Source organism: Podarcis filfolensis, assembly GCF_964270895.1.
Source record: "Podarcis filfolensis genome assembly, chromosome: 10".
NCBI lineage: Eukaryota > Metazoa > Chordata > Lepidosauria > Squamata > Lacertidae > Podarcis > Podarcis filfolensis.
The window spans coordinates 27,252,665-27,313,612 of record NC_139612.1 but is presented as its reverse complement, the minus strand read 5'-3'; the positions used below and the strand labels follow the sequence as shown (position 1 = coordinate 27,313,612).

Here is a 60,948-nt window from a genome sequence, read left to right as displayed (position 1 = left end):
GAGCACAACCCACAGCGGTGTGTCTGCGCACGCGCGGGTTGTGATTTGCCGCTTCTGCACATGTGCGTGTCATTTTGCGCTTCTGCGCATGCGCGAGTGGTGAAACCTGGAAGTAACCCTTTCCAGTACTTCCAGGTTGCCGGGGACGTAACTTGAAAGAACGTAACATGAAGCGGACGTAACATGAGGTATGACTGTATACACACACACACACACACACACACACACACACACACACACAAGCATCAACAGTGTGCAGAAATCAGTTTATTAATGGTGCAATCCTACACACCAGTTGGTAGAGCATGAGACTCTTAATCTCAGGGTCTTTTGCCCCACATTAGGCAAAAGATTCCAGCATTTGCAGGGGGTTGGACTAAATGACCCCCCGAGGTCCCTTCCAACTTTACAGTTCTATGATCTATTTGATAATAAGCCTCACTGAATTTCAGAGGACTTTAGTATGTATAACCCTTAATTCCTGTACACCTTTGAAGTTTCCTCTCCTCTTATCATCTGAAACTGATAAGGTGAAAGATAAGCAGCCTTTTGTCTGTGCATGGGGACTGTCGGCCATAATCTTTGGCTGCGAACACACAGAGCTACAATTCCCAACACCCTTAAACTAAAGTTCCCAGGATTCTTTATGGGCAGGCAAAAAAATGTACTTCAAACGTATGGTGTGTACGCAGCCCTCACTTTTATCGTCTTATTGCAATTTTGTATGTTGTACGCCGCCTTGCGGCCTATAAATATTTAAATAAAAAGAAATTCTATAAACACCTTACAAGTAATAAATAAATATGGAAGCATGGTGGGGGAGCACATTAAATGTCAAAGAACAGGAGGGAGCCAGTTATATGGAACATGATCACTGCAAGGGATCTGAAAGGTTAAGTGAGATGCACTGTGCAGCCCTAGATTTTTTGGGGGGAGGTTCTTTTTTTAAAAAAGGCACTGCACCTGTTAAATATGCACAATTGGGGGGGGGGTAGGAGAAGACGTTTAATAACAAAGACAATTACTTTTTTTAAAAAAAGAACTCAATGAGGGTCCTTATAAGGCACCCACAACACAGCTGTTTATGTTATGGCTGAATGAGATTAGTGTGCAAACTATATTTTTCTCTGGAACAATGCAAAGAAAAGACCCAGGGCAAAATCCTATAAAGAAAGATCCTTTCCAGAGTGTGAGTTTTGACACAGGCCTAGTGTTCTGTGGAATAGGTCTAAACAGTTAGCTCTGGTTCTTTTTATTTTTTTATTTAAGCTTCCTAGCATAGCAGGCCCAGCCATGCTCTCATTCCTCTCATATGCAAATATTCTATTGTTTGAGTCCACCCCAGTGGAGGTTTTTGGTTTTGTTTTGTTTTGAACAAAGAGATTCCACATACACACACAACCAATTTGAAAGGGGGGGGGGGAACAACAACATTACTTATTATTGGCCTGATACGTACAGAGATGGATATCGCTTATGATGCCGCGCTTGGAAGCAAACGAAGGCCCTTGTTCTTTGTCGGGAGGGCAAATTTGCCAACGTTATTTCATACCTGGGAGATTTCCAAAGTCCTGCTGTGATGACATTGATGTAGTGCTGCTACTCTGTTATCATCTGTGTATATTATCGAGTGTAACAAATACCTCATTCATAGGATGCCCTAAACTTTGCATTTGGTGACATTCTTGCTGCTGTGTTAATATCGGGTCTATTAAGCAGCACCTCATGGTCCATTAACCTTTCTTTAGGCCTGACCCCGTGAAGTTTAGGGGTCTTGAGCACAGTGTGAAAAGGCAACGGGTTTCACTCTCACCCAAGGAGCTCATTAGGACTTTATAGAAAGACACAAAAAAAATACTCGCATAGTACCAACATTTGCAATGAGGAGCACTCACCAGACAAACAGCCTGGTGTCAGGAGGCAGCCATTGTTCTCCTTTTTCCAGCGCTGCACACCAATTTAGCAAGCTAACTAAAGGGAGTGCTCATTTGTAATCCACCATTTCATCCTTTGTCACCCAGATTCATTTACCAGCATCTCCATTGGTCCTGAAGTTCAGCTTCCTGAAATTCCCGCTTCATTCAGGAATCAAACGGGCTTAAGAGGGAATCACACCTGGCCTTTTCCAACGATGGTGTTTGGAATTTGTTTCTTCTTTCTTTCTTTCTTTCTTTCTTTCTTTCTTTCTTTCTTTCTTTCCTGCAACGTTCCATTTGGGTAGGCTCTGAAAGTTTGTTTGCAGACTGAGAGCTGGGTTGTGACCATCTGTGCAAACCCAAACAAAATACATTTCAGTTGTTCTTGGGTAGGGGAACTTCCCAGCGGATTGTGCCCTAAGCATGTTCTGTCCCCTGCCAGAATAAGATATTTCATCCTCTTCTCTGTGAACATTAGACTTTATTTTGATTCATTAATAAAAGTCATCATGGAACCATCTGTAATTTTACTTTTCACATGGAGATGTTATAAACACACACTTCTAAACACTGCATATTTGAAATCATTTTAGATTAGCACTTTGTGCTTATATTGAATGATGCAAATATACAAAATACAGAATTAGATTTAGGGCCAAAAATATGCTGCTTCTTCCTCTTATTTCAGCCAAGTTGACTAAATTAGGATAAAGTAGTAACTGTAGATGAAAGCAATGTGGTTATTAAATAGTACCAAACCATTCACTCCAGCTCTAGTAAAGAGGAAAGAAAGAAGCACTCATTCACAGTTCCATCCACCAGGTCTCCTTAGTTTCTCAAGAAAATGTAACGAGTCATTGGCTTATTTCTAAAGGGAGCAGTTCTGAGGCTCAACCCCTCATGAGAATCATCCTTTCCCCCACTACCAACCTTTGCTTCTCTTCCTTTTTACAGGGTGGAATCTACACACATATAAAAACCGTTCTGAAAATGCTTTTTTAAAAGAAGCGTTTTAAAAAATACATTGAATTTTTCATAGGGCTCCCTATTCCCATGTAGAGTCACATTGTAAAAAGGTAAAGGGACCCCTGACCATTAGGTCCAGTCGTGGCCGACTCTGGGGTTGCGGCGCTCATCTCGCTTTATTGGCCGAGGGAGCCGGCGTACAGCTTCCGGGTCATGTGGCCAGCATGACTAAGCCGCTTCTGGCGAACCAGAGCAGTGCACGGAAACACCGTTTACCTTCCCTCCGGAGCAGTACCTATTTATCTACTTGCACTTTGACATGCTTTCGAACTGCTAGGTTGGCAGGAACAGGGACTGAGCAACAGGAGCTCACCCCGTCGTGGGGATTCGAACCGCCGACCTTCTGATCGGCAAGTCCTAGGCTCTGTGGTTTAACCCATAGCGCCACCCACGTCCCAGAGTCACATTGTATATTGCACTTAAAACACACTTAAAACATTTTATTTGCAGCTGTATAGCTGAATCCCAAGAATGATTTAGAACAGAGGTGGAGTCACTGGCAGAGGAAGAGGAGTGTGGGGGGAGCGCACCGCCCCCGGCGGAGTGATCCCAGTGGGGTGCCATAGTGGCTGCACCCCCCCCTGTGCTGGGCACCACGCCCCTAGGATGCACGCCCTTCCCCTGGGACATGCGCCAGCCCCAGCCCCTGGTGCCAGAGCATGAAGCTCCGCCACTGGGTGGAGTAACCTTTTCAGTCTGGGAGGGCCACATTCCCATCTTGATAGCCTTCCACGGTCCACATGCCAGAAGTAGGCAGGGCAGAAGACAAGTGAGGGTAGAGCAAGGAATATAATTTTTACCTTCGTACAGTAGGCTGGTTTCCAGGGAGCCAAGAGGCATTATTGAAGTTCAGGGACACATTTCAGCCTGGCAACAGCACTCAAGTAGGGTATGAAGTGCCCTGAGACCTGCAGGTATAAGGTGGCATACAAATTTAATAAATAATAATATGAAATCAGGCTTCTGAGGGAAGTGGCTGTGAAGGCAGTGTGGCCTGCGGGGAGTCCAACAAAACAAAGAGAGACACCTGGAAGGTCACATTTGACCTCTGGGTCTGAGGTCCCTGATGTACGGTAACATTGCCATCATCATCATCATCATCATCATCATCATTATATTACACTTTCATTTTACTGTATGTCAAAAGCTCTTTTACATATGCAATACTGACCAAAGAAAAAATATATATACCTATGGATTGATTAAACAACTTTTAATATCTCCTTGAACTGAACCATTAAAGTCCAAAAGGGTTTGTCAGGTAATGCAGTGTGTGTGCAGCAATGCAAAATCCAGAGAGAGAGAGAGAGAGAGAGAGAGAGAGAGAGAGAGAGAGATGTTCAAAGAAAAAGTACACCTTGTATTCTTGGCTATACAACAGAGGGCTTTGCAAACACGTTTGGTACTGTAACATTCTAGACAGCATTATGCTTAGCAATACATATTTAATACAATACATGCCTTAGAAAGCTTGCATTCTGTGCTTGTAAACTTCAGCCAAACAAACTAGATAACATTAAAAAACAGAAAAAATAATCTAATCTGAAAGTAAGCTCTTTACCTCAAAAGTAGACTGGGTTTATGAGAACTTTGGTTTATTGTTGGTACTCTTCACTTCTCCCTGCAATTTTGTTTGCACTAATCAGAGTGCCTTGATGCTAATTAATTGCTGCTGCCGTGCAAGACACAGAAATAAGACCTTCAAAGGGGCAAAAGCAGTGACTTGATATGTTTAAGTCACTGATTTAAGTCAAAATTCATATGGTACATAAAACGGATAGAGTTACCTGGGAGCTGGTTTACACCCCAATGGCCACTTGGGTAATTTGACATTCTGGACATAATGGTATTATTGTGGGGTGGGAATGTGCATTAGATGGGAATGTGTACTACTTCAGAATGTGCTAAATCAGATCTGCTGCATTTCTCTCTTGTTGGGAAATGGGAACTCTTTCCCAAATCCTGACCCAACAGTACCAAGGACTTTTCTTTTGCCTGCTCACACCAGAGACCTGATGAAAGGGTCCATGTCTACATGCTCTTCCACCAAAGGCCTGTTAGCCTAGCAAGTGTTGACATTGCTTGGACCAACCTGAAGATGAGAGCATATGGTCTTGTGCCCTGTGAAGTTCAGCGGGTTGGGCCCTGCTTAGGCTTGCAACCTGTTCACTATTTCAAGGAACACTTGCTTGTTGAATATCAAAATGCGGTAATCTTAAATGGAGAACAGGCGGAAATTATAATCCTGGCAAGGGAGGCCTGTGGTTCCTGTTTTGCCACTTGTCGACAAAGGCAACACAGAACTTGGAATGCAAAAGTCTGAGAACGGCTAGGGTTCCAGCACGTGCTCCATTTCCTGTGCACAGCTACTTTGGAGTAAGATCCACTAAATGCAGTGGGACTTACTTCTGAGTAAACATGCCTAGAATCACAGTGTTAACAAGTCTCAATTTTGGGCTTACTTGCCAAATTCCACACAAATGTTAAAATAATTTCCAAGGGGCCATAAACAGATCTTTTTACATACATATTGCTATTTAATTATCCAGCCTTAAATATTCTACCAGCCGGTTATCTACAAAGGCATTCCTGTCTACATGGTTTCCGGCTTAGGTTTATTACCTCCCCCTCCAAAGTCTTTCTTTGCTCATTCATCTAAGTGTAAGAATTTAATCGTGAGGCTCTATAATATAGAAGCAGATTGTATTCTTCCTACGTTTTAGGTTTTTAAACAGTAAGAAAAGGCTAAACTTTTCCAAGTGTCTGCTTTCTTCTTCTTTCACAGCTATTTGTCTTTTATTCCTGTGGGAACCTTTGTCTTCAGCGCATTTGCTTCACCTTTTAGGGAAGAGAGAGAAAAGCCCAGCAAACTCTCTGCTAGTCCCTAATTGTCTTTCCACCTGACAATCAAAAGGAATCTGGGCTTCTGCGAGGAGAAGTCAGGAAACACTTTTGAGCAACAACAAATTGAAACATTTACACAAGGAAGCAGCTCTTTTGGAAGTGATGGGAAACTTCAAATTTGATTACAAGCAACCTTTGGCTTCCTATCTGTTGAACAATAGGCCATGGTGTTAAGGGCAATTTCCATGCACAGCATGCGGGTCCCATTTTTTCATCCTTAGACATGGTTGTTTACTGTTCAGAACTGTTTATGCATTTTAATCAGGCTTATTCAGCAAGGCTTAATAAATCACCTCCAAGTGGATGTTCCAAAGCAAGAACTGTTGTGCTCGGTTTCTTGCTTTCACCCTCCCCAGCTCCTTTCTTGCATTCCCAGTGTTTAGTGCTTTTGGGGCTTGGTGGATATGAAAATAAAAATCAAAGGTTGATGGAGTCAATGAAATGATCATTAGGTGCATGGCTTTTTAATGCCCTCCCCTCCCACATTTTCTTCCAGTGGCTTTTTCTTAAGCTGCAGGGACCGGACTTTAAATTCAGTCCTTGCAAGGATGATTTCACAATGGGAACCTACCAGGGCCGGATTTAGATGAAGAGAGGCCCTAGGCTACTCCACTTGTGAGGCCCCTCCCCATCCCCCACCCTCACAACTAGAAGAAAATGGAAGAGTGTTATAAACAAAATTGAGTGAAGCCGAGGATGACGACGGGCATTTAAAATTATGCAATTCACAATTTCTCCTCTAAAGGACATAAGATATTATTGTTAAATACCATGGTGATTTTTAAAAAAATGCATACAATTAACACTGAAAAACTTTTGCAATAACTGAACTTTGTAAACCTTTTGTGGCCTAGCATTTAACCATGGCTCAGCATCCTCTGAGGTTAAACTTTGGACCTCTTGGAAGCTTGAAGGTTCTCAAAACTTATCTGAGTTACTAACAACAGCTGGATCTGCTTTGACTGTTCTAGCAAACTCTTCAGCATACCTTTAGGGTGGATTCCATGCTAGGCTTCTCCTCTTTAAGAGATGCTGAGTTGTCCTCTAATATACCTGCTGGGATTGACAAGGCATCTGACCCTCACCTGAATCTCATAGCTCTCCTGTAGCTGCCTCTGATTAGTTATCATTTAACTCTTGGGGGAAATAATTAGCATCACACGTCATGTGCATGGAAGTTGCTGGACCAATTAACCAACTAGAAGGATTACTGTTAATAGCACCAGTTTTCCTATAACTTGATATTGCTGGATAGTTTTGATGAACTGCAAAAGCATTTTTAGTTTGCTTTCTGTTGCCACCCTGGAACTTTTCTTTATCAATGCCACTTTGTTTTGTACAATTCCTTGCAAATGAAGGAAAACAACTTTTCTGCTTGTGTTTGTTGATAATATAGCTTTGGTTACTGAGGACAAACAAGATTGTACAAAAACAAGGTTGGGTGCAGGCCTGGCCAGGACATAGGCCTCCTGACTGTGACAAAGGTGACCTGTATACTTGCTTGCTTGCTTAACAGCTGTTGGGAACTTCAAGGTCCCTGCTCTCCCTTCTTATGGCCTTTGTACTGGACCTGGAGACTCCAATAGAGAGCATTCCATGTCAAGAAGGAGGGCAAGTGGGCACTCTATCAAATGACAGGGCAGAAGTTACACGGAGCACGGCCTTTTCACTGGTGGTGCCCATTGTATGGCTCACTCTTCCCAGACCTGCTCTCTTTTGGCCTGTATTTTGAAGCTTTATAATTTAGGAAGACTTTGGATGAACTGGTTGACAAGTCTTATCAGTTGCTGACGTATGAGCGGATTTTATTTGCTGCTATTCTGGCCTTCTGGGTTTACACCAGCGTAATAGAGTTGGCCAGGATGCCAGAAGGGATACAATTTACAAGCTTTCTCCATTATCTGCACAGCAGAGGATGTTCAGTCAACAGTGTAAAGGCTGAGCTGAAGCATTCCCTGCTGGTTACCTGCTTTCAGCAATAAGGGTCACTGTTTTGTAGTACCCAATTAGTTAGCTGTCAGATTCTAGAGCTCCCTATTGGTGGCTCTTAGGTAATTCATAAAATACAGAGTCTATTCATAAAACACAGTATTCATTCATAAAGCAGTAACATAAATCTCCATTGCTACATATTGGATGTATATTTCAGCGGTTGAACGTAGAAGTTTATGGCCATGCTGTAGTGTAGTGCTTATGCGACTGTGAATAAAAGGTAGCTGGGCTCATTGTCTCAGTGTTTGGGGGGGGGAGAGGTGACAAAACAGATTTCCAATAAGTGCCCCCCCCTATTTCCATAACAAGTCCTTGAGTCTGTACTCTGAATGGTGACACCAGGGACCTAGAAGGTGCAGGGCTTGTCAGTCCAACCCCTGCACAGTCTCATCAGGGCTGACCTTAAGGCAATTGGAGCAATTTGGCCAAATTGGGCCCCGCGTGCTGCTCCTAAGGAGGCCCCCGCACCAGGGCAATCTAGATGGATTTTATTTATATCTATAAGATTTTGCAGACTTTGGCTGTGAACTGGGAGCCTACAAGAAAAATTAATTCAAGCTGCGCCCCAATGCTTCAAATTGGGCCCCACTGCCTAGCCCTGAGTCTAATAGTTGCTGGGCCTGAGTTGCCCTGCCCTCGCATGAAGTCTTGGGGTTTCAATTTTGGGAGAGGGGAGATTGCCCGCTGGGGAGCGGGAGGGCTGGTGAGGCCCCCTAGATTTAGAGGCCCTATGCTTCAGCCTACTAAGCCTATACATAAATCCGGCACTGGAACCTACCATTAATTCCTGGAACTTTGAGTCTCTTAAATGGGCTGAAAGAGATGACGTAGTTCCTGCCTGGTGAGTGTTTGCAAGGCTGTCTCCATAGACAAGCAGTTACAGGTATATCGGTGGAGCATTAAGTAAAGAGTGAGAGGTAGCCAAGGACAAGTGAGTGATGCAAAGTGATTCACGGGACAATTCCAGAAGCGAATAGTAAATTTAATGGCGCACAGTTCTCAGGTCTGTATTTGAAAGCGGAAATATTTAAATTTGAAAGCCAGAATAAAAAGATATGCTTCAGCCGACTGCTAACAAGTGTCACATAATACCCGTTCCACATTTGTAAGAATTCAAGTCGTGTAGTGTAGCAGCAACCACAATTTTGGAAATCCTTGCCTATTGAGATCAAGCCGGAGCCTTCATTGTACAGTGGTACCTCTGGTTACATACTTAATTTGTTCCAGAGGTCTGTTCTTAACCTGAAACTGTTCTTAACCTGAAGCACCACTTTAGCTAATGGGGCCTCCTGCTGCTGCTGCGCTGCCGGAGCATGATTTCTGTTCTCATCCTGAAGCAAAGTTCTTAACCTGAAGCACTATATCTGGGTTAGCGGAGTCTGTAACCTGAAGCGTATGTAACCTGAAGGGTATTGTGATGGGATGGTGAGCTGCTTGTGCGTAAAATCCTGATCCCTCAGAGCTTGGCTAAGTTCCCAAACCTCTGTCTGTGATGGAGCTCCTTAAGCATGGCTCCATCAATCGCTCGTTGAATCGGACAGTGGGCGTTTACGGAACTTCTTCCAGCATAAAAGCTCCTTGACGGAAACGCGTCTTCTGGACTCTCGGCGTGACAGTTTCCGCCGAGGAGTGGGTGTGCCTACGGGAGGTCCTGAAACCTCTCCACTGTTCCCGCTTGAAGTATCTCTGAGCTCTCCCTCCGACTCACTTTCCCTTGTAACTCCACTTCTCCCCCTGCTGGTCCCCTCCTCCGCTGAGTGGTCTCTCTCACCCTCCATGAGCCCTTTCACCTCCTTCGTCTCAGATGACAGTTCCCTGACATCCACCTCCCCTCTAGGGCCCCCTTCACCCCCTTCCCTCCCCTCCTCTGCGGGAGGCGAGGGAGCAAAACCCCTGAAGGAACCTCCCTCATCTTCCGAAGTTTCGAACACTTCCCTCCACCTTTTGCTGTTCCCGGTTTCCAAGTACTCCTCCTCCTCGGAGTCTGTACCCTCTTCCAACTCCGATTCCCTGAATCCCTCCAGTTCCTCCTCATCGTCGGTGGTGCCAAAGTACTCCCTCCGGAACCTCGCTACTGGTTGAGGTTTCCTGGGGAACCTTTGGTGGAACGTTTCGATCAAGACCTCGTCATGGACCTCCTCTGCCTTCACCCAGGTGTTTTCCGACTCCGGTTCCCCTTCCCACGCCACCAAATACTCCACCTGATTACCCTTACACCTGGAGTCGATGATTTCTGCCACATAGTTGCGGCTTTCCCTTTCTTCTATGGCTGGCCCCCGTGTGGATACCCCTTCACCTTCCCCCCTGTATGGTGACAGTAATGACCTGTGGAATACTGGGTGCAGTTTCATGTGGTTCGGTAACCGGAGTCTGAAAGCCACTGGGTTGACCTGTTGGATGACCTCAAATGGTCCCAATCTTTTGGGTCTCAATTTCTTGCAACTACCCTTGAACGGCAACCCTTGGGTTGATAGCCAGACCCGACTCCCCACCCTAATTGTTTCACCTTCCCTTCTGCTCTTGTCTGCCTGCCTCTTATATTCTTCTTTGGCCCTTTCTAAGTTGTGTTGGAGTTGACGATGGATCGCTTCCATTTCTTCTACAAAAAGTTCAGCGGCCGGAACACTCCATCTCTCTCCTCCTTCCCCTGGAAACGCCCTGGGGTGGCACCCATAATTAGCCAAAAAGGGTCTCATCCCGGTGGACACATTCTCTGCATTATTGTAAGCAAATTCCGCTAGTGCCAACTTTTCGACCCAATCGTTTTCTCTGTCATTGACATAACACCTCAGGTATTGTTGAAGGATACCGTTTGCCCTCTCCGCCTGCCCATTGGTCTCAGGGTGCCTGGCAGTCGAAAAGTTGACCTCTACGTGCAACAAGCTCATAAGCTTCCTCCAGAATCTGGACGTGAACTGTTTCCCTCTGTCGGAAACCAGCCTCAAGGGGGCGCCATGCAGCCTAAAAATATGTTCTACAAACAATTTTGCTGTCTCTTCCGCCGTGACTGCATGTGAGCAAGCTACAAAGTGACCCATCTTAGTTAACTGGTCTACTACGACTAGTATGGCGGTTTTCCCCTGGGATTTGGGCAGATCAGTCATAAAATCTATCGACACCGCCTCCCACGGTCGTTCTGGTGTGGGTAACGGTTCTAAATACCCCGCTGGCGCCCGCCTTTCTCCTTTGGCTCTCTGGCATTGGTCACACCTTCTCACATACTCCCGTACATCCTCCCTCACCTTGGGCCACCAAAACTCCCTGGTCACCAACCACATGGTCTTGTGTTGCCCAAAATGCCCCGCTGTGGGATTGTCGTGCAGCTGTTTGAGTACTCTCCCCCTCAATTCCCCTTCAGGTATATATAGCGCCCCTTTGTAATACAATGCCCCGTTTCTTTCTTCAAAACCTCCGGGGTCTTCTCCCTCTCCCCTTAAACCTCTGAGCTTATCCTGGGCGTACTCATCATTTACCGTTCCCTCTACCAGTTCTCTTTGCCCCACCCAGGCCGCACCACACACCCAGTGGTCCTCTGGGATAATATGTCTCTCTTCTGGCGCTCCCTCCCCCTCCAGATATTCAGGTTTGCGAGAGAGAGCGTCCGCTCTGATGTTTTCTGGACCTGGCACATAGCAGATTTCAAAATGGAATTTGGAGAACTCCTGGGCCCATCTCACTTGTCGTTGGTTGAGCACTCGTGCCGTTCTCCAATACTCCAAATTCTTGTGGTCCGTACATACTTGTACCTTATGCTGTGCACCAATTAGTAAGTGTCTCCATCTCCGGAACGCTTCGTGAATGGCGAGTAGTTCTCGGTCATATACCGTGTAGTTCCTCTCGGATTTGTTCAGCTTACGCGAAAAGAAGGCACACGGTCTCCATTCCGACTTATTGCTCCCTGGCTGAAGCAGCACCGCCCCCACCGCGCGGTCTGAGGCATCAGTTTCCACTCTCATGGGTTTTTGTAAATCCACATGCAGGAGCTGTTCTTCCGAAGCGAATGCCTTTTTCAATTCCTCAAAAGCGTGCTCCGCCTCCGCCGTCCAAACGAATTTCTTCTTGCTGCTCAGACAGTCCGTGATGGGAGCCGTTAAGTGGGCAAAGTTCTTGATGAATTTACGGTAAAAGTTCCCAAACCCTAAGAACCTTTGCACATCTTTTTTCGTTTTTGGTGTCTTCCATTCCAGCACCGCCTGTACCTTGCTTGGATCCATGGCTAATCCCTTGTCTGATAGGCGGTACCCCAGGAATTCCACCTCCTTGGCGTGGAACTGACACTTCTCCAATTTCACCCACAACTGGTTTGCTTGCAGCTGGCTCAGCACTTCCCTGACATCCTTTACATGCTGCTCCTCATTCTCTGAATATATCAGCACGTCATCGAGAAAGGCCACGCAATTCTTGTAGAGCAAAGGTCCCAGTACATGGTTCATGAGCGATTGAAAACAGGCGGAGCCTGCTTGTAATCCAAAGGGCATAACGAGATATTCGAAAGCCCCTAGGGGGGTGAACATCGTTGTCTTCCATTCATCCCCCTTCTTTATTCGTATCAGGTTGTACGCTCCTCTCAGGTCCAGTTTCGTGAATATCTTTCCCTTCCTCACCCTGGTCAAAATGTCATCAATTCTGGGCATGGGGAAAGTCACTGGTTCTGACACGGCATTCAGCCGCCGGTAGTCCACGATCAATCTCGGTTTATCCGTGTTTTTTTTGTCCACAAAAAACACTGGGCTGCCCCCCACCGCTCTGGACTCTCTGATGAAACCTCTCTTCAGGTTTTTGTCAATAAACTCCCTCAACTCCTGCATTTCCCTGTCTGACATGGCGTACAGCTTGCCCACGGGGAGCTGGGCCCCAGGGACCAGGTTAATTTGGCAGTCAAAGTCTCTATGCGGTGGTAGTTTATCTGCTTCCCTTTCGCTGAAGACCTTGCTCAGGTCAGCGTATTGTTTGGGCACCTTCCCTTTGTCCGCCACTTCCATCCCTGCTAGGGAGGCTTTTGCCCCTTCTGGCACCTTTCCCTCTTTGCAGTGTTCCAGGCAATGTGCTGACCCAAAGGAGACCACTCTCTGATGCCAGCCCACTAGCGGGTCATGCAACGCTAGCCAGCTCATTCCCAAAATGACTGGCGCCCCTCCCAGGGTGGCTACATTGAATGCTATCCTTTCAGTGTGCCTTGCCACCCTCATAACCATTGGGACGGTCTGTAGGCTAACTTCTCCCCCCAACAGCTCCCTCCCATCGATCGTGGTGACCTGCAGGGGGTTGCTTAAAGGGAGTGTCTGTATCTGGTGTTCAGCTGCAAACTCCTTGCTCATAAAATTACAGGAGCTGCCTGAGTCCAACAGCGCCTTGGTCTTTAGTGGGTATCCGTTTGCCAGCTCTAGCAGCACCTCTATTACTAGAGCTGGTCTTGGAGGTTCCGGAGTGGGCACTTTTACTGCTCCTTGGCCTGTCTGCAGTGCCCTGACAGCGGCAGACAGGCGCTGGCTTTTACTGGCTCCTGGACTTCCTCCTCCTTCCCCCCAACAGCTCCCGCCATCCCTTGCCATTCCTTTCTTTGTGGGCAGACTCTGGCAAAGTGACCTGGCTGCTGGCCGAGGTAACATTTCTTGGCGCTCTTTCCCTCCTTCTTCCTCCCTTCACTGGGATTTGAAACTGCGCGCGCGCGCGCTGTTCCAACTTCCATCGGCTCTCCGGGCGGGAAACTGGGTTCTGGAATCTCTGGAATGCGGAAATCCCTCCAACGCTCTCCTTTCCCCTCCCGCTTCTCCAAGGCTCTTGCCTCCTGGCGCGCTCCAATGGTCAACGCTGATTTGGTCAGCTGGTCCATAGACTCCGCCCTGGGCGCCCGGGAAAGTTCGTCTTTCACCGCCGAAGAAAGCCCCTCTTCAAAGAGCATTTGAATGGGTTCCGCCGATAGGTCCCACCCCAATTTATGTATCAACATTGTAAACTCAGTCCAGTACTCACGAACCGATCGGCTCCCCTGTTTGCAAGCCATCAATTGTCTGCGCACCAGTCCCTGTTCAATCTCGCTGGAAAACATCAAATCCATGGCGCGAAAAAACTTCCTCGCGTCCTTCAGCATGTCACTATTCCCTGCCATCAGGGGCCGGACCCAGTCTCTCGCCCCCCCTTCGAGATGGCCAATCACAAACGCCACTCGCGATGCCTCATCGGGAAAGTCGTTAAACTGCAGTTCAAGAGCATACTGCATCTCTGTCCTAAAGGCTTGGTAGTTCCTGGGGTCCCCCCCAAACTTCTGCACCATTCCTGGCATCTTTCTTGCTAGTGTAGCGCCTTTTGCCTTTTCTGCATCCTGCGCCCTCCTTTCTTCTAGCCTCGCCGTTTGCATTGCTAGCTGGAGTTCCAAAACAATGCACCTTTCTTCCAGAGTTGGACCTTCTCCAGCTCCTGCTGCTCCTCCGACTCCAGCTGGGTTGCTCATGATGCCTCTCTGCACAAGCTGCTTTCAGGGACTGTCCGATTGCTGTGATGGGATGGTGAGCTGCTTGTGCGTAAAATCCTGATCCCTCAGAGCTTGGCTAAGTTCCCAAACCTCTGTCTGTGATGGAGCTCCTTAAGCATGGCTCCATCAATCGCTCGTTGAATCGGACAGTGGGCGTTTACGGAACTTCTTCCAGCATAAAAGCTCCTTGACGGAAACGCGTCTTCTGGACTCTCGGCGTGACAGTTTCCGCCGAGGAGTGGGTGTGCCTACGGGAGGTCCTGAAACCTCTCCACTGTTCCCGCTTGAAGTATCTCTGAGCTCTCCCTCCGACTCACTTTCCCTTGTAACTCCACTTCTCCCCCTGCTGGTCCCCTCCTCCACTGAGTGGTCTCTCTCACCCTCCATGAGCCCTTTCACCTCCTTCGTCTCAGATGACAGTTCCCTGACAGGTATGTAACCTGAAGTGTATGTAACCCAAGGTACCACTGTATATTTTTCGGTGCCTGCTAAAAACATTCTTGTTTAGACAAGGCTACTCAGATGCTTAGAAAGTTGAGGTAATCTTCATCACAGAATCATGGAATTATAGACAGAGAGCCTGGAGAAAGGGAATTTCTATAGACCACAGAAACTCACTCTCCCCGACTCAAGTCTGCCCTGGGGCTGCTCCAAGTACCCAGGTGGGCATGGCTGGGCTGAGACCAACTTGCTCACCCACCCAGGTCTCAGTGATGCAGGCCAGTCCCATTGTGTTGAATGGGGCTTATGCCAAGGCAAGCATGCTTAGCACTGCAGTCAAAATGAAGAGAAGAAATAAACAGTAGGAAAGGGCTTTTTGGTAGCAGACTTTGCAAAAAAATAAATAAATGGGATGAGGTATTTGAAGGGGACAGAAACTGTGACAAATTGGAAGGAATTGCAATGCAGAGTAAACTGTTTCAGAGTAGTGTCCCTTAAACCTTAATGCTGAACAGGAAAGAGGGGAAGGTGTATGGGTTTAGCAAGTGGTATGATTACTTGGGGGACACGGGTGGCGCTGTGGGTTAAACCACAGAGCCTAGGACTTGCCGATCAGAAGGTTGGCGGTTCGAATCCCCGTGACGGGGTGAGCTCCCGTTGCTCGGTCCCTGCCCCTGCCAACCTAGCAGTTCAAAAGCACGTCAAAGTGCAAGTAGATCAATAGGTACCGCTCCGGCGGGAAGGTAAACGGCGTTTCCGTGCGCTGCTTTGGTTCGCCAGAAGCGGCTTAGTCATGCTGGCAACATGACCCGGAAGCTGTACACCGGCTCCCTCAGCCAATAAAGCAAGATGAGCACCGCAACCCCAGAGTCGGCCACGACTGGACCTAATGGTCAGGGGTCCCTTTACCTTTATGATTACTTGGAAAGGAAATGCCTGATCAGTCTCTTACTCTTGTGTCTGTCTGTCTGTGGGTGGGTGATGCTGCAATGGCCCACTGAGTGGCTTATTAGCTTGTTCTAACAGCATCCTGTGGTGCTTTGTGAATGCACATTCACAGCTACATTGCTTTATTCCAATTGGGATCCTGTTATAAAGGGTGCTGTCCAATCTTAGGCATGTAGAGGAACCCTGATTTAGTTGGCTGTGTGTGTAAAGACTGAACTTTTCTTTAAACAACAATTTAAAAAGATTGAATAGATGGCATGGTCATGCCCTAGCTCCCTTCTCAGTTTAATATCACTCAACAAGCTCTTTGCGAAAAACAAAACATCAAAAAAAGACTTTCTCTGGCAAATTCCTCTTGACGGGCTTTGCAGATTTGGATGACGTGCCGCATTAGCAAAGTGCCACAGAATTTGACTGAGGGAACTGAGCTATAAAAAAGCGGAATTGCTGTGTGTTAGGATGCAATCAGAATTTCTATCTGGACTTAACGCCGAAAACTACCTTCAGTAAAGAGCTGATAAAATAGATGAAATGAGAGTCATGTGGTGGTTAGAGTGTCAGACTCGGACCTGAAAGACATGGGTTTGAATCCCCTCTCAGCCATGACGCTCACTGGGTGACTTTGCTCCAGCTGCTGCGTCTCAGCCTAATCTACTTTACAGGGTTGTTGTAAGGAATCAATGAGGAGGGGGCGAACCATGTACACCACATTGAACTCCTTGGAGCAAAGGTAGGATATAAAAGCAATAAATGCAATGCAATAAAATATAAAAGTTATTCCTTTCCCTCAACCCCTCCACAAATATTCCACAGATACAGGCTTTGGCTGTGACTAGCTTCTTTTTTTAAATCATATTTTCTAACACGTTATTGAAAAACAAGCAAATGTATTAAAAACAAAACAAAAAACACCACCTAGTTCTCTTACAAAAGCATGATAAGGAGATTATACAGTATCTTACTTTGGTACCGGAGCCCAAACCATAAAATACTTGCACTTTTAAGGAGCAGTGAGATGAAAAAATATATACCACACATACAGCTTTAAAAAAATAACTGCAACATCTCCTAAATAGTTTTCTCAACAGAAGCGCTTTCAAAAAGTTTTACCTAGTGCAGCATAATGATAATTATGTCTGATATTTTCAGAGCAATTTAACAACTTTTGTTGTAACGCAACCACAGTTAAGGTCATCCTTTCAAATAGATCAGGTTTGGTTTTCTTTAATGCATCAGTGTTGGCAAATAGCGCGGAATGCACAATAGATGGCACAGATGCCAATGGCAATTCTAATCAGCTTCAAAATTGGGAGCCAGTGATGGCCCATGTTGGATAAAGGGCTTGTAAGTCCTCTGAGGAACCTGGAAGACAGTCAGAATTTGGTTATCGCTTCCCCAGAAGCAGACTCAATAAGGAATTGAAGGAACTAATAAACAAATGGTTTTTGTTTGTTTGTTTTAATGATTATGGAACTGTCCCTTTAGAGATTTGCTAGAATTCTCCCCAATAAAAGATATTGTTTTTGTGCAACACCTTTTTACATGTGATGACTCCATTGTGCATCCCACAATAAGCTTGGAGTATACACTTACACTTCTGCAAGACACCCCAGCTCAGCCACACGGCACTTGCCCCCCAGCTGTCCCACATTTCCCCCTCCCTAAATCCGGAGATCCCTTTGACAATCTGGGAGAGCTACACCTATTGCATAGACAATCCGAATACAGGGAAGAGAAAGTGGGGGCATTAGCAAACGGAGGTGGGCATTAAAGGAGCCCTAAAGGCATGGGTGTAGCCAAGGGGGAAGCAGCTGCACCCCCTAAATTAAGTAAGTAAATAAAAACACTTAACTAAAAGTAGAAATTGTAGAAAGATTTGGACAGGTTTTTCTGAGCGTAATTTAAAACAACTGTTGTTGAGTTATTTCATGCTGAATCTGAGAATGATGACAGGTGGGTGTCCCTATGGGGTTCACAATCCACATTAAGCCAAGGTGTGGATGGGCCCAGAGTGGGTGAGAGCAATCAGGGAGTAGTCACAGCTCCCCTTTCCTCACCGGCTCAATCTGGAAGGGGACACAGCCTGCCAGCGGTGAGCATTGGAGGGGCACGCATAAGGAACCGGGAAGCCCCTTCAGCGCCGGCCAAGAAGGGGGACCCGGCGATCCAATGGTTTCGAGGAGGCTCCATGCCCATCCAATGGCGGAGGGCGCCCCCGCCCAGCTCTTCGCCCCCATCCGCGCTTGCTTTGTCGCCCTTGTCCATCACTCCTTAAGTCTCCTGGACGTAATTAATGAGGCCGGACACACCTTCTCGTCCGCCGCGTCGGATCTCCGCAGAGCGCGAGAGGGACACGTCGGTCGCGCACGAAAGGAGCACCCCCCTCTCGGACCCCACCCCTCTCCAAGGACTAGAAAGTGGGTGCGTGGAATGGGGACACGCGCGGCCCCCTCTACTGATCCCGTCTGAGGTGCCGGCAGGAGGCTGATCGTCGGGGGTGTGTGTGTGTGCTAAGGCGTCGGATCCGGGCCAGGCTCCCCCTCCTGCCGCCTCCCGTCCCCGGCGATGCTTCCCGGCGCCCTGGCTTGGCCCTGCGGCAGCTCGGCTGGCCTGCTCAGCCTGCCCGCCCCGCCGGGCTTCGGCAACTTCGGCAAAAGTTTCCTGATCGAGAACTTGCTGCGTGCCGGCGGCGGGGCGGCTCCGCAGCAGGGTCCTGCCGACCTGCCCGCCGCGCCCGTCCCGCTCAAGCTGTGCCCGGCAGCCGCCGCCCAGATCAGCAGCCCCTGGCCCTTCCCCGCTCCGGGCGCCTCGACGGCGGACAGAGAAGGCAGCTTTGCGCCCGCAGCCACAGGTGAGCCAAGCCAGCAGGCAGCCAGGAAGCCAGGCAGGCTTCCCCGGTCCCCAACCCACTCTCCGCCTAAAGCGATCCCGGCTGCTCAGGATCCCCTTGCTCGATCTTGGGCTAGCGGCAGATCCACGCGCTTCTTCCTCCCTCGATCATTTCGGGTTCTGCGGCTGGAAGCGGCGCGCGGGAGCGCAAACCCGGGACTCGAACTTTCGCGTCTTGCTGGCGCAGAACCCGGAGTCCCGCTTGCTCGCTCTCCGCGAAGTGCAAGAGGCTTTCCCGCTCTCGATCCCCGCCGCCCGCTAGGCGAAAGCTGCGCAAGAGCGAAAAGCCGCTCCCTGGATCCGAACCGGATCCGGTTCTCGACTTCGCACTTGTTAAGTCTGCGCTCTGAAACGACGCGGAAACGCACCGCCTTTATCGTCTCTTTCCCCCCCCCTTCCGTCTTAGAAGATTGATCTCTATCGATCGATTTCTGTTTTATTGGTTTCATAAAATTTATACACCGCTTGATAGAATAAAAGTATTTTTTTTTAAAGCAGTGTATTTCCTTGGGCTATTTAATCCAACGATTTCAGGTAGCTTCAATAAAATAACTATGCCAGTACCCATACCCCCTCCCCCAAATATATTTAAAAACTCAGTAATATTAGCGAGCGTGAGTAAGTAATAGGGGGTGGTAGCTTTTCCATATGCGTTGGTGGTGAGCACTGGGGTTTAAATGTGTATTATGTGTAGTATTTGTGGGGTGATCTCTTTGGGATGCCATGCAACTTGGGAGCAGCAGGCCTGTCTGAGCCACCTGCTTTCCACCAGTAAGCAGCAACTTTCCCTGCAGATCTACCAGTTTATGGACCCTTCCAGTTTCCCCTTGCTCTAGCTAGTACAGTGGTACCTCAGGTTACAGACGCTTCAGGTTACAGACTCCGTTAATCCAGAAATAGTGCCTCAGGTTAAGAACTTTGCTTCAGGATGAGAACATAAATCGCATGGCGGCAGCAGGAGGCCCCATTAGCTAAAGTGGTGCTTCAGGTTAAGAACAGTTTCAGGTTAAGAATGGACCTCCAGAATGAATTAAGTTCTTAACCCGAGGTACCACTGTATTCAGGACTCTGGTTATTCATTCGGGATGAATGCATCCCTACAGAAGTGCTTGCCCTAGGCATGTCACCCTAGTCAGCTGGTTTGTGTTTCTTGGGACCAGACCAGGCATGATGTTTTGTCACCTAGCTCACCCTAGCCATGGAGATGAGTGGGTTGCAGGGCTGTGCAATAAATCGCCATACCATCCGCTGCTCGGGGAAGGACAGCACACCCTCCACCGCTGCTGGGAGGTACGGCGGGACCCTCTGCCACCATTATAATGGCAACATAGAGGGCCTGGAGGGCTTCACCTAGACCTGAGACTCTGCTGTGGAAGTTGTCCTCCACTGAAAGGAATCCAGTGGTAGCTCATTCCATGGCAGGCCACATTTCATAAACATATTCAGAGGCCCACGTTGAGAGCTGATATGTCAGGAAGCAGCTGTCCGAGTACAAACCTGTCCATCTGGGACAGTTCCAACGTAATTTCTTCTGCCTGTTCCTGAGCTTAACTTTTCAGAAATGCCAACCAGAAAGACTTGGAGGCTGTTGTGGTGATAGATAACAACTGAATCCTTAGAATCCTTTGGTAGAGGCGCTTGGAGAACTGGTGTGTGTGTTTAAATAAGAACAGACTCTCAAGCTTGCGAAAGCCGAAAGGCCCTGTCAGAAGCATCTGTGGAAATGCATGCTCTACTTCAGGTTTAGTCACTTGGAACTGCGAAATGGCTTTTGGCAGATCTGCTGTATAATAAATGTCATGGGACTTGCAGCCTGTCTTAGTTGTTGATTCTCATCTATTTCTGTTCTCAAGCCTGCAAGCAATTGGCTTCCATGAGAGCCCGACTGCCAATTAGATGAGAGCAGAATGGGCTCTTTGTGGGTGCAGTTTGGGGGAGTGTTATTTTAAACATTGCCAAGTCTTACCCTGGGTTTTCTACTGGGCATAGCATACAGTACTTTTCAATGGCCGTGGACTTCTTTACTCAGTGCATCAGGAGTAGGGAACACAGTGCCCTCCAGGCTGTTGAATCCCCATCAACACCAGCCAGCATGGGCAGTGGTCAGGAATCATGGGACTAGTTCAGCAATAACTGGAGGCAAGTAGCAAAGAAAGCAGGGAGGCCAACAGTAGATGGCGCCAGAGTCAACGACGGGTGGAGCCAACTACTTCTAGTTTTGTTAATGCTCCCCCCCCCCTTTGAGTTTTACCAGGTAAGAGCTGAGACTGAGGAGGACACAGATTGCCAGGGCCTAGACTCATTGTAAGTACTGTAAGAAGGCAGGCAGGCAGGGGCTGGAGGAGGGCAGACTGTGGTTGGTTCAGATAGTGTCACACTTGCTCCAGTGGACCAGCTCCAACATATGGAGGGCCACAGGTTCTCCAACTCCTGCTTGTTGTTCTTTAGTCGTTTAGTCGTGTCCGACTCTTCGTGACCCCACGGACCAGAGCACGCCAGGCTCTTCTGTCTTCCACTGCCTCCCGCAGTTTGGTCAAACTCATGCTGGTAGCTTCAAGAACACTGTCCAACCATCTCGTCCTCTGTCATCCCCTTCTCCTTGTGCCCTCCATCTTTCCCAGCATCAGGGTCTTTTCCAGGGAGTCTTCTCTTCTCATGAGGTGGCCAAAGTATTGGAGCCTCAGCTTCAGGATCTGTCCTTCCAGTGAGCACTCAGGGCTGATTTCCTTCAGAATGGATAGGTTTGATCTTCTTGCAGTCCATGGGACTCTCAAGAGTCTCCAATGAGTTTAAATCCATCCATTCTAACTCTTCACCCCATGAAGGAGCTTCACTCCATAAAGGATTTCCACAACTCTCCCCGCCGAAGAGATTAGGATCTAGGTCAAAAATGCCAGGTCTACTCTTTTGGAATCTGTTTGGAAACATGTGGCCATTTGATTATAAGAGTCCAAGAATGCCTCTGAGGCTACAGGCTTCCCACCATCTTAAAGCTAATGTGAGACGCATGAAGTCAGGGATGGCATTTCATCTGCACCAAAAGAAGTCAGGACATCAGGCTGAGCACACAGAGGTGTGTTGCATCCATGCGCACACTGGCAGGGGGCAAGGCCAGAAAGGGCTACATGGAAGTCTGCACTGCCATTTTGCCAGCCCTCCCTGGATTGGCTTGACAGGCACTTGCCCAATACAGGGCTGTGGTACCAATTGCTTAAGGGATGTTTCATCTGCAAGGAGGAAGGTTTTGCCTGCAGAACAAATTGATGGAGAGTGACTTGCTCTTCTTCTTCTTCTAGCTCTACACTGATCCTATCGGAAGGGGAGTTTGAGACAAGGTGGCATCACATAGTGAAGTAGATTGGTCACAGCATCAGTGCAGTGCATGTAGATCATGCTCAGAAGTATCATTATGAAAGGGGGAGGGGTCCTTAGGCTTGCCAATCAGATCTTAGGGCCTGGGTCAGGGAAAGGAACCACTCTGCGGATTGCTGGAAGTATGCACTAAGGGCCAGCTTTCAAAATTAGCCAGGTGCCAGGCGTAGTTTGTGACTGGGGATTGTCAGAATGTGAGCACTTTGAGAAGTCTTTTCGCCACTTCCCCTGGCGCAGCATGAGTCACCCTTGCAAAAAGGGCAAAAGGGCAACAAGTCCTCTTCCTTTTTTCTGCCCACAGGCTAGGTTCCAGGAACCATGTGGTGAATAGCTTTGCTATCCTATGCTCAAGGCTCATCTATGTGGGATGTAATCCACTGGGAGCAGTCAATACAACATTTCTTGTTTTCCTAGAGTGGACATGCAAGGGGATGTTGGTCCAGCCATTTGAAACTTCCTGTTCCTCCTGGGCTGGAGCATCCTTCCTTGCATGTGACTAGAAGTGGGTGTGACCTTACCTGTCCAGGTAATAAAAGGACGAGTCACGCAGCGCACTCTCTCTTTTTCACTTCCTTCTTCGTTGGACCAGCTTTTTAGCTAGGAGTGCTCTGCTAGCTCTCAGCTAGCAGAAGCACTGGGACTATTCCCCATATAGGGTAGATCCACATGTATATCTTTGTAACTAAGTCTGCCTTCAGGAATCCAACTGTGAACTGATGTGAGTAAACTTCTTTTATTAACTTTAAATAAGATTGTCATATCTTTATTCTTTTAAGAGAGATTAAAGGGAACTTACCAGAAACGCACAATTCAATCATAGACAGACTGAATTGTATAATAGTGAGAGGCTTACACAAGCCTGCAACCAGCTATCTGCTGTGCATGTAAGAAGGGGGAGTGTAACTCTGCTACATGAAGGAACTTGCTAGCACAAGTTAGGAAGTATATTTATAAACAATATATCCTCTCCTGCCACCCTGAACATTCTCACAATCTGCATTTCCATTTGTCTCACGATTTCTAGAAACAGGTCTGAGAGGTTTTTCTTTCCCTGGGAAAACCTGCCATTTAGTGTTGAACTGGAACAGACATCAGTCGGGTTTTCTGCGGATTGACACTTGTCCTAGGGGCAGCAGTGGGATTAAATAAAATCAACTCATTCCCATACGTAGAAATCATGGGATGAATGCAAATGTGCACGAGCCCTCAGTGTCCTGAGTCTTAACACTTGGGGTGGATGGGACAAGTATTGATTCGGGATTTCCTCCTTCAACATCTGAAAGGTGTGGCAGAAGCAGGCAGGGCCAGGTTTGTCTTAAGGATTCCCAAAGGAGATCACAAGATGGTTCCTGCTTGCTGATAATTCACACTGGAGATCTTTCGCTGATAATGGCTAATAAAGTTATCTGCCCTGGTTTACCTTCACTATGTGCCCTAACTTTTTATTCCAGGTGCACGCGCCAATGTTATTTCTTCTATGGAAATTTAGCTTTAAACAACTGCTGGAGTATTTATTTACAGTGGTACCTCAGGTTACATACGCTTCAGATTACAGACTCGGCTAACCCAGAAATAGTACCTCGGGTTAAGAACTTTGCTTCAGGATGAGAGCAAAAATCGTGCTCCGGCGGTACGGCAGCAGCAGGAGGCCCCATTAGCTACAGTGGTGATTCAGGTTAAGAACAGTTTCAGGTTAAGAACAGACCTCTGGAACAAATTAAGTACTTAACCCGAGGTACCACTGTACTGCCGACACAGTCAGCCATAATTCCATTATGCTGATCTTCACATTGGTAACAGGCATCTTCCTGAGTGGCTTCTACATGCGTGGCAAAGGGAAGAGGACCAAAATGGAAACTCAAATCAGCACAACTCAGAGAAGTCACTCTTGGCAAATATCTTGTCAGCTGCCTTCCCACACTGGAGCTCAAACTGCTTTTGAAATGTGGTGAATACAGTGGGGGAGGGTATTTGGAAGAGGCAAGGAAGCACCACTTGTGCTCCTGCAATCAGTTCCAACAATTTGGTGCCTCATCCTAAAGCATCCTTATTTTGGGAGTCGGATGAAGGGAAGCGCAGTGAGATTTCTGGGCTGGTGCCTGTGAAGCAGCTGAGCGGAGACCCTTCAATCTGTCTGCAGCGAGCCATTAGCATGCAACGGCTTGCCGTGCAGGTAGGGCAATCGTCCAAGAAAGGCTTGCACTTTGCAGTGCCATGGAGAACATTTCCTGATCCACGTGGCAAGTCACACTGCACAAACGACTGGCATGCAAATAGCCCCTTTCATTGGAGCGAACCATTGTTTCTAGGCATTCTATATTAGGGCTGAGATTTAAAATGCGATCGGTGGGTATTCAAACAACCTCTGTGTGGTTGGAGCAACACATTTGCTAACCCACAACGATGGCATTTTAGAGCCACTAAAATTATACAGAGTAAATAGCACGGTGGCTTAAAACAGCCACTGCTTGGCTATTCTGTAAAATTAGTTATCAAACTGGAGATAACATCAGCCAATGCTTCTTAGAAGCATTAATGAATCATGGAACTTAACCTAAGCAAGTGTACGATTGACCAAATAACTGCCAGCAAATAAATGTGCATGGAGGGTTCAACTGGTTATATTTTTAAGCAATTAATGAGATGAAACAGATTTTGATGAAGTTTCTTGCACAAGGAGATGGCTTATCATTTCTCAGTGTTCGCATTTAGGCAGAAAAAAAAACCGCGGCTCCCGTCACAGTGGATGCCTGACGGAATCCACTTTTTACCGAGAAAGCAATGGCGAAACGCTAATTGGCTTTAATAGATTTCTATTGTAGCATTATCTATACTTAAAAGTGTTGTGAATGCCAGCAACATTCATTGGACTCAACCCTGTGTTTGCAGCTCTTCTGAAGCCCTTTTTCTTGAGAGCCCCGCCAGTTTATTCGACGTGCTGCGGTGGGTCCTGTCAACACCCTGCATCTCCCACTGCTTTTCCAAGTAAGTTTTTATGCTTCATCAGTAATGCTTGAGTTATTCTGTAAACCAAAGCAGCAGGATTTAATGTGCGCTGGGAAGAGGGGAGAAAAAAAACCTAATTGGTGATGCAATGGCAAAGAGCTCATGCCTCTGTAAAAATCACAGCAATTCCATTCAGAAGGGTTCCAAAGATTTATCAGACTTCAGTACACTGAGTAATTGTGAGAGATTTTAAACCCCATTGAGAGAAAGTGCCAAGCAAGGGAGGCATCTGGCTTTCAGAGAATTGGGAAAAGATCCACAATTTGCTTCCAAGGCCTGAATCAATGGTCGTTCGTAAATGGGAAATGCAAAAACAAAATGCCAGTCTTTTTTTTATTAAAAAAACAAACAAACAAGCCAAAACCTAACTCTTAGGAAACATAAGGATTCTGTTTTTGAAAAGAGACATCCTTTCCACATTTTAAACTTGGGGTATTATAGCGCCAAAGATTTTTAAGTCCCACAGTTATCAGTGGAAGAGTTCTACATATGGATAAATCTCCTTATTAAAGTCGGTAGGACTTGAAAATGTATGCATAATACCTTTTTAAAAAGTTTTCTTTCCGTTTGGTCAAATATGAAAACACACAAATAGGTGTGTATACAAAATTACAAATTACAGCTCACAAAGGCAGCAGAGAAATTTAGAAGAAATTTCACACCAAATTAAAGTTGTCATCATTAACCATGACTGCTTGTACTGTTAGGATTCCTGAAATAGCATGTATCAGCAGATAATAGGGTTTTTGGAGGTGGGGGTGGAGTAATTGGTCGTTTGCTCAGTATAAGAGTTTGTTTCACTCATTTGATTGAATCCCATCCCTATTTCAAAGCTATTCAGATTTTGCTGTTTTTGTTAAGCATTTCCAGTGCTTTAGATATGTGCTTCTAGGTAGGTAGTGTTTCTAGAGTTCCCTGTGAAAGGGGTTAATCATTAAACCACCTTGGGAATAGGTGGGCGGGGGAGGGGGGGTCTCCTAAAACTCCAAGCACCTTTAGAAAACTACAACTCCCAAAATTATTTGAGGAACACCATGACTATTTGAAGTGGTATCATAGCGCTTCAGATGTATGGTGTGAACACAGCCCATGGTTTTTCTGAAATTATTCCCACATAGTAACTGCAAACTAACTTGATTGTACTATTCCGTCCCGCCCAAGTCTTTTATCTGAAGAGGTACTTTCTATGAGTTTAATTCATTTTATACCACTTTGATGACATCATTTTCAGGCTAGTCCAGTAGATTTAGATCCAACAAGATAAAAAGGTAAAGGACCCCTGGATGGTTAAGTTCAGTCAAAGGCGACTATGGGGTTGTGGCGCTCATCACGCTTTCAGGCCGAGGGAGCTGCCGTTTGTCCACAGGCAGCTTTCCGGGTCATGTGGCCAGCATGACTAAACCGCTTCTGGTGCAATGGAACCCTGTGACGGAAACCAGAGCACACAGAAACATTGTTTACTTTCCCGCTGCAGCAGTACCTATTTATCTGCTTGCACTGGTGCAGTTTTGAACTGCTAGGTTGGCAGAAGCTGGGACAGAGCAATGGGAGCTCACCCCATCGCGGGGATTCGAACCACCAACCTTCCGATCGGCAAGCCCAAGAGGCTCAGTGGTTTAGATGACAGTGCCACCTACGCTAGTCCAGTAGATTTAGGTACGATCCCCTTTCTTGACACATCTGCTTAGGTTGCAGATGTTAGGAACCCAAAAGCTTCCATCCTCACAACAACAACAGAAATTATTGTTGATGGTAACTGGAATATCTGAAGGAAGCGAAATTGGGGTCAAATGCTCTCAAAAAGAATGAATATAGTGAAATAATAACATCAGAGCCCTGCTGGCTCTAGTCCAAAGGCCTATCAGGCAGGAATTTTTTTTCAACTGGAACTTGCCAGAACTCAGTTCCAGCACCTCCTAGGTGGGCACCACTGCCATTATAATAGAACAAGGGAGGTGTTCATGGTGAGTTCCGGCCCCTCTTTTTCTAGAAAAATAGCACTGCTGTCAGTACTGTGGGTCTGCTTCTTTGGCACTCCCTCCCGGATATGATCAGAAAGACCCTCTTCCTGTTGAACTTCAAGGTACTTGACAAAGACCTTTCCTTGTCATTTTAAAGTAAGTTATGCTTTGACTCTTTATGGGGCCGATGAGCTTTCTGTTTGTTTTGAACACTTCTCTGTTTTGATTGATGGATTATTTTACTGATCGCTCTTGTAAACTGCTTTGTCACCACCTATGGTGGAAAGCTGCCCTTGAATATTGAAAATAAATCAAATAAGCCAGATAAATCCAGTTCAACATCCCAATGCCTATGGGAAGACCCCAAGCAATAATCTAAATCCACACTGGAAGATATGGCTGCTGGAAGGATCTCCTAGTGCTAGTGACAGATTTCTAGGAGGCGGTTGGGGGGGGGGCGATGGTAGAAGAGGCTTCTTTATGAATGTTTCAGGAGGCCAGTTGCTAAGTCGAATGATTCTTGACAAGTGAGGCAGTAAATGCTGCCAGTTTAATGAGCTGCAAGTTTCAGAGCCGCTCTTTAGGGAGCTGACACTTTCCCACAGAGCGTTTTACATGGGCCCAGCTACCTCACAATGGGCAACAGCGCCGTGACCAATTGCCACTTTCACTTTACTCATCCACACGCGACCTCACCACCATTTTTCACTGTGCCGATGAACTTTAGGAACCATTTTGGGCTGAAAGGGCCGGGCCAGGGGTCACTTGCCCTTTTGTGTGGCCATAAAGCGGGGTTCTGTGCGCAGATCTTTTCTCCTGTCTCGTATTCCGCGAGGATTTCTGGACACCATTTAAAGCACTTGACTGAAAAATAAAGCAGTGAATGAAACTGACTTTTATAGACTCATTCTAGCTCATCTTCCCATATAACCCTGTCTACCTGAAAAGGGATTTAGTGAGCTGAGCCGAGCGCATACAGGCACCCACTGAATACACTGGGCCCATTATCAACTGCGGCAATTGTTTATTAACCAGGACTGATACACTACTATTTTGGAAGTGACCTATTAATTGTCCATTTAACTAGAGCGTATTGAATTGCAATGGAAAAAATGGAAACCATGACGAAAGCCTTTACTCGCTCCTTCAAGGTGGTCTCTGCCACAAAGGCAAATGAAGATTGTTCCACAGATTAAGGAGACATTTATCACCATATACTAGAATGCAAAGGAGAAGCTTTCCCCCCCAAAAGTATTTGGTACCATATTAGCGTTTGTGTCAACATGGTATTACATCCTTCAAGGGTGGAGTTCAGCTGCACAGGCCTGCAAGCTTGTTGCAGCTGATTAGTCCTGACAAAACCATTGTGATCTATAGGTGAACTTATTCTTCTGCCTACAGTAGATCGGGGGTGAGGGGTGGGAATCCATAAAGTTCTTTATCACAATGAGGACATTGCTCAGAATGTAAGATCTGATTTAAACTTGTGGTTTTATTTTATTTTTTGTAGCGGTTAGCTCTATACCTCCTGTTAAAACAGGTTAGATTTTCTGTTTGTCTGAACTAATCTGAACCAATCAGAGATTATAGGAATCTTGTGAGTTATCCAGAGTTTTCTAGAAGGCTGGGGCCTAATTCAAATAACTTTACTTGGCCAGCATTCTGATCACACACACTTAGGAAAGGGATGTAACTGAATGGCAGAGCATGTCCTTTTCACATAGAACATCTGGGTTCAATTGCTGTAGAATGAGGTGTAATATTTAAGGACAGATATGTTGCATGGGCTTTATCTGCAGCAGTTTATTGTGCTGCAACAGCATCTCTGAAACATAGCCGTATGGGAACTCTTTGAAATCGGCCTGCCAGGTTATATGCAGGATTCCCACCCCAAAAATCTGGCTAATTGGATCAATGACACTAATGTGCGCTGCTCCGTTTTTCTTGCTGCAGGACAGGAAAGTGTTCTGCCTCTTCTAACCCAGGATTCCCGATCCCGGAGAGGCATTTTAAGAAGAGCTGTTTTTTCTGAAGATCAAAGAAAAGCTTTGGAGAAAATGTTCCAGAAGCAGAAATACATCAGCAAAACAGACAGGAAGAAACTGGCCCTCAGTCTGGGTCTCAAAGAGTCACAGGTACAGAGAGGTTTGGTACCTCGTCAGCTGTGTTCTGAACCTCTGCTCAGTGGCGAAGCTGCATTGCTCTGCTACCAGGGGTGGAGAGCAGGCAGGGGCGCGGCTGGCGTCCCCAGGGGCGTGGCACCCATCTGCAAGGGCGTAGCGTGCCCCGAGGGGCATGGCACCTGGTGCGCGCACGGGGAGGTGCGCAGTGTGTGTCTGGGGGGGCACCACAATGGCACCCTACTGGAATAGTGGTGCTGGGGGGCAGTCTGCTCCCTCTGCACTCCTGTTCCTCCGCCGGTGCCTCTGCTCTGTTCCTTGTTTGAGCAGAAGTATAACAGGGTTTTGTTAACCTCCTAAAGTGGAGTTCATCTTGGTACGTAAGGGTGGCTTTTGGTTAGGCTCAGAGAGGGGAATGAAAAACTTAAGGCCTCGGTCCAGTATATATCTGAAGGCGTGTCTCCACCCCCATCATTCTGCCTGGACACTGAGGTCCAGTGCCGAGGGCCTTCTGGCGGTTCCCTCACTGCGAGAAGCCAAGTTACAGGGAACTAGGCAGAGGGCCTTCTTGGTAGTGGCACCCGCCCTGTGGAACTCCTTCCCACCAGATGTCAAAGAGAACAACAACTACCAGACTTTTAGAAGACATCTGAAGGCAGCCCTTTTTAGGGAAGCTTTTAATGTTTGATGTATTACGGTATTTTAATATTTTGTTGGAAGCTGCCCAGAGTTGTTATTATATTATTAAGGTGCATATGGTAGGTGGAATTATCTTAAGAAACCAACAATAATAGTGTCGAATTACCCCACCAACAGGTCAAAATCTGGTTTCAAAATCGAAGGATGAAATGGCGAAACTCCAAAGAAAAAGAAGTGCTGTCAAACAGGTGCCTGCCAGAGGAAGGTCTTCAAGAGACCTACCTTTCCAAATCTTTGAATTTTACATCCTCGCCATGTCCTGTTTGGGAAATAGCTCAACAGCAGTCAGGTCCAAGATGGCAGAGCCTCCCGGAACATTCTGAGAGACAGAACGGCAGAAGCGGCTTGCAGATACCTACGAGAGCAAACTCCTCTCCCGATACATTACATTTGTATCGAGAACAAGACAGCACAGAGAAGGACGTTGTATCATATGGGGTGGGGGGAACTGATGGAGCAAAATGATAACTGACCATTGATTGAAGATGATTCCTCCCACAAGACTAACTGTATTTTATATGGACACTGAATTAGTTTCTATACTCCGCCATTTGCTAAAACAAAAATGTAACACACTGGCAAAAACTAATGCTATAAGAAAGATTCCCTAGTCAGTTGTCTTCCCTCATATGTGCCTTCTGGCCTTGAACAGTACTTGTAAGTGAAGTAGGAAGGAACTGATGGTAAGTGAACTTTAAAGGTTGAATGTGAAGTTCAGAATACATGGTGGTACACACAACATGCAACTGGAGTGTTTGTGGTCATTCTCTCCAGACCAATTAATTCAACATTTCACAACACTAATGTCTTCTCTAAAGCTGGGATGCTGGGATCTGAGGCCTTCCTTCCATGTGTTGTTGGACTCAAACTCCCATCAGCGCCTGTCAGCATGGCCAATGGTTAGGGATGAGGGGATCTGTAGTCCCAACATCATCAGGACAGCCACAGGTTCCCCATTCCTGTGACAGAGGATCAAATCATTTATAAAGCAGGTGAAAAGTAAAGGTAAAGGACCCCTGGACGGTTAAGTCCAGTCAAAGGTGACTAGGGGGTTGCAGCGCTCATCTCGCTTTTCAGGCCATGGGAGCCGGCATTTGTCCACAGAGAGCTTTTTGGGTCATGTAGCCAGCATGACTAAACAGTATCTGGTGCAACAGGACACTGTGACGGAAACCAGAGCACACAAAAACACTGTTTACCTTCCTGACGCAATAGTACCTAGTTATCTACTTGCACTGGCATGCTTTCGAACTGCTAGGTTGGCAGGAGCTGGGACAGAGCAACAGGAGCTTACCCCATCGTGGGGATTCAAACTGCCGACCCAATCAGCAAGCCCAAGAGATTTAGACCACAGAGTGGCAGGAGGTATGGCCCTGGCATTCTCTGCATGTTGAAAAAGTCAGCCATGTTGTGGCTGCCTGTTTTAAGAATGCCTTACTGCACTGCCATATGAGGAGGTCAATTTTATAAGTGCAATATGACCATCTTAGAAGTAGAAGCCGCCATGTGACGAAGTGTTCCATACCCCATATCTCCTCTAAAGGTCATTAGGGAAGCGATAAAACCTATAATGCATGATGATATCAGCTTATCGTCTTTACTTGTCATAGATAATGTGGTAGATGTTGTGGGGCTAAGGTGAGATATGGTGGTAGAATCTAAGTCCTGGCAGTAAACTCAGTCATGGCTAAGAAGATACCAGAGAGTCAAGCAATGGTAGATGAGACAAAACAACAACAACAAAAAAGAACTGAGAGCCTATTTATGCTACAATTTTATATCAGTTTTGTACCAATTTCCTGTCCTGTCTTCCCCAAAGAACCCTGGAAACTGTGGTTTGGTGGATACACAGAGAATCCTCTATAAAGAGATTCCTAACCCTTTAGATCAGAAGAATCTTTATTTGCATCAGCCACTAGCCATAGCAATAAAATAAAATGTACTGAAGATAGAGGTAAAAACATAACTATACAAAATACATTTTGGAGGTTTACCTAACCTTTTATAAAACCAGCTTTTTGGGATGAAGAAATGTCACTTTTAAGCCAATTTTAGGCTCCAGCCCCAAGTAAGCTCACCCGGCAGCACGTTCCATTGAGTGACACAGAGCTTACTTGCAAGTAAATGAACATCGGATTGGTGGCATATCTGTGGTGGAATTGTGCCCAAACAAGAAATGAGGCAGAAGCCAAGAAAAACCAAGGAGAGCTGCCTCTTCCATTGAAGTGAATGAGCAGCCATCGCTCCACCACATCTCTGTGTGTGTTCCACTCTAGGCCAGGAGTGTACTGAAGCGAAACCATTTTAAAACCTTGAAATCAAAGTAAGGAGCTAGTCCATCTGATGTTATGGGAAAGAAATACAAGAGAGAGAGAAATAATACTATTACACACCATCCCAATCTATGTGCGGTGTGAGATTCCGGGGGTACTAGGTGTGCTTGCCAGGGTTTATTGTTTTCTTTTCCATTCTGGGCAATGAGGTACCATGGAGAAATGTGGTGACTTTATGATCTATGGTTTATTTACACATATATACAACCTGAGTCTAGCTGGAGGGAATTCCCAGCATCACACTTCCAAGAGGTTGTCCTGCTTCTCCCATAGTTGCAACAGCATTTGGCTCCAAAACACAGATATCAGCCACACGCTCCCCCTCTCTCTTACAGCCTGTCATAGTCAGCCCATAAGGAGTTCTGATCCAGCTTGCAAACTGACCTTCCTGCTAGCTTACATCAGGCCAAATGGAAATCCTAAACCTTTTCCAAACCCTTTTGTCTCTGCCCTTGGTGTCTGGTACTGAATGTCTTGATGGCTCATATTTTGTTGCATTATTGCTGGTCTTTCAAGGCTGGCCTGGCTCCAGCAGTGTTTGGCACAGCTTACTCAAACCTTGATTAATTCTAACATTTACTATATGGGGAAGATCTAGCACCCAGGAGTTTAGGGGATCCTTGTCCCCACAAACTTATAATAATCATTATCGAAGAACCAGGTGTGCTTTTCCGGCTAGTGATCGTTTTACTAGTTCCATGCTCACATTAAAAAAAATGAACTATTTAAAATGCAATTTCATGCAGCATTTGATTTGTAAGCTATCACCAAAGTGCATTTTGTCTGCTGTGTTAAGCCACATAGTCATAATTTGTCCTCTTTAATTTTTCAGCCAATTACAATGGAAAAGAAATCGGGGGCAAAGCTATCTGAATCCAGCTTTTCAGTTAATAATTCAATGAGACCGCAGGCATGATAAAGACCTTTATAAATTATTTTGCTCACCGTCCACAGACAATACACAATGCTAGTCCTGGAAACTGCCTTGCCATTGCAGATTTAAAAAATTCAGCAACTATTTGCTGGCACAATCCTACATTTGAGAACTTTTAAGTAGTTTTGTACTTTGTTGGAGTCTCTCCTGAAGCAATGGATAAACTCATAGTCACTCATTAAATTGCCTTCATTATTAATGGATAAACCAGCTGCTTCGGATGATCCCATGCCGCTGAGCGAATTGCTGAAAATCCCCATTGATTGCATCTGAATAAAAGAAAGGGAAATGAAATGAAATGAAGACAGGATGTACACAAAACCAAACCTACATTCCTGAAAAAAAATGATAGGACTAGAGTTAAAAATATCAAAATCAGAGTTCGTGAAATATTCAGTAATGAATAGTTTTAACCAATGTGCTCAGAAATAACTGACATGGCATTATTCTAAACTTTCAAGACTAGCATTTTAGCATTAAACTAGAAATGTGCAAGTAGTACCAGGGATTTACATAGGCTGTGACTGAACTGCAGAAGCATAGAACTTTATTTTTTATTAAAAGAAATACCATGGTAATCTCAGCATTCATTTAAAACAACACAAGTTTCTAGCCCTTGCAGATGATAGAAATGGTGGATTGGGCAGGGAGAACTGAGAAGGATTTCCAATAGTTAGGAGGCCAGGATTGCAGCATAGTTCTTTGCCTCTTCTAGTGATCACGGAAGAAGAATAAATATTCCTTGAATCCCATGTAAAAATCCATTCATAGCTGACTTTTTGATACTATACTTCTGCCACTTGGGGCGTTCACTGGAAATTTCAAGGTGGAGAAAGCCAGGTTTATAGGATGCTAACTTGGGCTGAGTAAGGGACGCGGGTGGCACTGTGGGTAAAACCTCAGCGCCTAGGACTTGCCGATCGCATGGTCGGCGGTTCGAATCCCCGCGGCGGGGTGCGCTCCCGTTGTTCGGTCCCAGCGCCTGCCAACCTAGCAGTTCGAAAGCACCCCCGGGTGCAAGTAGATAAATAGGGACCGCTTACCAGCGGGAAGGTAAACGGCGTTCCGTGTGCTGCACTGGCTCGCCAGATGCAGCTTGTCACACTGGCCACATGACCCGGAAGTGTCTGCGGACAGCGCTGGCTCCCGGCCTCTAGAGTGAGATGAGCGCACAACCCTAGAGTCTGTCAAGACTGGCCCGTACGGGCAGGGGTACCTTTACCTTACCTTAACTTGGGCTGAAAGCCTCAGAAGTAAGTGCTATTGAACTCAATGGGGCTTGTTCCTAGGTAAGTGATGTCAGGCTTACAGCTATGGACAAAGAGCATTCTAGCTCACAGGGATACTTTAGAAAACTTATACCAATGGGATCTCTTCACTAAGCACCCTTTGCTTGTCTGTTGAGCTCTTGAGAGTCTCCTGAGGCTCCACCCCCTCCTTAGCCACACCTCCTATTCCCAGGCCACACCCCTCTCCAGCCTGCTTCATACTCTCCTTGACTGCTGTTTGCCTGCCTGGAATTTGTCCTTGAACTCTGGTAAGGGCATGTGGTTCTTAAAAGGCTGCTTAGAAGGGAATGAGGGCTGGGAAAAGGCTGAAAAAGATCCCTAAGCCCTGTTGTAAGGCTTGTTTCCCACAGGGCACAACATACAAGTCACAAGCAAAGTTCAGTTCTGCCTGAATTTAACCAAACTAGCCTTCTCCGTGATTTTTTCCACTCCCGTCTCCAGCTCCTGCACCATGTTGCTGATTTCCTTGGCTTTGTGCAGGTTCCCATCCGACAATTTAGGACGATGGACTCTGCTCTGGTCAAAGTGGGACAGAGGCTCTTTCCAGGCTTGCAAAAGCCTTAGGATCAATTGCGTTAGCTCTTCTCTCTGAGTGTACAAGAGAAACAGATAAAAGAAGACAAATATCAATTTGCCTTGGCTGTCCTTTCCATCCCTGTTCCCTTCCAGAATATTCAGCATTGTGAGTTGGGTCAAGACTCCCTATGAGTGAAAATTCTGCTCATGGGATGCTCTGCTGAAGGAAGCAGAGGAGGTGAGTCTCCCTCCACGCCCCAATTCCTCCTTCACCTTGCATCTCCCAACGCCACCTCCCATGCTGTTCCAAAGGGTGCACTGATCTTTCATGGCAGCTTTTTTGGGGGTGAGGGCACAGGGATGGTGGTCAGTGAAAACTGCTTCCTTCTTCCTCTGGTGCAAGCATGGCCAACATGGTGGCTTCCAGATGTTGGACTGCAATTCCCATCAGCCATAGCCAGCATTACCAATGGTCAGAGATGATGGGAGTTGCAGTCCAGCAATATCTGGAGGGCACCATGCTGACTGACTCTAGTGGGAGAGAAAAAGAGACCGTTTTTGTGACTGAAAGGAGGAAGAGGGCAAGGGAGATGGTAAACAGGAAAGAGGAAGGGAGGTTAGAAGGGGACTAGCACAGCCCTGAACTCTTCAAGCTAGACAGGTGAGAAATGATGAAAAATTACAGAGAGCTGCAGGAGGAGAGACAAGTGGTAGAGAAGGGGAAGTAGGGAGAGGAAGAATATGAGATTCGACCATATGGCTCTGCGGAAAGAAGCAAAGACATGGGCAGAGTGCAAAGAGGAGAGAGGTGGTGGGCCAGGTATCAGCAGAGCAGCAAAGGTGGAGGAGAGCCACTGAGGATTCCCAAAGGTTGGTGTAGATCAGAGAGGTGTATGTTGTAATACAACTTGACCAAGTTAATGGCAGAGGAGAAGGAAGAGGGAGCATAAATTTAATGTGGATGCAGGCAGCCAACTCTTCCTCCAGAACATGAGCGGTTTTTGGCATTCTAGTGCAATGAATTCACTTACTTAAAAAACAACCAACAACCACATTTTGCGATAATGAAAGTGCACTGGATAGAGTGGGGCATTTGATTGACACAATGTTGTAGAACCTCCCCATCAAATGTTAGACATAGTGTCACCTCCACAAAAGCTTTCTGTAAGCAAATCCAAATGGGTCCCCAATAAAACGTGGGCATCATAGAACCTCCCCCCAAAATTGGGCAAACAAATCAAGTTGAATAATCACTAAAAAGTTGTATGGAAGTGATGTTTGTCAGAGAGATTATGCTGGAAGGATCCACTGGTTGTCTAGTGGCCAAGTCCCTTGCCCCCAAACTGGGTAACTGGCTACATCAGCAATGTAGATCATGCCATGTTGTACTTACTGGCATTTTCTGAACATATTCTTTGGCATTGGGAGTCAACAACCAGGAGGTGTGGCATTTGCCAACAGATTTGGTCAGCTCGTTCCCACCAGGTAGAAAATATTTTCCCTGCAAATGAAAGAAGAAGATCTCAGGAGTTAATTTGTCAGAGCATAGATCTTTTCCACAGTCAACAACTTGAGGAGGCTGCATGGATAGGACAGCACCTAATACTTCCCTGATGGCGCAACAAAACCAGATGTTGTCTGGTACCATGTGCATCCAAAGGTACCGTATTGCACCTAACAGCTACGGCTCCCAAAATACATATGAGGAAATAGCTATTGAACTCACAGGTTTGCAAGCGATGCACACGTAGGCTTCATGTTCAGGAAGATGGGGTTATGAAATAAAGACTGCTATCCTAGCATTATCCACCCATCCATCTTTACATTTTAATCCCACCTGTCCTCCAAGGAGCTCAAGGCAGTCTACATAGTTCTCCCCTGCCCTCAATTTAACTCTCACAACAGCCCTGCAAGGTGGGTTAGGCTGGGGAAAAATGACCTCCCCCCTAAACCACAGCAATGAGCTTTAAGTAAGAGTGGCAATTTGAAGTTGGTTCTTCCCCAGGTCTCTAACCACTACACCACAATGGCTTTTAAACTTCTGAAAGGAAGATATGAGTAGGTGTCTATTTGTGTATATGTGTGTGTGTACACACACACACACACCAACAACAACAGCAACAATATATGGGGTGGGAAAGAACATTTGAATACCATAAATATGCACACAATTGGGCAGTTAGTCTTCTGTGTTTGACTATTGTATTTTTATACCCAGTGCTGCCATAAGTCCGGGATTTTCTGGATGTTACCGGGATTTCAAAGGCAGAAGCGACGTCCGGGGAGGAATTTCTGGAGGGCGGAATTTTGGAGTTTTCCTGAAAAAAAGCACCTCAACAACTTTGGGGGTGTCTGGATTTTTTTACTTCTTGAAATATGGCAACCCTATAGCTGCAGGTCTCAGGGTGTTTCACACCATAAAATTACAATATAAAAACACATAATACATAATAAAAAAATATAAAAACAAGAACAACGCCATAATTTTCCCCCTCCTTCCGCCACATATTTTAAAATCAACCCACCGCAGCTCGAGAATGGAAGTAAGGGGGAAGTTGGGACAAGCCCAGAAACTCACCACCAGATCTAAGTGGAGGGCTGTGGAGAGCCTGTAGATCCTGCTGGAGTGCAGGATGACCCGGTCGAAGAGATCAGCCACAGCTAAGAAGCGGCAGTCGGCGTCTTCCCCGGCACACTCGGCCACGGAGCAGCCTCCCCCCAGCGGCTTTTCGAGCGCCCACAGCAAGAGCAGCACCGGCCAAGCGACACCTGGAGGGAGCAGAGCGGAGAGCGTGGGCGGGCCAATCGCGCAGCGCCGCCGCCGGAGACGCACCAATCGCAGCTCGGCCCGCCCGCCCAGTGCCCGCCTCTTACCTTCCTTGGCGGCGTCTTGCGCGGGCCACATGCTGCTGCTCCTGCCGACTTGGACGCGGGCGGCGGCGGTCCATTGCGACCCCCTGGCTGGTGGAGAGGCCCTTTATACGGTACGAGCGAGCGGAGCGGAGGCGCCGGGAGCTCGCTTAGTCATTCCTCGCTCTCCCTCTTCCTTCCGTCGGATTTGCAAAGCTGGCAGCGAAGATTTACCCGATCGTGCGGAGCGTTGGCTCCAGGGGAGAGCAAGCAGAGCGGCAGTCCTTAAAGGAACTCTGGGCTGCGCGTAAAAGAAACGCGGGCGAGGGAAAGGGGCGCCTCGGAGGTGGTCTGCTGGTTGCGCAAACGCAAAATGCACGCTGAGCAGGGGCGCAAACTTGAATAAAAGATGGACTTGGAAAGCCGTTATAAGGATATGCATGGAAATTCAACCAAGGGGAAGCAAGGAAGTCACTTAACGATGTTAATAAGTGTAATTTTAAGAAGGTTATGATTTATGTTTGTTTGTTTGTGTGTGTGTTTTGTTTATAATTTTGTGAAAATTAATTAAAAAAATTGAATAAAATATGGAGGGAGGGGCAGGTAAGCCCCGCCCTGCATAATTAACAGCTTAATTAAATTTATTTATTTGATTTTTCAGCTTCAAGTAGCTGAACATAAATATAGGAAACATAAATCATAAAAACAAGATTCCAAGGAATCTCCGGGACTTCCATCCTCCCCTATGTAGGTCCTATTATCAATCAGCTCCTCCTGCATCTTTTACGATAATCCAGACCCTTTACTTATTCCATTATGTCCAGAATCAACCTTAAACGACAAGTGCTATTCCAATCCTTTTAACGATTTTAACTGTTTACAGTTAATTTTCCCCATTCCTCACATAAATGATCACTTGATGCTGTGCATGCACACTATTTGAATGGCAATACCCACTAACTTTGGGGGGACTGGCCCCCTCCAAAAAAATATGGGGGGGGGGAACCAAAGGGACCCCTTGGCATCCTTATGATGCTAGATTTTGTCCTCCATGGGCATAGCCAGGATTTGTGTTAGGAGGGCTGGACACCCACCTGTCAACGTCCTCTGTCTAGCAGATTCAGAATGAAATGTCTCAACAACAGTTGCTTTAAATTACTTTCTTTTGACACCAAGTGCTCAGAAAAACCTGTCAAAACCTTTCTACAATTTCTGCTTTTAGTTAAGTATTTTTTATTTATTTACTTGATTTGGTGCATCCCCTGGCTACACCCATGTTGTCCTCTCTGTCGATGAGGAAGAACTGCGCACAAACACCTGCATTTTCACATAGACAGCTGCCTTATGTACCATGCCAGAATACTGGTCTATCAAAGTCAGTCTTGTCTACACTGACTGGGAGCTGCTGTCTCTGGTTTCAAGGCAGGAGATGTTCCCAGCCCTGCCTACAGAATCTAGGGATTGAACATGGGCCTTTGCATGCAAAACAGGTTCCCTGCCACTAAGCGGAAAAGGTAAAGGGACCTCTGACCATTAGGTCCAGTCGTGACCGACTCTAAGGTTGCGGCGCTCATCTCGCTTTATTGGCTGAGGGAGCCGGCGTACAGCTTCCGGGTCATGTGGCCAGCATGACTAAGCCGCTTCTGGCAAACCAGAGCAGCGCACGGAAACGCCGTTTACCTTCTCACCGGAGCAGTACCTATTTATCTACTTGCACTTTGACATGCTTTCGAACTGCTAGGTTGGCAGGAGCTGGGACCGAGCAACGGGAGCTCACCCTGTCACAGGGATTTGAACCGCCGACCTTCTGATCGGCAAGTCCTAGGTCAGGGGTCAGCAACCCGCAGCTCCGGAGCCGCATGTGGCTCTTTTACACCTTTGCTGCGGCTCCGGGGCGGATACTAGCGGGGGGAGGAGGACACTCCCCACTGTGGCGGGCGCTGTACTGGCTGTGATGTCACATGGGGGCGGTGCGTGCGTTAGTCACGCACCGTCCCGACGTCACCTTCCCGCCCGCCCGCTACATTGTAAGGGGCATGTACGCTGGTCACTGTTTTGAAGGGGAGTGAAGAACACACACACACAAAAAGGTAACTTGTTAATTTAACATTTATTTCTATGAGGAGGAGTAATTCTGAGGGGTCAAACAAAGAAATAATAAAAAAGTGACAAAAAAGTTATTTTTATAATGACGAGTTTTGCGGCTCCCAGTTTTTTTTTCTTCAGAAACGGGTCCAAGTGGCTCTTTTTGTCTTAAAGGTTGCAGACCCCTGTCCTAGGTTCTGTGGTTTAAGCCACAACGCTGCCCACAAAGCTCTTCCACTAAAGAGGCATTTGATTTGAACTCTTGTTTGTTTTAATTTTTTTTATTCAAAATTAAAACAAGACATATTATCCAAAAACATATCATCCTTGTTTCCCCCCAATTTTTCCTCCCTCCCCCCCCACAAAACCCACCCACCCCGCCCCCAGACTTCCCTCAGTTCCTGTCTTTGGTTTCTCTGAGACTGCTGTTTTCTGCCTGTTACAAAGTTTTGTAGATCCTCAAACTATTTAGCTGATTATTATCAATAAAAAGTTTGTGAATGTTTACTCAAAACCTGCCAAGGAGTCCAGTTCACTTTGTTGCGTCTTCAGATACTTTGTAAAGGGTTCCCATTCATCCTTAAAGTCACAGTTATCCTTGCCCCGTAGCTTATATGTCAGTTTTGCCAGTTCTGCATAGTCCGTCAATTTTTCTTGCCATGATTCTTTAGTTGGGGTTTCTTCAGTCTTCCATCCTTGTGCTACCAGAACTCTCACGGCCGTTGTCGCATACATGAAGATGTTTTTCAGCTTTTTTGGCAGGTCTTTCCCTACAATCCCCTCTTGTTTGTTTATTATGTTTTATCTGCCACCTCTGTTCCCCACCCACAAGGAGTCCAAGATGCTGTACATGGTTTTTCCTTCCCCAATTTATCATCACAACAGTCCTGTGAAGTAGGTTAGGTTGAGGGACAGTGACTGATCCAAGGTCACTTTGTGGCTGAGAGGGGATTCGAACCCATGTCTCTCAAATCGTAGTCCAGCACTCTAACCACTACACCACCCTGGCTTTCCATTCTAAATATTTGCAATTAAAAGTGCCAGGCACTTAAGAGTGTGATCCTGGGCATTCCTACTTGGAAGTAACTCCCCACTGCGTTCAGTGCAATTTAATCCCAGGTAAATTCCACCCTTAGGCTGAAATCCTAGGCACTTACCAGGGAACAATTTCCACTGAGATCAGTTGAACTTTCTACTAAGCAGACATGCATGGAGCAGAGCTCCACATTAAAAACAACTAACAAAATCAAGCAATCGGATGCTGTTTCAAAATGCTTGCAAAGTATGTGTTAATTATATTCACTAGACATGAGTACGAGGTTGAATGTCTTTTGTTTAGGATAGTGCAGGTTAAATTTTGGCTAGGATATAGGTCAGGGATGGGGAAAGTGTGGCCCTTTTAACTGATCAGATTTTCGGGGAACACCACAAATCTAGGGCAGAGACCTAGTTCCTACTCACAAATCCTTCTCGATGATCCAAACAGGCAAGAGGTATTATCAGAGTTTAGGACAAATTCCAGCCAGGCAAAAACACTTGGGGTGTGGAGCTGGACCAGTGAGGGGCGTGGCTTGAGGAGAGAGGGCATGGCTTGGGGAGAATTCCGGGAGTCTGATAGGGCTGAAGGGTTACTTTCAGCCTCTGGGATTGAGGTTCCTCATCCCTCGGTTATAGCATATAGGCCTGCCCTGGAGGAGAATGCACTGCACCACCATGGTGGTTCCTTTGTGAAAATGCTATGTTATTTGCACAGGTTAGGACAGAATGAAAAGTACAGTCAGACATGCTAGTCCCAAGCCAGAATGTGACTCAGTCTCAAAGTCCTTCATCAAGGTCACATCCATCTGCTTCTGACAACCCAGTGTTCCCAAACTGCTTGCACTGCTGTCACCACAGCCAAGTAAGATTGTCAGGGGAGGGGGCCCACCAGAGAACACATTGCCCATGGCCCCCTCAAACCTGGTTTTTGCTTTCCAAGCCCTTATTGCATTATTGAAATATTATGCCCCATCATTTGGAAACTGCATTTAAATAGCCACTTTTATTTTTATGGCAAGTCTTTTTATCTTTTACCTTTCCATCCTACTTGGGGTATTTGTTTTTGGGTCACTACCATATGCTGCCATTTAGATGCACATGTTGGTGTTGTTTTTCATTCCTTGGCTGCCACCAGATGACAACTTGATTGTAGTGAGGAAGCCTCCAGGCTTTCTTACAAACCAGTGTAGAAACTGGAATAAATGGACCAAGTTGCCCTCCCTCCCTTAATGTGATGCACACAGATGACTAACAGAGGCAGCTTCCTCCTTGTTGTCAGTCACATGGATGACAAGTTGGCTTGAAAATGCCCCAAAGCCGCGTGACACATGGATCTGCTTCCACTTCTATCAGTTTTATTTAGCAGTGACGACAATAAACCAAGCAAGGTGTTAGTAAGTTACCCAAACAACTGGTGCTATAGAAGGAAGTTTGGTGACAGAGTTTTGCAGGAGCATTGGTGGAGGGTTCCTTGATGTATGTATATACGTTGTTGCTGGCCCCTTGCTTGTCTTTAGAGACAATGGAGTGCACTTCCAGGGGTGAAGTCAATTCGCTGCATTAGCAGCACTGAAATGACCTCCCCAGGACACAAGCCTGGACATTGTGCATGGTGGTCTTGGGCTTCCCAGATAACAAGACCCCGCTCTTGGCCTTGCTTGATGTGGTCCAAAGGAAAGCAGAGCAATACATTTGCCACCAGCTTGGCTACAGGAGTTGCTAGAAGGAGGTATGCAAGGCACCATTTAACTGTCTTAGGGACTCCACGCCAGATTTGTGTAGGGTTTACTCAGTGCTTTTTTTCTGGGGGGATGCAGGGAGACGCATACCCCTAAACATTTTGCGAATCTTTGTACGCATACGTCTTGGCCTCAGAATGTCTTCTCAGATTACAGCATAAGGTGTGGGGGAGTAAGTGAAACCCTGGTGAAATATGTGAGATATTTGACCTATAGAAGGCATCATTTAGCAATTTAACTTTCCTTGTACTCGTGTTTTTGACTGAACGTGTTGCTTTCCCTTTGTCCTTGCTGAGCACTCTTTGTTTCCGTTGAGGTGGCTACTGATTTATTTCTTCTATTATGGTTTTCAACGTGTAAGAGGTTAGAGAAAGTAAACATATCTATATGAGAGACGAAGGGGTTTCATGGTTTTGTACTACATTTGTCAAGAAGAGGTTGCCTGTGTTTCTGCAAGGGCGCTTTGTGATGTACCGTAAAAACAAAAATACAGAGGGAAAGTCATTTAGCGAGTTGTATTCCATTTTATCTCAGATCTGGGGACAGACAAACCAAAAGTAATATTGTGAACCGCCCTGAGATGATGGTGGTACACAGATTTAATTACTAACAACAATTACTAACCATTTAGAACTTTCTCATTTGTAGATACCCTTAAGTCTTGAACCTTCTTCAGTAAAACAATCTCTGAGCAGCAAGAAGAGTCAGACGAATTTGCATTTTGCATGTAGATCACAGGTAAAATACTGGCTGGAAGTTTGCTATGGTCCTATATTTCCACATATTTCCCCTTTCTTTCAACCTACAATGGCAGCATCATGGTCGGATAAATAACTTGATTACTCTTGGAAATGTTGGCATTTATATGCACGCATATATAATTGAGTGGCTCATTTGGGGATCAGGCAGAGCCATAATTGTCTGGTATGCAGAAATAAGCAATCACTGTACATCATCAGATATCAGTAAGCTTTAAGAACAGACGATTCCTATCAGCAGAAATAGCCACAGACTTGTTAATGGAATGAGCCATTAAAGGCAGACTTATTACCAATACTCATTTCTTTAAATTACAGACTGAACATGCTGACGAAGAAACTTAATTGTCAAGAATTATTGAACCAAGTGAGGAGGAGACAAGGCTTTTGTAGGGAAGTATCTCCCCCCCCCCGTACTTATTTTGCGTTAGCTATTCTATGCAATCCCTCCACCTTCTGACAATTACAGAAACGATAAGCCAGATTTTAAGAAGGCATTTTTCCAACTCAATTTCTTGCTCCTCCTTAATTTCAGTGTGCTTTTTGCTTGGTCATGTTTTAATTTCACTGTGCTTGCTGTTTATTTTATCATTACATTTGGTTCCTACTTTTCCTCCAAGCTGCTCAAGGAAGTGTGAATGTCTCTTCTCCACATTTTATCCTCACACTAACCCTGTGAGGTAATTAGACTATGACATGTCCAAGGTGACCCAGTAAGCTTCACGGCTAAGCGGGGATTTGAGTAAGAAAAATACAAAGTCACAGGAACCCAAGAAACAATGAAATGATACCAAAAAATTAATTATTTAAACACAAACAACGATACCTGTAAACATATGGAATTATATGTATGTATAATACAATATTAAGAAACATGAATTCTCTAGGCTATAGCCACTATATATGATACAATGAACTTCTCCAAATAATACACATAATGAAGTGATTTACAGTATTACATCTCGTTTTATGCTTCTTCAGAATCAAACTGGGAAATTGCTTCTTAGTGCCTCAATTTTTTCTTCCTTTCAGCAATATGTTAGTCCTGCTAAGTGTGACATTTGAGTTTGACCCAAAGGTTGCAACTCCAACAACCATCATCCAAAAGTGAAGAATTTTGTTCAAGTTGTAGGCCAGGAGTGAGTATACCAATATGCATAGCCTCCTCCTGCTGCTTAATTACCTTGTAATTAAAGGTGGAAATGAATGTGAGAGTAAGTAGACATAAGCGGCACATCAATAAACTAGCACCCTGATCCTAAATATGCACACTGATTAAGTCCAAATGTCAGCGTTCTGCTCATTTTGAACTTTCAGCTTTCATATCCCTCGATCACCCTCTGTGCTTGGTGTTCACTGTACAAATATGGTCTGAAATCTGAGTTTGCTGTTCAACAAGTTAATATTGTCATTTTCACCCATTCGCAAATGTGTGACTCATGGAACAAGTCATTAAAATTCTGCTCCGAGCTGGATGGAGGCATATGTACAGCTAATTTTTGACTACTAGCCCCACCATGTGATTGGCTTTCGATGTCCAGGAGGCAGAGGTTAGCGGATGTCACAATGCAGTGTAAAATTAAAGACGATTAAAGGTCACTGTGATCAGCTTTAACAAGTGGGGGGGGGGAGAGGGGGGTCACAGAAGAGACATGACTATCTCCTATTCAATAAATTGATCTTAACCTTGACCAGATGGATCTGTAGATATTTTAGCTCCTATTCATTAAACTCTGGGACCCCTTTGCTGGCCATGCGGCTCATCCAATATTTGCAGCTACCAAGTATAACAAGTTTAGATGGCTATTCAGGAAGAATAATTAAATGTGCTGCTTAAAACCCTACCCTTAGATAGAGTATATATTTAATAAGAATTGCCCTATCTATCTACCTATCTACCATCTATCTATCTACACAGAGAGAGAGAGAGATGTAAATTTTATGGCAGAGATTTCATTGTAATGGAATCAAACCTGGGCTGGCAGATGTGAGAGACTAGGGCTGAGATGGGATGAGAGAAGGTGATACCTGAACCAGGGTGAAAGTAGCTCTTATTTCACCCAGGTCAAAGACCCAGTTAGGGGAAAATAAAACTTTGTTCATTTGCGTACATATAGGCTTCACCCAGGGCAAAAAACAACAACTATCTATGGCTCTGCCTAAACTCAAGTCCAGGTTGGACAAAGTGAAGACGCTGGTGATTTGAGAACTCCTACTGAGACAGAAAACCAATTAAAGGGTAATACCAGGGCTGGCCTGCACTATGGTCAGCAATCTAAACTGAGCCATGAGCAGTGGAAGAAGCTAACTGGCAGTTGTCATGGTCCGGTTCATGGGCAATTGAAGTCCTGGCTGGGGACGTTGGGACCGGGGGCAAGATGGCGGGGTGGGAGCAGGAACAAGAGTCCAGAAGCCAGGAGTCAGGAAGCCAAGAGTCCGAGGGTCAGGAAGGAAGGAGTCACGAAGTCAAGGATTCGAGGATCAAGAAGCAAGGAGTCAAGGAGCCACATGCGATAAGGCAGGGAACGTGTTGCTGTGGCAAAGAGCCGAAGGGAAATGCTGACCTTATATCCCTTCCCAGCTCTTGCCACCAGGTGTTGTGAGTTACCAATTGGCCTCACCTGTGCGGCCACACCTTGCCTCTTCAGAACAAACTTAGGAAGGCCCCAGTCCTGCAAAGTCCTACTGGTCACAGGGCCTGGCTCCTGCACGCACTCCTGACAACCGTGTTATGTATAATTGTTTAATACACACTGAGGTCGAGGAATGCCTGTGTTTACTGCGGAAAGGGTTTAACTGGAAGAATCCATTGAAGCTAAAGAAGAGCTCTCTTAAGTATCTGGTGGCTTGATAATTAATGTTTGTTGTTCTCTGCTCTGTCATGCACCTGTGATGGACATGCACAATACATATATGGTATGGTGGCGCTGTGGTGTAAACCACTGAGCCTTGGGCTTGCCAATTGGAAGGTCGGCGGTTCAAATCCCCGCATGGGGTGAGCTCCTGTTGCTTGGTCCCTGCTACTGCCAACCTAGCAGTTCAAAAGCACGTCAAAGTGCAAGTAGATAAATAGGTACCGCTCCAGCGGGAAGGTAAACGGCTTAGTCATGCTGGCCACATGGCCCGGAAAAACGGTCTGTGGACAAACGCTGGCTCCCTTGCCCGGTAAAGCGAGATGAGTGCCACAACCCCAGAGTTGTTCCCGACTGGACTTAACTGTCAGGGGTCCTTTACCTTTTTTAATATAATTATTTGGATGCATTTTTGATGTTTTGGTTCTATTTTGAAGAAAGTTCTGCAAGTAAAGTTTTGAATGGCACTGATGGGTCTGGACAACGTTTTATTCCAAAAGGAGTCAGTATTTTATGTACCCAGTTGCTTCAAGTGACGCAGTATTAATATTTGCAATAGGCGGGACTGAATATCAAGTCAAAACCTTTAACTCCTTGACCTCTCTGTTGTCTCAACCCTTCCTGGTAAATGGCAGTGACACACACTACTGCCAGGTGGCTAGTCTTGCACTTCTGCCCCATCAGGAGAAAGGATACAGGAATATGTCGGCACTCAGGAAGATCCTGCTGCTTAAGCAAAACTTAACTTGGGCAGGAAGCCCTCTTATATCCCTTCTTGTCAACAAAGATCCGACGACCATCATTGGTGGAGCAGCAACAGTTCAGGGCATGAGGATATTAAACCACCTGTGTAAAGGCTGCCACACACAGTTCAGTGGCTCATCAAACCTCAAAGGCTTCCAGTTCAAAGTCCAGCAGCTCCTAACAGTTAAGAAGCTGGAATTTCAGTCAAAGGGAATAAGGAAAGAACTGGAACATGGCGTGAGAATGAAAAAAGCAATCAGAGCAGGGCTATAAGCAGAACAGGGGCAAATGAAAAATGGGTGTGGACTACTGAGCTTCTTCCTATGTTATGTTTTGCATGCAGAGGCTCACTTTATTGAAGAGATCTCAGCAGCTGAATACATTACACCCCAAAGAGGCTATTGATCTTACACGGAAGACAAGAGTGCCTTGAGCAAACAGCTTTAGCCTTGCAGCTCAGGTCTCATAGCATGGCAAGTGGCCAATCAATACTTTGTGGGTGGTTTTTGCATCCACTGTGGCTTGAAATTGATGGTTATGGGACTGTTGGAAGAGAGCTGGGTCCATATCTGTTTGGGCAGAGTAATCAGAAATAAATAGCAAGAGAGGCACTTGCTAACAGGCAAAGAAACAGATAGTGATCTTTTCTCACCTGATACCCAAGGATAAATAGTTACTGTTATTTTATTATTTAAAGACTAGCTTTTAGGGTCTAATCCTCTGCAAGTGGGATCCAACATAGACATTCACAATATAGAATCAATAATCAATTTAAAGCCCTAAGATGCCATGAACAATAGCATTAATAATAATAATAAAAGAACTCAGAATAATGCTGATCACAAGCAATATTGAGAGGTGGTACACACTTCCACTTGTCCTGTGCCTTTGTCCCACAGCTTTCCCCTGGAAAACCCACTCTTTAATGATATATTGGAACAAATGGCAATCTGCAGAAAACCTGATTGCTGTTTGTTCCAGTGCAGCACTAAAGATTGGGTTTCCCTAGGGGAAGGCAGTGGGGCAAACGGAGGTGTGGATAAGCCCTTAGTCAGTGAGATCAATGAAATCATGTACATAATTACAATTTAAGACACACCCTATCATGTGACAACACAACAGAATCCTGTTTTACATAGGATACAGGTTTTTACAAGTGGGTTACTAGAACCCTCATAAAGGCTTACAGTGATGAATCCATACATACTTCAACTGGAACAGAACAGAGATTGAATAATTATTTGAAAGTAAAATGGAAAAGAACAACAAATGTTCATCAGTTCCCATATGAACCTGAACTGAATCAGTTCAGGAATGCCAGACCCATTTCACTGATTTGATTGATTGATTGCTCATTCGCAGAACTGATTGTGGTCTGCTAAACCAGAATATTTTCAATCACTACTGAACCAGAACTACAACCAACTAATTGTTGTCTTTTGTTTTCCTGCTCTGATAGAAGTTCCACTCACGTTGTTTCTGCCTCTAAATGAAAACTGTTCTACTACTTGGCTGTGCAAAATAAAATTCCTTCAGGCTTACACTGCAGACAAACAGCATCATATATATTTTTCTCTGGGTGATGGATCTCTTGGCACGAGTCAAAATTTCATCTTGAAGTGGAAAATGCATTTTCATCATGTAGGTCAGAGTCCTTTCCATCTGCAATAAATGATTCATGACACTCACATTTTTAAAAAATGGAAAGGATCAACACTCTTAGCCCCTGTGCCTGTTCCCTCAAAAATCTTAGATTAAGGTATCATTTCTGAGAATCTGGTGCCACAGCCATAACAAATCCGACGAGTCCAATCATGTATTCCTGCCGATACTAGAAAGATAAAAAGGTTACATTTAACATTGAAACTGGAAGCTTTTGGGAGGATTAAGAAAGCAGAGGTCAGATGATTGGTTACGAGTTGGAAGAGATGCTAAAATGTAATTTGGGAGACAGACTGTGGAACATTTTAATAAAAGTGTTGATGCTGGCACTGGTTAAGGAAATTACTGGTGAGAATGATAATATTAATATGTATCGAATAGCAAAAGAATCAGATGGAAGGTTGCAGATGTGGAAGAAAAAGATGATGGGGCTATTATTAAAGGTCCTGATATAAATAGAGAGACTAGGCATCCAACCATATCTTCTCATGATGGTAGATTGCTGTAGATTGGGGGGAGATTATTATTTTCAAGGACTTCCAAGGTCCCGGATACGATAATGAAATGCTATGAATGTGGCATTTTGTTGGTGACTGTGATGGCAGAGGGCCCAATTCTGTCCGAGTTGCTACTTTTGTCTATATTGGAAATAATACCTCTTCCCATATGAATCATCTATCATGGCCATCTGTCATGGATGCTTTAGCCTGTCCATGGAGGACCTTAAGGTCCATAAATAGCAACACTCTAGAGGTCCCGGGCCCTAAGGAAGTCAGATTAGCCTCAACCAGAGCCAGGGCCTTTTCAACACTGGCTCCGGCCTGGTGGAACGCTCTGTCTCATGAGACCAGGGCCCTGCAGGATCTGATTTCTTTCCGCAGGGCCTTTGGCTTGGAATTAACTTGATCCCCTCCCCCTCTTTCTTTTTTCCTTTCTCCTTTTGCGATGGAACTCCTATTTGGGGACTTCTCTGGCTTTTTTCTGGCCCATGTAGGACCAGTCTGGATAGTTAGCCTTGGTGAAGACTTGGCGTTTTCATCCCCCCAAAAGTTTTTGATTTGAGTTTCTACTGAAAGGAGGCTACATTTTAATGTTGTATTTTAATCTTGTTTTTTAAGTTGTATTTCAATCAATTGTTTTTATATCTGGTGTTAGCCACCCTGAGCCCGGTCTTGGCTGGGGAGGGTGGGGTATAAATAAAATTTATTATTATTATCATTATTATCTGGTGGGTGGTGCTTGCGCTTTAGAAATAAAACCGCTTTTCAAGGTACAGACAAAAATGACAAAACCAGATGCTTCTCATGTGGAAAAATAAGACATTTTGCAAGGAATTGTACAAAACAAAGTGGCACTAATAAAGAAAAGTTCCAGGGTGGTGACAGAAAGCAAATGAAAAATGCTTTTGCAGTTCATCTTAACTATCTAGCAATATCAAGTTATAGGAAAACTGGTGCTATTAACAGTAACCATTCTAGTTGGTTAATTGATTCGGCAGCTTCCATGCACATGACGTGTGATGCTAATTTTTTTCAGAGTGTTAAATGAAAACTCATCAGAACCAGGTACAGTTGCAAACAGCAACAAAATATCTGTGCAAGGAAAAGGAGCAGGTTTGCTCAAGTGTGTTGCAGGTAGAAATACTGTTTGTAATGAAGTGAGAGATGTAGTTTACTTGCCTGAATTAACAGACAGTTTGCTGAGTGTGCCAACCCTGACCAAACGTGGTTTTAATGTAAATTTTAATCGCAGCAAATGTGCAGTTACCTAAGATGGAGTTTTGTATGCACAAGGTTTTGAAAATAATGGAGTCTTTGTGCTAGATACAGGTCAAGAACGAGTGAATATGGTCAAGAAAAATTCAAGTGCAACCTGTGTTCATCTGTGGCACAGAAGGTTTAGACACAGAGGCTTCAAGATTTATAAGCAGGCCAAAGAAAGGTTTGGTGAGAGGAATGGAAATGAAGCCTTGTAAAGTTGGCCTGAATAGTGAAATATGTGAAAGTTGTTTGTTGGGGAAGGAAACAAGACCTTCTATCCCCAAGCAAAGCCAGAAAAGTTCAGCAGAGCCTTGGCAACTTATTCATACTGATATATGTGGTCCAATTCAACTGATGTCTCATGGGAAAAACAACAAAATGGGAAAATAACTTTTCTGCTTGTATATGTTGCTAATGCAATTTTGGTTACTGAGAACAAACAAGATGGTACAAAAATGGTTCATGTTAAAATAAGAAAGTTTTGAGAATTTACATGCTAGATTAAACTGGATTAATTCAAATCAGGCACATTGAGAAGGTGATTGTAAGAAAAACACTGGGGCCTAATTTGAGCAGTTGAGTGCTTGGTATCTGCTGGGCAAGCTCATCCTTTATTTCCACACTGTGGTTCCAGACCAAATCATCTGTCAGGAGAGCTAAGGCCTGGCCAGGACGCAGGCCTTGCCAGGACGCTGGCTGGGGAGAGCATTCCACAGATAGGGAGCCACAGCTGAAAAGACCCTTTCTTGCCACCGCTCTCCAAATCTTCCTCAGATTAGAGACCTGGAAAAGGGCTTCAAAAGAAAATCTAAGGGTCTAGGTAGGTTGATATCAGGATAGGTCCACCAGAAGATACTGGTGTCCAGAGCTGTAAAAATGGAGGTGTTGCGGGATGAATCTTGAAAGGTGAAAGCCTGTCTTCAAGAAGTAGTTCTCAATGCAGCTGAAAATCCATTAACTCATTGAGAAGGACTGGACCCAAGATAAGATTTCAGGCCAGAAACAAAGCCTGTTGTGTGAGTGATTGTTGAGGTGAAGAATGAAGAAAGAGAAGAAAATCAAGTCTTTTATTTAAATAGGAACGTGGTATAGTGTAGACTGGTGGTCAAGTTCCCACCCAGCTAAGAAGTTTGCTGGGTGATCTTGGGCCAGTCAGCCTAACCTACCTCACAGGTTGTTGTGAGAGTAAATTGGGGAGCAAAAGTATGTATACCACCCTAAGCTCCTCAGAGGAAAAGTGGGATGTCAATGTACCGTATTTTTCGCACCATAGGACACACTTTTTCCCTCCTAAAAAGCAAGTGAAAATGTGTGTGCGTCCTATGGAGCGAATGCAGGCTTTCACTGAAGCCTGGAAAGTGAGAGGGGTCGGTGCGCACCGACCCTTCTCGCTCTCAAGGCTTCAGAAAGCTATCCGCTAGCCGTGGGAGACCCAGCTCTCCCACGGCTAGCGGGGCGCTGCATTAATCCCGAAGCTTGGGGTGTGCGGAGCTCAGCGCGCCCCAAGCTTCTGGGTGCCGGCAAGGTCTCCGCTAGCCGTCTAGACCTTGCCGGCACCCAGAAGCTTGGGGCGCGCTGAGCTCCGCAGCCCCAAGCTTCGGGATTAGCGCTCCGCTAGCCGTGTCTAGGCTGCGGATAGCAGCCTGCTTCCCGGAGCGTCGGGCGCCCTGAAAGCAGAGCGCCCGGCGCTTCGGGAACACATCCGCAGGGTGGGGAGCCCTGCAGGAGTTCCCCGCAAGGCTCTCCAAGCTGCGGATGGCAGCCTGCCGCCCGGCGGGTGGGGCGCCCTGAATCAGAGCGCCCCTCGCGCCGGGCAGACATCCGCAGGGTGGGGAGCCCTGCAGGAGTTCCCCGCAAGGCTCTCCAAGCTGCGGATAGCAGTCTGCCGCCCGGCGGGCGGGGCGCCCTGAATCAGAGCGCCCCTCGCGCCGGGCAGACATCCGCAGGGTGGGGAGCCCTGCAGGAGTTCCCCGCAAGGCTCCCCACGCTGCGGATAGCAGTCTGCCACCCGGCGGGCGGGGCGCCCTGAATCAGAGCGCCCCTCGCGCCGGGCAGACATCCGCAGGGTGGGGAGCCCTGCAGGAGTTCCCCGCAAGGCTCCCCAAGCTGCGGATGGCAGCCTGCCGCCGGGCGGGTGGGGCGCCCTGAATCAGAGCGCCCCTCGCACCGGGCAGACATCCGCAGGGTGGGGAGCCCTGCAGGAGTTCCCCGCAAGGCTCTCCAAGCTGCGGATAGCAGCCTGCCGCCCGGCGGGCGGGGCGCCCTGAATCAGAGCGCCCCTCGCGCCGGGCAGACATCCGCAGGGTGGGGAGCCCTGCAGGAGTTCCCCGCAAGGCTCCCCACGCTGCGGATAGCAGCCTGCCGCCCGGCGGGTGGGGCGCCCTGAATCAGAGCGCCCCTCGCGCTGGGCAGACATCCGCAGGGTGGGGAGCCCTGCAGGAGTTCCCCGCAAGGCTCCCCAAGCTGCGGATAGCAGCCTGCCGCCCGGCGGGCGGGGCGCCCTGAATCAGAGCGCCCCGCGCGCCAGGCAGACATCAGCCAGCCCCACAAGCTGGGGGGACAGCAGGGAGGCGCAGCGCCACTATCCCGCTGTTCCTCGACCTGGTTCGGTTTCCCTGACCTGCTTTTGGGGGGGAAATAAAGGGAAAATTTTTTTCCTTTATTTCCCCCCAAAAAAACTAGGTGCGCCCTATGGTCCGGTGCGTCCAATCGTGCGAAAAATACGGTAATAAGTAATAATAATAGACCCAATGCTTGCCCAAATGTTGCATAGAATATACTTTCAAAGGATTATAATTTTATAGGGCATTATACAAGCTTTGTGATATTTAGTTTCAAACTGTTCTACTTGTTACTTCACTTTGTTCCCTACCATTCATATCATTGCTCATAAAGCCTTCATAGATGACGTTACCTACAATTTTAACATCGGATTTCTCCCACAAGATGGCACTGTAAACCTTTAGATAATAATTATGAAATGGAATCCCATCCCTTGATTTGAAATGAGCTTTTCAGAACCTCTTTCAATACTGGAGAAGATGAACACCTGTTTTAGAAATGTACACAAAACTATGGCAAATCCTGGATAATCAAAGTCTTCTCTCTCTCTCTCTCTCTCTCTCTCTCTCTCTCTGTGTGTGTGTGTGCGCGCGTGTGTGTGTGTGTACTTGACTTACAGAGTGGTGTCCTCAATCACTGGATATATGCATCAAAGTCATCTTCAAAATAATAGATGAGAGTGTGGTGCTGATAATGACAAGGTTGCAGGTTTGATCCCTGTATGAGACAGCTGTACATCTTTGCATGGCAGGGAATTGGACTAGATGATCCTCAGGGTCTCTTCCAACTTTACAATTTTCTGATCCTATAAAAATATTGGAAGGAACGTTCCTGTGGTGCAATATTGCTCACAGGAGTAGTGTTAGAAAGGAAAAGCCTTGACAATCTAGAATTTCCGTATGAATGTATCAGCGAGTGCCAAAGATGGAAGAATATATACTGCTGCAATCACACATACACCTCTCTGCCCCTCTGTGTACACAGTAGGTTCCATTAAGTTCAATGGAAACTGTGTACACTTATTTACTTGCAGCAAGATTTAAGCTGGACTGTCAATAAGCTGTTAGGCGAATATGTCATGATTTGCAATAAGGAAATTTCGATATTTCAGTATTTGCCGCTTCCAGATGCTTGAACAAAATGGATGTAAATGATTTTGCTGTCATGTTGATGGCATGCTTTTGTTGTCGAATTGTTTGCTGCTGTTTTATTTGGTCTATTTTATAGGTTACTGTAGGACTTTTATTGTAATGTATTGTTCTTTTTCTGATTTTATGTTTAAGTATTATGCTTTTAGAACATTGCATGTCACTTGGAGACTATTTATGTGGCAAGCGACCAATAAATTTCCCCTACTACTATACTAATGATGGACTTCCGGGTCAGCGCCATCGTTAATGGCGGATTCCCTCTGAGTCTCAGAGGGACTAGCTCCGCGGGATCGGGTCTTACCGCTGCGGCAAAGCGGGGCCCCTTTAAAAATCACAGGCGGGGGAAGCCTGTAAACATGGGGACTCGGCGGGCACCATTTGCGCCCCCCAATTTGCGAAGGGACCCTTTTAAGGGCTCCGGAGCGGGACGGGGTGAGCGGCGTGGTGCTGAGAGTCGACTGCTTCTTCCGCGGAGTGAAGCCGCACAGCCGTTATCGGAGAGCGCTGACTTTTTCCTGGGACAATTGGACTTTGAAAGCAACTACCCGTGAGTAGGATTAAATTGCATTTAAAAGGAGAAAGAACAAGTTAATTCGACACCGAAGCGGGAAGGTATAAACAGGAAGTCTGCCTTCCTTTCTTGTAAACAGATCAAAGCAAAGAGACTGTAAAGCGGAAACTTGGAAAGACGTTTGGAAAAAGACTTAAATCTTAACATCAGGAAAGCGGTGGATTGCAGGAGAGGAGGGAGGAAGGTTTGAGTTGTATTTACCTGCAAAAAAGGGGGGGAAAGGAAGCTAAAATCCGCTGCCTAAAACCTGGGAACGGACTGCCCCTAGACAAGGAAAGCCGCTCAGTGGAAAGCCTATCGGTAAGCAGAGGACTTTTGACAGCTAGCTCTGCAAAAGAGATACAGTGTTTTTGGACTTCTCCTGGTTTTAAAGTAACTGTCTAAGTGCACTGAAACTGTTGTTTTTAAGTGAATTGGGGGACTTATAAGGACTATCTTTGTTTTTAAAAGTTGCAAGCTTTGGCTGTTACTGTGTTCCCCTAGAGGAGGATTGACATTGTTACAATAACAACTGGGTTAGAGGAAAATTCCATTTCAAAACAAACTTTCAACTGTGGGATCGACCTTGAATTCTCATGAGAGTGTTATGGCAGATGGGAGAGGAAAGTTAGAGCTGGCGCAGGAAAAAACTACTAGGTCTGGCAGACACTATCGGACAGACACTGCGCAGCAGCGAAGGGCTTCAACATCTGGAGCATCTGGAACATCAGGGGCTGCTCCTCCACAGGTCAAACCAAAAGTTATGTCGTCCGAAGACGTTTTGGCACATGCACTTGGAAAAATTAATGAATCTTTGGAAAATTTAGCTAAGCAGGTAGCTGAGACAAATAAACAAGTAGCTGAAGCATCAGTTAAAATTGACCTGAATACTACAAGCATTAATAATTTGGGACAGAAGGTGAATACCAATACAGAGTCTATTGAAAAATTATTACAGGAATCTGCTTCGACCCGAAAGATAGCTAAAGAAGCAAAAGATATTGCAACTGCTACTCAAGAGAAGATACCACCAGTATATAAGCAATTGGAGGACCACGGTTTGACATTGTCTATGATTGAATTGAAAGAGAAACAAAGAAATTTAAGAATCAGGGCTGTACCAGAACGTGAGAAAGATAATCTGGCTGACTTTCTTACACAGGAATTTACAGATTTTGGCAACAGGACTTGGGGAAGGAAGAATTTAAGATAGTGAATGCATTTAGACTTGGAAGAGGACAAAGGAGGAACAAGGTGAGGGACTGCTTGATTACTCTTCGAACAAAAGAGGAGAGAGACAAAATTTTGAACCTGCACTATCAAAGGACTTTGGAAATTCACGACTCAAGTGTGGAGATATTTAAGGACATTCCAAAACATCTTCTGGACTTAAGGCTTAACTACGGAGACCTAGTTGCCCTGTTGAGAAGAAATAGAATTCTCTTTAGGTGGGAATTTCCTCAAGGCCTATCCTTTAAATACAAAGGAAGAAAGATAAAAATAAGATCAGTTAACGATAAAGACAGGTTTCTGAAAGATCACAAAGAAGATCTACAGAAAGAAACGGAATCCGGAGAAGAGCCAAAAACACTGGAAAAAGGAATACTAGACATAGCAAACTTATCTTTTGGATTGCACGGTCCAGAGAAAGAGACACCATTGACAGAACAAGAACAGACACTTGGTGCAGTCGGAGGCAAAGCGAAGTAACCCCATCATGGCTCTGCAACTTTTAAGTTGGAATTGTAACGGTCTTACCTCTCCTCGGAAGAGAAAAAGTGTTTTTCATTTACTAAAAAAGGAACAATTGGACTTGATTTGTCTACAAGAAACACATGTAACAACATGTAACACAGGAAACTACTTATTAATAAGAGATTGGGACAGGAGTTTATCTCATCTGACAAAGTTAAAAAAAGAGGAGTTGTGATATATGCAAAGGAGAGATTATTACCGAAATTAATCTTTAAAGATGAACAAGGAAGATTCCTGGCAATTGAAATTCAAGTTCAAGGAGAGAAATTTCTGATTGTAGGAATTTATGCACCGAATGAGGGGAAATCTGAATTCTTTAAAAAGTTGCATGAGACCTTATTGGACTATTTGGATTACAATCTGATTTTGATGGGGGACATGAATGGAGTAGTATCTACAAACATGGACAAGGCACAAAGACAGGTAGTTACCAAGGATGGTAGACTACCAAAAACATTTTTTGAGATGACAGACAATATGGACTTAGTGGACATTTGGAGAATAAAGAACCCCTTGGGAAGAGAGGGAACCTTCTTTTCTGAAGCCAAGATGACATGGACTAGAATTGACCAAATATGGGTAACTAGAGGAATGGCACCAAAGATAAAGAAAGTGGAAATCTGCCAAAAACTTGCTCCGACCATAACGCTGTAAGGATGGAGATGAAGCAAATATCAACTGGCTCCTTCAGATGGAGGATGAATGACACCTTATTTAGAGATGAAGAAGTGTATAAAAAGGCCCAAAAAACTTTGAGAGATTATTTTGAAATAAATATGAATACCAATGTAGAAAAAAGAGTAATCTGGGACGCAAGGAAAGCTGTTATGAGAGGGTTTTAGATACAACAGAATGCAATAAAGAAGAGAAGTCAAAATGAGAAGAAAGATAAAATTTTGGAGAAAATAAAAGAAAGTGAGAAGAAATTGAGAGCAAAACCAAAGTCGCAGGAGATTTTGAGAGAAATAAAATTATATCAAGTACAATATATGGAAATGATGAATCAGGAAATAGAATGGAAAATTAAACAAATGAGACAAAAAACATTTGAATCAGCTAACAAATGTGGGAAATTGCTGGCTTGGCAAATGAAAAAAAGACAAAAATTAAATACTATTACAAACTTAGAAGTGGAAGGAAAGAACATACATAACCCAATTGAGATTAGAAACTGTTTCCAGAGGTATTTTAAACAATTATGCACACAAGGGCTACAGAAAGAAATGGACATAGACCGATTTTTGAAGACAAATGGATTACAAAAAATCTCCCAAGAAAGCAAATTAATGTTGAACTATAAAATATCTGAACAGGAAGTAGAAGGTGCCATTCAAAATATGCAATTGGGCAAATCTCCAGGACCGGATGGGCTGACTTCTAGATATTATAGATCTTTGAAAGAGTGGCTATTACAACCTTTGAAGGAAGTCTGCAATGAAATTCTGGAAGGGAAAAGGGCACCAGAGTCGTGGAAAGAGGCGTATATTACACTTATACCGAAAACAGAGACTGAAAAGACTCAGCTTAAGAACTACCGCCCTATATAGTTACTTAATGTGGATTACAAAATTTTTGCTGACATTTTGGCCAAGAGATTGAAAAAAGTATTGATGGAAGAGATTCATAAAGACCAAGCGGGCTTTCTCCCGGGAAGACATTTGTCTGATAATTTGAGGAGCATAATTGATATCTTGGAAAAACTAGAAGTGAATATAAACACTAAAGCAGTTCTGATATTTGTGGACGCGGAGAAAGCTTTTGACAACATCTCTTGGAGTTTTATGAAAAAGAACCTACAGGGGATGGGGGTAGGCCAAGGTTTTGAAAATGGTATAGGTGCAATATACTCTGAACAAAAGGCTAAATTAATTGTAAATAATGTGGTGACGGAAGAATTTAAGATAGAAAAAGGGACACGACAGGGGTGCCCAATTTCCCCATTGCTTTTTATATCGGTCCTGGAGGTTCTGCTGAATATGATTAGAAGGGACCGGTTGGTTAACGGTATACAGGTCGAAGCCAAACAGTACAAACTGAGAGCATTTGCAGATGACTTAGTATTGACGTTACAGGAGCCAGAATCTAGTACTAAAAGGGTTTTAGAACTAATTCAAGAATTTGGTCAAGTAGCAGGATTTAAACTGAACAAGTTAAAAACTAAGGTTTTAGAGAAAAATTTAACACCGATTGAAAGAGAGAGGTTTCAGAATGAGACAGGCTTGACTGTGGTTAAGAAAGTGAAATACCTGGGGATTAATATGACAGCTAAAAATGGGAACTTATTTAAAGATAATTATGAAAAATGCTGGACGGAAGTGAAAAAAGACTTAGAAATTTGGTCGAACTTGAAGCTTTCACTGTTGGGTCGTATTGCTGTGATAAAAATGAATGTATTGCCTAGAATGCTGTTTTTGTTTCAAACATTGCAAATTGTGGACAAGATGGACTGTTTCAAGAAGTGGCAGAGAGATATTTCTAGATTTGTCTGGCAGGGCAAGAAGCCCAGAATAAAATTTAAGATATTAACTGATGCAAAGGAAAGGGGTGGATTTGCCCTGCCAGACTTTAAACTTTACTATGAATCAGCAGCCTTTTGCTGGTTGAAAGAATGGCTGCTTCTGGAAAACACAGACATTTTGGACTTAGAAGGTTTTAACAATGTATTTGGATGGCATGCATATCTGTGGTATGACAAGGTCAAAGCGCATAAAGTATTTAAAAACCATATTGTCAGGAAAGCATTGTTTAATGTTTGGATAAGATATAAGGACTTATTGGAAAATAAAACCCCAAGGTGGCTGTCACCAATGGAAGCAAAAGCCCAGAAAAAGCTCAATATGGAGGCCAAATGGCTGAAATATTGGGAAATTTTGGAACAAGAGGGAGATAGACTGAAACTGCAGAGTTTTGAGAAACTAAAAAACAAAGTGCGAGATTGGCTTCATTATTATCAGATAATGGAGGCATATAATTTGGACAAGAAAACTGGCTTCCAGGTGGAAAAATCAAAATTAGAAACAGAACTGTTAGAACCCAAAACTAAGATTTTGTCAAAGATGTATAACTTGCTGTTGAAATGGAATACTCAGGATGAAATGGTGAAATCTGCTATGATTAAATGGGCACAAGATGTTGGACATAACATTATGTTTGCTGACTGGGAACAGTTATGGACCACAGGCATGAAGTTTACGGCATGCAATGCCTTAAGAGAGAATATTATGAAGATGATATACAGGTGGTACATGACCCCAGTCAAGCTTGCAAAAATCTATCATTTGCCCGATAATAAATGTTGGAAATGTAAAGAAACTGAAGGTACATTCTTTTACCTTTGGTGGACGTGCCCAAGGATTAAGGCTTTCTGGGAAATGATCTATAATGAAATGAAAAAGGTATTTAAATATACCTTCCTGAAGAAACCAGAGGCCTTCCTTCTGGGCATTGTCGGCCAATTGGTGCCAAAGAAGGACAGAACTTTTTTTATGTACGCTACAACAGCAGCAAGAATACTCATTGCAAAGTATTGGAAGACACAAGATCTACCCACTTTGGAAGAATGGCAGACGAAGGTGATGGACTATATGGGATTGGCAGAAATGACTGGCAGAATCCGAGACCAGGGAGAAGAGTCGGTGGAAGAAGATTGGAAGAAATTCAAAGACTATCTACATAAATATTGTAAAATTAATGAATGTTAGAATGATGTTGGATAGAAATTAAGTGGTTTCCAGCTGCAATGCTTTAAGAGAATATGAAAAAAGGGTTATAAATAGGTAAAAATCTAATGGTAAGGATTTGCTGAACCAACAATTTGAAGTGGAATACAAAAAAGGGAGGTATGAGGAGGTCCGGGAAACAAGCTAAAGGAAAATAAGCAATGGAAAATCTGTGTGTTTTTAACTATTTTTATTTTGTATTTTTGTTATTTTTTTCATTTTTATTGTAATACTTTAAAAAATCTTAATAAATATCTTATATAAAAAAAATAATGATCCAAATGATAGGTAGGTCCACCTTGCAAGACATGGAAAATTGCCAGTAAACAATAATTCAACCCAAACGTCCAAGGTGCTTGTTGCGGCACCTCAAAGGATAAGAGACTTGAAATAAGCTTTTTGTTCCTGACTCATCTCAGGCATTGTCTTCATATGCTTAAGTATGGAAACAACAGCAGGATACAAGGTCACAATAGGCAAGTGGTATATTCGAGGTAGTCTATGGCCATACTACCCTGAACACTCTGGAAGCTAAGCAGGGTCAGAACTTGGATGGTTAGAACTTGGATGGGAGACCACTTGGGAATATCGGGTGTCATAGGCTTTTGTGGGGAGTGTGTATGGAGTGTTAGGGGCAGGGTAGTACCTTTGGTGGGGAACACATGCTCCTGGGGTAGTTTGTCCACCTTTGTGTGGGATGTGAAACACAAGAACAGTCAAGTACAACATTCCTAGAGTGAACATGTTTACACATGGGGAGGAATGTTTGTCCAGCCAGCAGGTAAACTTCCTCTTTCCTTCTGGGCTGAGACAGACTTCCTCTGCATGTGACTAGAGGTGGGCGTGGCCTCACTTGTGCAGGTAACGACAAAAGCACAGGGCAGGGCAGCCATCTCTCTCTTTCT

General features: G+C 45.3%; 2 protein-coding genes across 2 annotated transcripts; one reads left to right on the top strand and one right to left on the bottom strand.

The window, feature by feature from the left end:
- The first annotated feature begins 17,824 nt into the window (after positions 1-17,824).
- On the top strand, positions 17,825-30,487 carry DBX2 (developing brain homeobox 2). The gene is made up of 4 exons (XM_083574704.1): positions 17,825-18,550; positions 24,850-24,945; positions 28,881-29,062; positions 29,864-30,487. The coding sequence occupies exons 1-4, from the start codon at positions 18,265-18,267 to the stop codon at positions 30,209-30,211; spliced, it is 912 nt and encodes a 303-aa protein (XP_083430830.1). The 5' UTR covers positions 17,825-18,264; the 3' UTR covers positions 30,212-30,487.
- A 1,631-nt stretch (positions 30,488-32,118) lies between these two features.
- On the bottom strand, positions 32,119-37,731 carry LOC310743955 (prolactin-like). Its single transcript, XM_083574719.1, has 5 exons — positions 37,693-37,731; positions 37,397-37,587; positions 36,212-36,319; positions 34,711-34,890; positions 32,119-33,282 (listed from the first exon to the last, which is right to left on the bottom strand). The coding sequence occupies exons 1-5, from the start codon at positions 37,721-37,723 to the stop codon at positions 33,088-33,090; spliced, it is 705 nt and encodes a 234-aa protein (XP_083430845.1). The 5' UTR covers positions 37,724-37,731; the 3' UTR covers positions 32,119-33,087.
- Positions 37,732-60,948: the final 23,217 nt, after the last annotated feature.

Excerpts from the sequence above, each read along its gene's own strand:
- DBX2 (XM_083574704.1), top strand. The coding sequence starts at position 18,265 with ATGCTTCCCGGCGCCCTGGCTTGGCCCTGCGGCAGCTCGGCTGGCCTG. Across the intron at positions 18,551-24,849 it reads CTTTGCGCCCGCAGCCACAG|CTCTTCTGAAGCCCTTTTTC; the intron begins GTGAGCCAAGCC and ends CTGTGTTTGCAG. Across the intron at positions 29,063-29,863 it reads TGGGTCTCAAAGAGTCACAG|GTCAAAATCTGGTTTCAAAA; the intron begins GTACAGAGAGGT and ends CCCCACCAACAG.
- LOC310743955 (XM_083574719.1), bottom strand. The coding sequence starts at position 37,723 with ATGTGGCCCGCGCAAGACGCCGCCAAGGAAG. Across the intron at positions 34,891-36,211 it reads AATATGTTCAGAAAATGCCA|AGAGAAGAGCTAACGCAATT; the intron begins GTAAGTACAACA and ends TTGTACACTCAG. Across the intron at positions 33,283-34,710 it reads TGGAAAAAATCACGGAGAAG|ATGCAATCAATGGGGATTTT; the intron begins GCTAGTTTGGTT and ends TCTTTTATTCAG.